General features: G+C 44.5%; 2 protein-coding genes across 3 annotated transcripts; both read left to right on the top strand.

Annotated features, from left to right (window-relative positions):
• Positions 1 to 19,359: 19,359 nt before the first annotated feature.
• Cadm3 (cell adhesion molecule 3) lies at positions 19,360 to 51,967 on the top strand. Of its 2 annotated transcripts, XM_048357299.1 has the most exons (10): positions 19,377 to 19,604; positions 37,862 to 37,963; positions 40,075 to 40,215; positions 40,739 to 40,891; positions 41,589 to 41,726; positions 42,018 to 42,188; positions 45,205 to 45,295; positions 45,765 to 45,934; positions 48,628 to 48,753; positions 49,712 to 51,967. In XM_048357299.1, exons 1-10 carry the CDS (start codon positions 19,523 to 19,525, stop codon positions 49,828 to 49,830), a joined length of 1,293 nt encoding a protein of 430 aa, XP_048213256.1. In that variant the 5' UTR covers positions 19,377 to 19,522; the 3' UTR covers positions 49,831 to 51,967. The 2 variants fall into 2 exon arrangements, with proteins under 2 accessions (XP_048213257.1, XP_048213256.1); XM_048357300.1 differs by lacking the exon at positions 37,862 to 37,963 and having other exon boundaries at positions 19,360 to 19,604; positions 49,712 to 51,966.
• A 1,503-nt stretch (positions 51,968 to 53,470) lies between these two features.
• Positions 53,471 to 55,278, top strand: Ackr1 (atypical chemokine receptor 1 (Duffy blood group)). Its single transcript, XM_048357301.1, has 2 exons — positions 53,471 to 53,770; positions 54,242 to 55,278. Exons 1-2 carry the CDS (start codon positions 53,750 to 53,752, stop codon positions 55,223 to 55,225), a joined length of 1,005 nt encoding a protein of 334 aa, XP_048213258.1. The 5' UTR covers positions 53,471 to 53,749; the 3' UTR covers positions 55,226 to 55,278.
• The last annotated feature ends 16,176 nt before the right edge of the window (positions 55,279 to 71,454 follow it).

Below are 71,454 nucleotides of genomic sequence, written 5' to 3'. Positions count from 1 at the left end.
TTTAAATTCCTCTGTCTCCCTACATTAGCTATCATCCTGAAGGTTCTACTGAGCTTCCAGGCCTCCAGTCCCTTTCTCCATACTCTCTGCTTCTTAGGCCCTTCATCATCAGGCCCTTTTTCTTCCTCTGAACTCCATCCTCAATATTTTATTCTACCACCATCCTGTCACTTTGAGTCTCCTCCTCTCCTTATACCCTCCGTTTGTAGTCCTGGTTCTTTGGAGCCTGCTTCTACCCAGTCTGTACAGTACCACATTTCTGAGGGGCTGGCTGGCTTTTCCTTTCTTCATGTTCACCTCCTGATGCTCTGGACTCTGTCTGGCTCTGTAACACACTTATGTCTGTTTTGCTTCTTGATTAGGTGACTCTCTGTGCCTGCCACAGGCTTTAAAACTGGGAGGCCCTGAACACAGCCTTGCTAATCCCCCTGGCATTGAGTTACCACAGGGATAGACTAGCAACCAGGCTCCTTAAGCTTCACCATCACTATGGATCTGGCTCCTTAAAGGGCCAGAGAATGTCAGCCAGAGGTTAGCCTTTCCTTAAAGAGTCAGTAATCTACAGTCCTAGACCAAGAGAATCAAGTTCATTGGTGGTGCCCAATAGTAAGAATAAACTGGGGTTTCCATCCTTGCCTACTCCTGTCCCAAGTTACATTCTTCCTAGAAGCAGCCTTGAGAACAGAGAGGAGTAGACTCACTGTGATAAGAGAAGAAAAGTGTTGCTTTTTTATTTTCCTATCTGCTTAATTACAAAGGAAAAGTACATTGAGATAGCTGTTTCAATACCTGAGACTAAAGTTGCCCTAACACAGGAAGGTTATGGCTGACAAATCACAGCAGGGTTTATACCTGGTTTATCCTTACATGATAGTTAGTTACTACCTACACAGGGACAGCCCTTAAAACAATGTTCCTAAAGAGCATTCAGTCTCAGGACTAAAGACAGAGACAGGAAGAGGTGAATCCTGCCTGTAGTAAGCCAGTTCTCCCTCAGCTCCTCTTTTAAAAAGAGAGAGGTGAATTTTCAAGGTCCTTTTTCCATGTTGCCTGTCTATGGTCCTAAGGCACAGTATTAATAGTAGTAATAGCCATGATAAAGAGCATTCTGAATTCTTTAATGTAATTGTATTTCCAGAATTATCCTAGATAGTGAGATGAGTAGTATCATGGTCCTCCCTCTACAGAAAAAATATTCTGGTTAAGGGTTTAGTAAGTAGTTTACCAAAAGGTGCTCTGCTCCTGAGTGGTTGGGCTGGGGCCAGCCACAGGGGGTACCTGCTGAGAGGTTTCCATTACCTCCATTATAACTTCTGCCAAGGAAGCACGGTTCTCAAAGGTTTCTCACTAAATTCTGTGCTCTTAGTTTTGCACCTGGAGAGTGGCACCCTGCAGATAAGACAGGGGGAGCCAGGCAGGCCTGGGAAAAGCCACACAGTGGAGTGAAACGTTTTGGTGCTTAGAACAAGTGGTAGCAGGTAAGTGATCTCTGTATGGCCTCTTCTTCAATAGTCTATTCTCGTCCCAATTCCCTTAAGCTAAAATGGAAGAAACTGATGTCCAGACCAAAGAAGCAACTTGCTAACAATCAGTCAGCTAGCCATTTGTAAACCCATCCTCAGCCCCAGCTTCTCCTCATTTAGTGCTCTTTTTATTTGAACACAGGGTCACTGAATTACTCCTCAATCCCCAAGATACTCAAAACAAAGAATAGGGAGAAGGGGGGGGAAGGATGAGTGAAATACTTTATGTTCATCTTAACTGATGAACCAGAAAATTAAAAGGATTGAATACCTCTCTCTTCCTGGAAGCACAGAAAGCTCAAAATGGAGGGGAAAAAAGAGTTTAAAATAATTAAGTCTCTTTTAACCTTGTGCATCAGCTTAATTTTTAACGTACATTATTACTTTTATAAATGTTAGACAAACTAGTTTGCAGATTAAATTGAAAATGCTAAGTGGCTGGATGTTTGCTCTTTTTTTCTCACAGTTCTCTAGTCTATAATTTTTGTCAATGCTTTCCATCTGTAATTACACAGATTAGTAAACTCAGGCCCACAGAAATTAAATTACTTATCCAATATTACAAAAACACAGTAAATGTTACAGCCTAGTTGGAAAACTATGAACTTTTAAGTTAGGATGAGCAGGGTTGGAGTCCCAGGTCCTGCAGGATGCTGTTGGGCACCTAATTTACCCTCACTGACACTCAGATTGCTCACTTGATTTTCCAGATCCACACAGCACTAATCTACGGTAGAACGAAGGTCATTCGAAGGAACAAATGTGGTAAAGGATAGACAAATCTTTACCCAATTAGTATCTGACAGTCTGGGTTTTACCCTCAGGATTCTTCTTACCCTCACTTGCTCTTCTGTTGACTTCAGCTTTAGCTACTGCTAGAGTGTCCTCACTCCAGTTACTAATGCTTTCCTAATAGGTCAATCCAACAGTCCTCTTTCAGCTACCTATAGCATGACCCACTTGTGACCACAGCTTCATTCTTAAAAATGCTCACTGCTCTGGTTTCTGTAACACCTGCTTGCTTTTGTCTTCCTGAATTTCTATTTCTCAGCTGCTTCTCTTTTTTGGTCTTTTTCAGTAGCTCTTCCAACTTCCTGCTTAACTATTGGTTTTCCGAAGAGCTGTGCTGGAAGTCATAGTGTTAGCAGATTGTTAACTGTATTCATTGAAGAGAAAAGGACAGGACAAAAGGAGCATAACAGAGGGGCTCACCTTCTGATAACACCATGTGCTTTTCTTCCCCTGAGATTTCTGTTTCTGGTAGACATAGATGTGTGTGTGTGTGTGTGTGTGTGTGTGTGTGTGTGTGTGTATGTGTGTGTGTGAGCATGGGTGTTATTCTGCATTCACTCACTAGAACAAAATATCTGAGGTAATTCATTTATAAGGAAAAAATGATGTGTTTTTGGCTCCTAGTTTTAGAGCTTCTAAACCAAGATCAGACAGACCTGTTGCTTTAGACCTTTGGTGGGCAGCAATGGTAGGGAGCAAAACTGCTTATCATCATGAGCCTAGAAGCAAAAGTGGAAGGAGATAGTCGGGGATCCCACCATCTTCTTCAAGGACACACAACCTGACAACTTCGTCAGTCAGTCCCTTCCTCTGGAAGCTCTTATCATCTCATACCTGGGAACAGAGCCTGTAGCTCGTGTTCCACTGGATGACATTCAGTGCCCAAGCAGCAAGTATGTCCCAGGAAATACTGAAAAAGCACAAATTTTGTGATGTGACTTGTGGCCAGAAACACTGCCCTAGAGTGTGCCTAAGGTCTCCTCTTATGTTCTCCTGCATAATCTTAAATGGCTCATTATACAAGCTATCAACTGAGAGCTGAAAGTATCAGTGCCCATACCCTAAAACTAGACATGGCACCTGAAATCTACCTCAGCTTCCCCTAGACTACCATCTCTACATAACTCACTGGCATTTCAAAAGCAAACAGAACAACACTGAGCTTACATTTCCCCACATACCTGCTCTTCATAGCCCACTAACTTAGTAAATGGTAGCACCATCCACCTAATAATTATCAAGTTATTTATTCTCACAACCCAACCCTATAAATGCCTACTATTGACCAAGATATATACTAGGCATTGATAACAGATCATAATGTTATCACATCTCCCCTTGTTAAAGTTGCCACCAGAAACAGAAAAAAAAATCATAAAACAAAATTGTTTAACTCTACAAACCATTCAGCACACTACAAAAATGAAAGGTGGGGGAGGCAGATAATCTAGCCAGAGTTCTATGATTTCAGTGGAACTGCAACCCTAAATACAGATTTGAAGTAACAACAACTGATAACTTGTGGTGGGGGGTGGGGAAGTCCACTTCAAAATAAGGATGGAGTTGGGAAAAAGAGTTTGGGCACATGTGTGTTGTATGGTGAGGAGAGGGAAGGACTGAAGAAGAAAGGCAATCTAGGAAGAGAGGACCACATAAGAAAACTATAGTCAAAAACCAGTTGGTAAGAACCTCTGAGTGTGGATATGCTGCCGAAGTCCAAAGGCAGGAAGTGACAGAGTAAGTGGCTGTAAAGATCAGATAATGAAGCTCTTCCTGTGACATGCTAAAGATTTTAATCCTAAAGAAGAAGCAGAGGTAGCACAGGGCTTTAAGTGAGGGAGAAGGATAATCTTATTTGTATTTTAGATAGAGCACTCCAGCTGCTGTGTGTTGGTTGGATGACTTCAAGAGAGCACAGCCTGGGAGATTTTGGAGTAGTCAAAGAAAGGAAGTTATAGCAGGCAACCAGTGGCTCGTGACTGTAATACTAGCTACTCAGGAGGCCGAGATCTGAGTGAGGATCACGTGGTTTGAAAGCAGCCTGGGAAGGAAAGTCCATAAGGCTCCAATGAACCACCAAACACAACAATAACAACCAAAAGACTGGAAATGGAGCTGTGGCTCAAGTGGTAGACACTAGCTTTCGGGGCGGGGGGGGGGGGGGGGGGCGGTAAAGCTCAGGGACAGCAACCAGGCCCTGAGTTTGAGCCCTAGGACCCATACAAAAAGAACAACAAAAAGTTATAATGGAGATCTCAATAGCCAGACCAGCTACAATCAAAACTGAAAAGGAGGTTGATTTGACAAATTTAGTACTGGGGAGACAAAACTGGCCCTCTAGTTACTGGATTTTGACAAGATTCCTCTCCTTGTTCTTATCCTCCAAGTTTAATCAGCTACTCTGGTCTATCCACTGTACTTCTTTAAAATGTGCTCAAATCGTTTCCTCACTTTCCCTTCCCATGGCTTTTGGCCTAGTTGGGATAGTTCACGCTCAAAAGCCAGTGCTATTTAAATATTTTACTAACCCCTCACTTAGCAACCAGCCCAGCTGCCACATCACCAAGAGAGTGATTGTGATTCTTCTTGATCTTTGGCCTAGAAATGAGCCTACAGGCCATGAATGATATTGTTTTTGTCCATCTTTTCAACTGTATTTACTGGTGTCCCTGACTTCACCTCATCTCCTGAATGGCAGTTGACAATTTTTTTTTTTTTTTTTTTTTTGGCCAGTCCTGGGCTTGGACTCAGGGCCTGAGCACTGTCCCTGGCTTCTTTTTGCTCAAGGCTAGCACTCTGCCACTTGAGCCACAGCGCCACTTCTGGCCATTTTCTGTATATGTGGTGCTGGGGAATTGAACCCAGGGCCTCATTCATGTATATGAGGCAAGCACCCTTGCCACTAGGCCATATCCCCAGCCCCTACAATTTTTTTTAACCTGAGGAAGGGAAAAGATTCTAGTTTCATATCTCCATGCTTTTGTATGCAATAATATTTTCCTTCCTTCTAGAGTGTTCTTCTCTTTTCCTCACTCCACATTGGACCAAAAGATCAACTGTTCTTTGTCCTTGAAGGCTCAACTCAGTCACCTCATTTTCTCTTCTCTCTTCCTTGTTGCCTACCACAACCCCAAGCAGCAGACTGGCTCACACCCATCTTCGTATCATTCCCGCACTCTGTGCATATGGCCAAGGGAGCCCTGAGCACACTGTGTTGCAATTAATGTGTGCATGTCTGTCGCCTACCAGAAGGTGAGCGACTAGATTTCTTTCCACCCTTAAGAGTCAGAGCAGTGCGGGGCACACATGGTGCTTGTTCAATATATGTTTACTTTAAAAATGGATGATCAAGCAACACTACTGGAACAAGTCTCCATCTTCTTTAGCTATAGATCACTCCCAAATACCACAATTCTGATTTCTTACAATGGAATGTTAGACAAGAAGTCTTAATATGAGGCCTAAGCAGAATATACACCTTTCTCCAGAGCTTGTTTTCACAGAGTCAACTGAATATTTCCTGCTAGGTGATTTAAACTCTGTCAACTCTATGTAATTTAAAACAAAACCAATTATTACGGCTTGAATGTTTATGTCCTCCCTAAATTCATATGATGAAGCCCTAATCCCCAATGTGATTGTGTTTGGGTTGTAATTAGGTCATGAGAGCAGAGCCTGCAGAAATCTTTGTAAGAAGAGTCCCAAAGGAGACAATCTTTCCCCATTCTGAGAGGACACAGTAAAAAGGTAGCCATTCCCAAACAGGAAGAAGGTCCACCCCAGAAAATCAATTAGCCAGTACCTTGATTGCAACCTCCAAAACTCTGAAAAGTAAATGCCTAGTATTCAAGCTATTCATTCTATATTCTTCTGTTACAGGCTCCTGACCTACACAGCACTAATGCCCTTCTGCTCCAAAATGCTACATCCCCAGTGGTGTCTCTTGATCCTCCTACTTCTCTCCAGAATCTTTCAAGTCACTCAAATGCCAGAGCTGACAGCGGGCTACATTTTCTCCCTTTTGGATTTCCATAATCAGGACCAAACATAGCACTTCCTTCCGTTCCTAATGCCACTGCGCTAGCTCAGAACTGTGTTATCCTGTCCCTGTCTTTCCACCATCACCTTCTAAGTGATCTTCTAAGGATAACCTTCAAATTTATTTATTTAAGGATTCAATGGATAAGCACACAATATTGTAAGAAGATCAAGTATATAATATAAACAATTGCATTCCTCCCTATGTTTCCTTATTCATTATTCTTTACTCTTAATAATAGTGATTATTAGAAATAATAATTTTCTAAATTCAATATTGCTTAACCAAGTGCCTACTGTGTGCCAGGCTTTATTCAAATCACTGAAAATGGCTGTTTACTTAATCTTCACATCCTGCAAATGTAAGGCATATGTTTAATTACTGTCTCTACTTTCCATAAAAAATAAAATAGTAAGATGGTTACACATCTTGCCTGAGGTCACAAAGCCACACAAGAAATAGCTCTTCATTTCCTTCACTATACATTAAAACATGCATAAAATGTAACATATATGCATACATCACTGTAGGCATTTTTTATTTTACACCAAAGTGATAACACTGTAATATTTCTTTGTATTTCAACAATATATCTTGAGTATTGTTCCACATTGGTTCATATAAATTTACCTTAATCTGTTTAACTGTAATGTGTTATTACAAAGAATGACAAAGCTTTATTTATTTCACCAGTTCACTATTGATGGATATTTGGGTGGTTTTCAATTTCTCACTACGGTAAAAGATGACGTGACATACACAACTGTGCATGAATCGTGGGCTCCTGTGTGAACAGATCTACAGCACTGTTTGTGGAAGTAACACCTCTGGTATTTCTATTTTTAATTTTAATACATCCTGCCAAATTCTCTCAAAAAATACACCTTCCCAGATTTACATTCTCACTCATAATATATGAAGATACCTATGTCCCCAAACACTTGCCAACACTGAATATTATCCAGCGTTTTAATTTTGCACAACTTGATAGGTCACTTTGTTGCTTTTTAACAACCAATTTATGTTTATTAAGTTCCAAATACAGTTAATCATGTTTTCAGGTATTTATTAGACAACTGTATTTTTTCTAAGAAGTCCTATTCATATTGTTTGCCCATTTTTCTATTGAATTGTTTTCCTTTGTGTGTCTACTTGTTGCATAGTTTGCTTAGGATCAACTTTAACACCTTAGTATATGTGTTGTAAATAAAAATTCTCCCATCTATAACTTACTTTTACATCTTATTTGTATCTACGATGATATGCATGTAAGAGACCTTGCATCAAGGTCTGGGGTTTGTGTCTTGCTTTAGAACTTCCTGCCCCTACTCAGATTATATTTTCTATATTTTCATTAAGTAGTTATACAAAGAGGTTTCAATTCCACAAATCAGGTTGTGAGTACAATGTACCTTACCAAAGTCATCCCTCCCATTATTCTCCTTTCCCCCCTCATTTCTACCTTCAAGTTATATAGTCCAAATCTTATATAATGCACATTGAACATAAGGACTGCATTTACTCACCCTTCTGCCCTCCATTCATGTTCCCCTCTTCTTTTTTTTTGTCCTTCCCCCGCCCCATCCTGCAGCATGTTTTTGCTTCCTGGTATTTTCTACAATCTAAAAGACAATTTCATCTTTTGTTTATAAAATTTGGCATGAATTCACATGTTGCTATATATGGTATATGGAGGGCTAGACCTATGAGAATCCAACTGACAAGTTAGTATGTAATTACTCCAATGACATTAAATAGTCCAACCTTCAGTTTTGGACTAGAAATACATAATATAATGAAGCCAGCAGCATTCTTCAGACACTAAATTTCCAAGTTGGTTAGTAACTTTACTGTGTCTTCTCAATTTTTTAATGACTGTAATTTTAAAGTAGCTGAGCATAGGTCAAAAACCCTCTTAACCCTTAATCCTATGGCTTAGTCTCAACTTTCTCTTCCAAGAGAATTTTAAAATAGACTGACTAACTTCCAGAAAATATCTTATTGAAATTTAGTATAGCATTGTGTTGAACTTACAAATTAATAATTAACACATCTTTACCATTCTGAATCTGTGTATTAATATTTAAATGACAATTCATTCATATAACATACCACCACAAAATTTTTTCATCTGATGTTGGATTAAAGATAAAGGTCTTCAAGAGTTCACCATAGCTCAGTGATAGAGTGCTTGTCTAGTAAGTACAAGGCCCTGAGTTCAATCCCCAGGACAGCATTTTAAAGAACTTATTTCCTTTTATTCTCATCTTCAAAATTTTTTGAACTAATGTACACACTCTATTAAATAGCCTTTAATTCCCTGTACTGGGAATAGCATAGGATTAGGAGAAGGGGAAAGCAGACATTTCCTTTGCAAATTACACATACTCCTTACACAGCCCAGACATTATGGATCTACTCAAGGCCCACCACTGCCTTTCATAAGGCAGTAATAGATGTATTTTCTGTATTGATTTGAAGAGTCTGAATTTGAGGAAACCCAGGAGAAAAAAAGAGGATTTCTATGGATGACATAACTGATAGGAATGTATATTGTTCTTTCATCGTTTTGAGGCAGAGTAAAAGGCAATGTAACTTGAGGAGTCTTTACTGGGTCTGAATTTTGAATGCGTTGTACACAGCACCTCTCACAGATAAGGCACTTAGTGGAAAGAGTTGAGGAATCTGGAAAGGCCTGAGTTATCTAAGAAACGAGTGCAAGTTAAACTGAACATGTGTCACATATGCATTCAAAACTCAGAAGAGTCTGCCAAGTATCTGAGCCGGTGTTGCATTACAGCAAAGCCACCACACCGAGGGGGCAGAGGATCAGGAATGATGAGGGGTCAGGGTGGCCACATGAGGGTAGCAGAGAGCAGGCTACACTGATGAGACCTGTAGGAAAGTGAAGACATGTTCGGGACTGAAAATCTGTAGATACACAGTATACTTTATATTCAGACCATGAGAACCGGGAAGGAGTCTATAACATATTCAGAGAAATAGCCCTCACACATCAGCTCTAAGATGAAGGGTACACAGAGAAAGGTAACTAACCTGAATTGAGTTCTATGCCAGGAGCTTGACATAAATACCCTCAATTAGTAATCTTTACAACAAAGCCATAACCATCAGTTTGATAATAAAAATTTGAAAAAAAAACCAAAGCCATAACATACGTAATAATAAAGCCATGTCCAACAAATAAAAAGGCTCATCACAAATAAGGTACTTCTAGTACTGAGGGCATGCCTCAAGTGGTACTTACCTGGCAAGCATGAGGCCCTGAGTTAAGGAAGGGAGAAAGGAAGGGAGGGAGAGAGGGAGGAACAGAGAGAAGGGAGGGGAGAGGGAGGGGAGAGGGAGAGAAGGAGGGAAACAATACAAGATACTAGAATTAAGGGTTCATTTCCTCTTCCTCTTGGTTCTACAGCTGGCATGTAGCCTCAGGTGCTTGCTCATTCTCCTCCACTGCCTCCCAATGTGTCATAAGTGTCTCCTTACAGCTAGAGCCAGAACCTGATTAAGCCTTCTTAGAGGAGGACACTCACTCATCTCTAAACTTAGAAAACTAGCCATGGCTTCACATGCAGTTAGTGAGAACACCCTAAGCATATCTCCTCCCATTTCTGACTTAACCATAGGAATGGCACCAACAGTCATCACTCTGACAGGTGCACAGGTGTACACCAGGACACAAGAAGAATAACCTGGAGTTGGTGGAAACCAGCAACAGGTATCACCTGTCCAGAGAATACTACTATAGTGGCAGGTAACAAGCTCTGAAATCTTAGTGCTTACACAGATCTTAGGACAAAAACAGACATTGACCAGGAGTCCCAAAGAAGACAGTTTAAAAATAAAGAATTGCAAGGAACATACAAGAGGGCCTGGAATGGCTCCTCCTGTTCAACCCTACAACTATCAGCTATGGCCTTACTTACCTACTGGGAATTGTCCTGAACCCAACAATCCAAGAGGAAGAGATCAAACAAGAGGTTCTGCAAGGATCAAAGAACTAGCAAAGTTAAGAACTGGGACAGTTCACCTAACGTTCAAGAGGTTGAGGAGCAATTTAATAACAGTGGAAAGCCTCTAGAGAGACATTCCACAGTGGCTAGTAAAAAGAATGAGATGTCTTTTTTTTTTCATAAACCAGAGGGAAAGACTTTAACTGGCAGCAGCAGGTTTAATTCGGACCTAAGACAACAGTCCTTGAATGTAAAACCCCACCGTGAGAAGTTGAAGAATTTAAACACTTGTCCAAATGTGATGAGTAGACAGACTCTGTTTCATGCATGCATTCAGCCAACATTTACTAAGCACCGATATCCGGTTATTGTTGCTATGACAATCTCCTTTAAGTTTCTGACAACACAACTTGCATCCCAATGGACAGGTTTCTTCTCTTGTGGAATTTACATCTTGGGGAAAAAGAATATAGACAATAGGAAAACTGAAGATACGTTATTTAAAAAAAAAAAAACAACAAGTGATTGCAAAGGGATGGGAAGGAGTGGGGGGAGACATATTCCAGTGCAGAAAGCATACCCAGTACAAAGGTGTGGGATGAGCATGAACTTGGTTCTGAAGATAATACAAAAGGACTGAACATGGTCAGGAGGTTACATGGAGTCAGAGACATAAGTACGGGTGATCTGTGCAGGACTTTGCAAGATTGACATTCACTATAGAGACAGACAAGAAAGAAAGAATTTTCTTGAAAGACTTGGTGTTTGTTTGTTTTTTCCTTCTTAGTCTGAAATCTTAACACGACTGTGTTCTAATGAGGTATTTTCATGGTTCTCTCAGGAATCAATAATTTCTTTGTCAGGTGATGCAGGCTGCAGCCAGTCTTTTCTTAAGATTGTCAGGGTGTAGAAATCTCCTAGAGCATTTGTTGGCACAAAGGTCAGGAATCTTCATCGTCAACCTATGGATCAAGAGTGTCCTAGACACCTGCATTATTTTGAACAGCCATCTCCAGGTAACGCATTGGATCAGATGTGGATAGGTGTATGCTGCTTTACTGGAATGACGAGAAACTTGAGCAACCACAAATTCCCCCAATGAATAGGTGACTCTTAGGAAGCTACCAAATTTGTTGTGCCTCATAGTCCTCATTTGTAAAATAGGAACAGTACTATATCCAAGTCATAGGGCTGAGCATCAAAACTAAATAATGTAACACATCCCAGATGTTGAATGGATAAATATATGCATATGTATACGAGATTTATGTGTGACTGAAAAGCTAAATACATCATTCATCCTTTGTAATGCTTGAGCCTGCAATGTTCTTTACTATATATTAAAAAAAGATAACAAAAGCTCAAAATCTTAGTGAAGTTAGAATCCTGGACCATGAGCCAACCTCCCTCCTTCTTTCTCTCCTACTTAGGCTTTGTGCTCACTCCTCCCATCCAATTGGCCAAGTTATTCCAACTCATCACCTCCTACTCCTTCCCACCTCCACCGTCCCCTAAAACAGAAAATAACTCCCGTGTCTTTCTCCTTTAGTCTGTCTTGGAGATGACCCCAGCTGGTTGTCAGGGAGATGGTCCTAAGTAACAGGTGATACTGAGTGAAGGCTGTTTCTGCCAAGAGCTGTCTAAGGTGACCAAACATCCCAGATTGTCTGGGAACCTTCCCAATTTTCAGCAGTAAAAAGTCCTGGAAAATATGTCAAACTCTCCTTGGAAATTGGGAGAGTCAATCACAACCTCTTACTCTATGAAACTAAATTTGTTGTGTACCAGCGTCCATGTGTCTACAGCCCTGTCTTTACTACGTTTTGGTATCTGGGTCCAGTGACACAATTTCAGCCATTATCTCTACCTTCCTCACTAGATCTAAGACAAGACCACACTCAGTGGGTTGTATTCAATGCTATGACACTGAATTTGTGGTTCCCCAAAGAGTCGAGTTGCTGCACCAAATGATGTGTATCCTCCTATCCATCCATCCACCTCTGCTAGGGTTATTGCTCTAAAATGCAAATCTAGCACTGACACATCTCTGCTTATACCCCTCAATGACTCCTGTCTGCAGAACAAAGAAGCATCTCTAGCATAAATTCTTTTCACAGACTAGCCACAACTATTGCTGTTCCCTGCTTAACTGTTTTTACATCTACTATTCCCTCTTTCATAAAGCCTTTCATCCTTTTTTTTAATACTTAGCCAACTCCTAGTCTTAAGGTTTTTCCATAAATTTAATCTCTTATCGTTTTGCTACTCCACTGTGCCTTACATAGAAATCTCATTGCAGAATTTTCATATAATATAGTAATTATGTGTTTATAAGCCTATCTTCCCCCACTTGTCTATGAGTTCCTTTGAAGGTAAGTTTCATTACTTATGTATCTTTGTATTCTCAAGTGATTAAGACCAGACATTGACATTTTGTAGTATCATTTTTAACATTTACTCCCACTTTATGATTCTAAAAGCAAACCATTACTGTTAGGTTGGTTGTAATTATCAAGTATTTGCATCCTTGTATATTATCCTATTGGTTGGCCTGACATTATTCCTCACAGACAAAGTAAGGTTCAAAAGTGGACTGGGAATTGGGAATGGGCTAAGAGAATCCATTGAGCATTTTATTTTGTGATAAAAAAAATAAAATCTGAGAGTTTATAGAGTTTATTTATAGGCTGCAGCAAAACAACAAGATCAAAACATCTAACCAATTTCAAGAAGCATGTTGCACAGAACATAAGAATTTGGTAAACTATAAGCAAATCAATGGCTAATTGACAAGTTCTGATTTAAAATTTTTTTTGTTTTTTTTTTTACATACAACATGCTTGTTCAGCAGCTGTGATTATAAAATGATAAGGCCTTTCCTTGATTCAGTTTATGCTTACAAATACACCAGAATGCTTCAGCGCAGAAATGTTCCAGAATTGTTCTTTGGGATATGCCTTAAGAACAAACATGTAAATCATCCTATTAGCCACTAAATACTTTCCATCTAAATTTTATTTTTTGTATTACCATGTGCCACTAATTTATCCATCTAGTATGGATCCCAAAGACATTTGGCTACTTTCAAAATTAAAAGCTATCTTCAAAAGATGAACATTTCCCCAAACTGACATTATACAAAGGAAAGTGAGATTCTTTAGAACCAAGTCCTAGAATTATAAAATGTATCTTAACTAAGTGGATAAAAATGTTTGTATATTAGAATGTTATTTTTGACTTACTAATATCTATGTGCTCACGTGTGCGTACCTGTGGAGACCTTGTTATAAATATGTGGAAATATCCATGTACATATTAGAAAGCATTAGTTTATCAAGCTATTGTATCGATATATTTTTAGTTTAATTCAGAATTAACTGAGAATCAACTGTTTTATTTTCTACACTAAGCACAGGACATGAGGCTTAGAAAACATTATTCCTGCCTCAAAAAATGTAAATTTAGAGAGGAAGATCATGGACAAACCATTGCAACCTTGGTGGGGAAACCAAGTATTGTGATATATCTTTAGTGCAATATTTAGTGGTAGCTTCTAGCAAAAAAATGATTACCTCCGGGTAGAAGGCTACATAGGGGTGGTAACACCTAATCAAAGTTTGGATGGATAAATACAAGCACAATTCCCACCAGGTTTAATGAAATGGGCAATCCAGGTATAGGAAATGGTATGTGCAAAGACACTGAGGCATGAAACAACATACTGTGTTTTGGGAAATTGCAAGCCAATTGGTATCACTGGAGCACAGAATACAAAGTGAGCAATGTGCAGGTATTTCCCTGGCATGGCTACAGATTCCCATGTAATGGAAAATGTGCATTTTTGTTTGTAGATGATTATATGTGTCTACTGTCTTTCCATAATACATCAATCAGCCTGAAGCTGTAGCAAGAGTGACACACATATTTATTACATGATTTTATTTTTGCTTGAATTTATCACACCCAAAAAGATCCCCCCACACCCAGTCTCTGTTCATATTTGTTCTATTCCCCTATTACTCTCTCACCTTTTACTCACTTCTCTCTCTAATCTAGTTATCTGGATCCCTTCTGCCTGGCATTGTCTCCTCCCATATTGATCTGAGTCCATCTACAGTCTCATAGGTCATCCTTTGATCTAATATCAAGCAACTCCCCTTCTAACCTTCAGCACCAAACCAAAAAGGCCTCTTCCTTGAGAAGCCTGCCTGGCTAAATGTGATGGTTAAGAATGTAGGCCTTGGAGCCTGGCACTCTCATTCCTCCTATGTCAGTCATCTTTCCTCCTCGAGCCTCACTGTCCTCATCTGTAATAGGGGTAATGCACCCCTGCACAGGTAGCCTGTAAATATTAAAATGTGCAAGAAGTACCAAGCCCATAGCAGAATCTGTCCCTGAATAGCTATTGCTAATTATAAATTCAAAGTGTGGACTGATTGCCATGCCTAAGTCATATACATACATACGGTGATTTAATTTGGTAGCTATTTACCTTGACTTCATCTGCTTTTCTGGAAAGCTGTGGGAGGTGGTGCTGCCACACTGCACAGCTCCAATCACAATGATGCCCCCTGGGGTTGTGCAATATGGCTACTCTGGGAAGGAGAAGAGGCTTTGCTCTGCAGTTTCTTTCTTTCTATGGTTTGAATATTTTAAGTGGATCAGTAAATCACTTTAATGTTTAAGTCAGTGGGGTCTCTGGTCAGGAAGATCTGGGGCTTTTTGTTTGTTATACCTGTTTGATGTCACTAAGTTTTTGTTTTTTTTTTAAAGAAACCAAACCAATAATCAATAATAATACTATGCATGCAAACTCAGAACTTTAGAAGCTATTCTAGTCAGTATTAAAATTTGGAGCAAAATACTAAATAAAATGCGAAACGTAAGATGAAATACATAAAAATGCACTTGTGGGAAGTTCAGAGGAGTTAGCACAGACTTCTAGGTCAAGTCAGTCTGGTTCGGATCCACTCTTTGCAAATAACATAATCGTATTGTAACTTTGTTCCCTTGTATGTATTGGTCAGTGAACTAAGAGTCTCAGCTCCATTAGTGTTATTTCTGGTATTTATAAGAGGTACTGTGTACGGAAAGTTCCAAGCACAAGTACTCAGCCACAAGATGAGCTCTCTACTAACACAACCTGTAACCATGTGTTATTGTGTGCAAGCAAGTTACTGGTTTAAAACTGATCAAAATTGTTGGGCTGGGAATATGGCCTACTGGTAGAGTGCTTGCCTCACATACATGAAGCCCTGGGTTCGTTTCCTCAGCACCATATATATAGGAAAAGCCAGAAGTGGCTCAAGGGGTAGAGTGCTAGCCTTAAGCAGAAAGAATCCAGGGACAGTGCTCAGGCCCTGAGTTCAAGCCCCAGGACCAACAAAAAAAAAAAAAAGAAAGAAACTGATTAGAATTAAGATGCTGGTTAGAATTGGCCATAATATTGGGGTTGGTATAAGGATTGATAGCTAGAATCCATAATAGATTAAGGTTAGGACGGAAATTAGAATTCAATTAAGGTTAGAATTAAAATACGTACTGGGGTTATTATTAAAGATGGTGTTAATTAAAGCTGGCTAATAGTAGGCAGCAGTATGAAGAATGCTGGTTTAGTTGGGTGGAAAATTGAAGAAGCAATGTGGAAACCTGTGCAGAGTTTCCTGATAAACAAAAATCCTACGGAGGAGCAAGCTTCCAGTATGAGGCAGGATCAAAGGGGGCTGAGTCTTCTGAGGTTTTCCCTACAGGTGCACTCAACCCTCTCCCAGATGAATCTATAAAATTCACCCCTCCCAGGCTGAGTTCCTTCTCTCCCCTCCCAGCAGAAGCTGTGTGGGGAAAGGAATGCCCAGAGCCCACACAGCTGTGTCTAGCCCAGCACCCGTGCCAGCACCACATTCCACACCCCCAGCTACCCAGGCTGTTGCTGAGTGGACAGGGGCATCCGGGAGGCCAAATCCGTCTTCCCTCCACTCCCCTTCTCTGTCTCCCCTTCCCTACTGCTACCTAAGCTGCCAGTACTTCTGTAATCCCACTGACAACCTACTCCAGACTTTGTGAAAGTCTAAGAAATGCATATTGTGTGCCCTAGCATTTTAGAGGGGCAAAGGAACCCTTGAAATCAACAGGAATCCTTTCATTTAATCTATATTTATGTGGAGAAAATCCTTGTAGGTCAGTCTTCCAGGTGAAACTCTATTCCTAAGTGCATAGTGAGCCTGAAAGATGTTGTCTGAGGTACACATGAAGAGGACGTTAGAAGGAATATAGGTGAGGAGTAATTGCAAATAGATCATCAATATTTTGTAAGAGAAACATTTCCAGTCTGAGATCCACAAGGAGTGAGGAATTCTTCAAACTAGAATTTGCTCAAGAATACTTGAAATGAGTCTCCTTCATATCCTTCTTGCCTCCAAAAGGGCATTATCTTCCCCACCCATCCAGTACCAGTAACCCAGAAAGTCACCTCACATGGGAACTTCGTTTTCCTCATCTGTTCAATGGGGTCTATTATTAGTTAGATAATCCTGAAGGTCCTTTACAAGCCTAGTACTCTTTTATTCTATAATTCTAAAAGCCAATGACTGTTTCTTATTCCCAGGGCCCAAATTGCTGCCAAACTGATGCTGATGATGCAGAAGAGGGAAGAAGAGCCAGTAGGAAAAGAGCATTCATTCCACAGTCTCATTTGCTAGCCTTAATACTTTCCAAAACAGCCTCCCTCCTTCCTGTCCACCCTTGACAATCTTTCCAAACAGTGACATTACAGGGTGGGGCCAAACCAAACAATCCTCACTGAATTAAAGGGGCACAGGCAGAAGAGGATCACTGGGGAAGAGCAGATGGAAAAGATGATTAATTAGAGGACTTTGGGGGCTTAATCCGGCATCCTGTCCCACAGCTCACCCATCCCTACTCGTCTGCCTCCCATAACCTATCCTCTTCTTAATCTCACTCAGATGATTTCTAAAGGTTCAAGCTATTAGCTTCAAGCATAATGCTCTTAATCCATCAAGATTGGTTAGCTAGAAGAGCCTGATGTTTCCTACTGAAGGGGGTTCTTAAAAAATCCCACTGCTTTCTTGCCTTCTGCCAGCATGACTAACCTCATGCCAAGCTGGTACCACCTATGTCCAGAATCTTCTCATCTCTCTCCAGTCTAGGCTTTTCTCTCCTTTATATCTAAGTCTCTGTATCCCTTACTTTATGATGCCAATACCCCTCTCCACCACCACCAAGATTCCAAGATGACAGAGAATCCCAGGGAGCTAACCAAGATAAGTCAAATCAGGCAACTCAGACAGCCAAAGAGGGCCAAGAAATAATAATGACTCAAGCCCTCAAGAAACGTACAAGAGTTAGTCAGAGCTCTTCTCCAGAAACCATAAACTCTAGAAACAGTGTGAAACAAAGACAGCAAGGCAGTAGCCTGATTATTTTGAAGGATCTCATGGAAGAAAAGTTTCTGTGTCTCCATCATTGTCATTCATACTGGGAATCATTGGTTATAAAGTATTTTCTACATCCTTGTCTTTGAGGTCCTCAGTAATACAGAGTGTCTACCGCTGAGAGAAAAGAAACCTTCAAGAAGGCAAGATTAGCCAAACATTAAGAACTACTAGCCACAGTCACCAACACAGGAAGGGGGCTGGCCCAGGTTTTGCTGACTGTCACCCACATTTCCCATCTAGGACAAAACATGAGCCTCAAAGGATTGGAGGACCCTGTAAAACCTTACTGTTCCACATCCTAGCTGACACTAGCCTCCTACCCTTAACTCTCATTATGCCTGGGGTAGGTCAGTTGCATCCATATAAATAAAGGGCTCAATTAAATGTTTTCTAAACTCTTCATATGTTGGAATTTCTTTTATTCTAGAATTCTAAAACTTAGAAACTTATTCCCTAAAGTTAAGTTTCAAGAAAATGAACTCGGATCCTTTTCTGAGACTACCAAACAGAAGTCTTCCTGCTGACATTCAATCGCAAAGAACAGCAAACACTAGGGACTTGGGACTCTTGAGCCAAGAGCAAGTGCAAACACCCCTGGCCTCTCACATCCATCTTCTATCTAGCCTCAGGGATAAGAGCTGCATTAGTCACAGACACACTAAGAGGGTCTGTGGATCTGACATTTCCCCAGGAATTTTAACTAAAACTTGAGAAAGAAAGACAAGCTCATTTGGAAGCCTAAGAAAAATAAATAAATAAATAAATAAATAAATATGTATATGTATGTACACACACATTTGGGAGTGGGGAGAAAAGGAATGTAAGGGAGAGTTAGGGGGAAAGAAACTAAGTTGCTTTATAAGCTGCTCGGTTCGGTTAGCGTCTGAGACAATTATTTTGACAGGATTTAATGAGAGAGAGAGAGAGAGAGAGAGAGAGAGAGAGAGAGAGAGAGAGAGAGAGGTTGCTTCTGGGGTGGAGGGGTATCTACTGGAAGATGCTTTTCAAGGGAGAACGCCTGGGGCCACAAATTGTTGCTGGCCACATCCCCGGAGTAAGAGGAACTGAGTGCGTTGGTGTTTTAGGCAAATGATGAGGGTAACTAATTCCCCACTGGGGAAATATCGCCTGGACCCATTATTGTTGATAGGAGGGAGACACGAGTTTGGGGGGGGGGGGGATCCCCAGTTGCCTAAGGAGAAGGCGGGGCTGGGAGATCTCCAGCTAGCAGACACACCCTTGCCCGGGCCTGCAGTGGCCGCTTGCGCCAGCTGGCCCACCGCCCTACCCAAATGCCTCCCTTCACCCCAAGCCTAAGAGGGGTGCGCACGGGGTCCCACGGCTGAGCCAGCTCCCTCCCAAGGCTCCACGCCCGAGCCGCGCTGGCGGAGCTCCCGGGGGAGAAGATGGAAGGCACCACGAACGCGCGGAGGGGGTGTGGGAGGCGGGGGGGAGTGGGGAATGCGGCAGCTTGTCCCCCCCGCGACCAGCCCAGCCCCCCGTCACCCCCCCTCCGCCTCCAACCGAATGGTTTGCTCCGAGCGCCCTATTTAATCCCCGCGACTGCAGCAGCTCCGGCTCCCTCCCGGTCCCCGCCTCGGCCCCGGGCTTGGAAGCGGCTCGGGGGCGCCCTTTTGGACAGCGACCTCGTCTCCCCCCCACCCCCCCTCCCGTCTCCCCAGCCCCAGCCCCTGGAGACCCAGGGTCGCCAGCGCCCAGCCAAGGAGCCGGCCGGGAAGCGCGATGGGGGCTCCCTCCGCCCTGCCCCTGCTCCTGCTCCTCGCCAGCCGCTGGGCGCCCGGCGGGGCCAACCTCTCCCAGGACGGTGAGTGCGGGAGGGGCGGCGCCGGGGCGGCGGGAGGCGCCCGGCCGGGGCGCGGGTGGGCGCCGGTGAGCCTGTTGGCTTTGTTTGGAACCCGGGGATTCAAGTCGCCAGCCGCTGTAATACCCTGGTGTCTGTCTCTGAGGACCGTGGGGTGTGCCGGGGTGTGCACCCTCCGGTGTGAACCGTCGGGTGTGCGCGCGCTCGCGCGCGGGTGTGTGTGTGTGCGTGAGCGCGCGCGCGTGCACCCGAGGGCTGGATCTCTCGGGGTTGATGTCTATTACCAACAGCCGCCGGGGTCTGGATGTGTTGATGTCCGTGTGTGTGAGTGCGTGCGTGTGTGCATGTGTGCGTGTGTGTCTGGGTGTGCGCGTCTGTGTTGGTGTCTGGCTCGGTGTTTCCGTGTCAGTATCTGTGTGTGTATGTGTGTGTGTGTGTGTGTCTGTGTCCGTGTCTGTGTCTGTGTCGCTGTGTGTTGGGGGCGGAGTGAGATGTGTCGCTGTTTCAGTCAGGGCGTGTGTTGGGTGTTTGTGTATGTCTGTCTGTAGGGGTTGGGTAGCCAGAACAGTCCCCCAAACTGCTGTATGCAAACATTTCTGCTCCCCCGCCCGCCTGTCCTCCACCCGCGCGCGGCAGAGCCCCGAGTGGGCAGGCAAGGGAGCTTGGGTGAGGCTGTTGAGGGGGGCGTGGGCAAAGAAAGGGGGCTTCTCCTTGGAGCAAAACAACAACACAGGGTGGAGGGGCCCCCAGTTTGGCTGTACCCCCTATAGGTGGCAGAATCTAAGAGAAACCCAGACGGGCAAGGGAGAGGGTGCAGGTTGGGCAAAAAGAAAGATTTAAGATATTTGGGGAGGGGGAAACACATGGACAACCTAAAGCTTTCCCGGGCTGAACATTCATTTCTCCGAATCTGGGGTGGGGTGGCAGACCTAACCCCCTTTGCTCCCAGTCTCAACTCAGCCCTTCTGGCGTTTGTATTGGCAGAGAGGAAGGGAGTGGGGAAGAAGGGGGGCGGGGCCGGGGTGAGGGGACTTGGGGAAGCGCCCCTCCCGCCCCAGGCCAGGCTATGTAGGTCAGCGCAGTGGAGGCACCTTCGCCTTCTCAAAGGCTGCTGGCGGGTAATAGGGTGGCATATGGGGCAGATTGTAGGGGAGACCAGGAAGGGAGCCCTAGCTCTGAGCTTCAGGTCCCCAAAGGAAGGAGGGCTGTCTGGGAAGGGACTGAAGGAATGCATCCTCCTCCCCTCCTTGTCCTCCCCTCTCCCTCCTCCTCCGGAGGTGGGCTGGGGTGGGGGAAGGGACAAGGGAACAGGACCTGGGCAGAGCAAAAAAAAGAAAGAAAAAGGGAAGTGGGGAGAGCTGGAAGGAGGGTGGTTGCTATGCCCGGCCAGATGCCAACGAAAAACAGAAAGAACCGCAGGGGAGGAGAAAGGGGAGGCGGCTCCTGGGCGATGGACCCAGTGGCCAGCAGGGATGGGCACCGGGCGGGGCTGGGTGGAGAGGGGAGGGGTTGGAAGCGAGGAGGATGATGTAGAGCATTTCATCCAAGGAAAGCAGGCAAGAAGCCAGGGTGCTGGGAGAATTAGAGCTCCACCTTGCCTGACCTCCTCCCCAGGCTCTCACTCCACCTTGATAAAGGAACTTCCCCCTTGGGGTCCCTTCAGGGACCCTGGGGATCCCCTTTGTTACAGTTGGCTGGAAGACTCCTTCCACTGTAGACTCATCACACTCCCAAAGGGGAGTTTCTACCCATCACCACAGAGACGGGGCCCCACTCTCCATTGCAGGGGATCCCCTTCCCCACAGGAGTGTGCTGATGACCCTACTCACAGAGGTGAGCCATTCCCTGGGGAAGAGCAAGCTAAGCGCCAAGCAAAGCATGGCTGCTGGGTCTTTGTGCCTCAGTAACAATCTTCCTAGGAGGCCTTGACTTTCAGCCTTAGCCCCTAGCCTTTCCATCCTGTCAGCTGAGTTAAAGTGGCAAATGTCACCAAACTACAACTGTTTGGCAATGGAAACGAATGGCATCAGGTTGAGAACTCAAAAGAGAAAAAAAAAAAAAAAAAGATGTCATCCCAGCAAGTGTCAAGCTCTCCTATGCTAGGATGTCAACATGAGAGGCTAGAGTAAATCTGTGTACTAATCAAGTCTTCCTTCACTAACTGCGCTGGTCTTTCTTGGTGCTCAACTCCAGTCAGGCTTAAAGGAGAGGAAAGGAGAACTACTCTGCTCTCCTGTGCAGAAATATGCCTTGAGGGAAAGAGTGGAAGACTGTAACTTCTTCCTGAATGGGGAATTGAAGATAATTGGTAAGGAAGAAGGAGATGGGAGTTAGAGTTCCCTTTATAAAGAATCATTTTCCTGTAGAGCATCTTGTCCTCAGAGAGGGGACATCTGTCTAGTGTGCAGTGGCTCTGAATGGACTGACATATAAGATAGAACAGAACAAGAGCTTTTCTGTTAAATGACTTTTGTTCTTGATTTCTGCATCTGAGAAGGCCAGCTTTGATGGTGGGAGGTAGGTACCTAGATTTAGTGTTCAGGAATGGCGTTCTAAGGATGATTCCTACCGGGATCATGTACCTCTGAGCTGGACTGTGTTCCACGAGCAGGGCATAGGTAGTACTTCTCTCATTGGTAATGTCTGTGGTATGAAGGCTGAAAGAGCAATGACCCTAATACACTGATGCTTGAGCAGTCTTGGGTATTGTGGTAAGGCACCTCTTTCCACTTAGAAAAAGAAAAACAAGCTCCATGTCCTGCTACAGTTTACAGCTCCCTTGAGGACAGCATACATTTTTGAAGCTTCATAAGGCTGAGCAGGGATTGGGAAGCTGGAAAAGGGCAAGCAATTGCTATCGGAACTCGGCCATGAGTGCTGTGGCTACAAGCTCTGGAATTTGCCACCTGTCTACCCTTTTATCTCTCCACGGGTATTGGCAAAGTTGGCAACTCTATCTTTGAAGGATAAAAAGCCTAAGAACTTCATGCATCCTGTGGTCATGTCTCTGGTGAGCAGCTTGACATTTGACATTGTGACCAGCCTCTTTGGGGTTCTTCCTTCAAGTTATTTTTAGCACTCTGTGATTTGACCTGCTGTAGACACAGATGGATGGGTAGTCTTGGTTTGCCTCAGACCAAGTTACAGCCATCTAACCTTGTACTTTACTATCCCATACATGTCTATCTGTTCCTTCCCAATGACCTTCTGTCCACTGCGATCCGTTCTGCAGCCCCTTGGCTAGGTGCCCAGTATAGAGATCATGCCCAACGTGCCAGAGAACTTGAGCAGGCATTCTCTACAGTGCTGTCCATGGATGTGTTTGGCAGATCTACTACCTCCCGTTTCTGTTCCTTGTTACAGCTTTAACTGTTCTATTCACCCGGCTCCTGTTCTCTTCCTAGTTTGTAGCTATAACTCTTGAGAAGGCTATGTTCTCCCTTGAAATTGTGTGCATTCTGGCACAGGGAAGTTGAAACAAAAAAAAATTTTAAAGAAAGAGTCGTGGGAATAGTAGAGTTTAGTTATTTCCATGAAGAAGCAGTCTGTCTGATGTGGAGCCCAATTTAAGGCATGGCAAGTGCCTTCTTAGCAGTTCTGCCAAACGTTCCTTACTAAGCTCCCACCCCCAACCCCAGTTCTGGACAGCATTGTTGGTTTTAGTCACTTCCTTTGAACTCCTTTATCATATAAGTAAAATAGATGCAATGACAATTGCTCTTATTCTTCCTATAATCCTTCCCTATAATCCTTAAGCCTCAACCTGAGGTTCTGCTACACAGTCCAAAATCCTGCATCTTAGACTAGGAGTTGAATGAGCCTTCTCACTGCCCTTAGGCTTTCTCTCTGTCCTCTTCCAACTGAGGAAGAAAGAAAGCCCAAATCTCATTTCAAGAGTATCTTGCTAGAGATATTCAAGATTCACTTGGAGTGGGTGACTCACAGTTCTGCAGCCATCAGATTCCACAGATGGCATCTTTTTTATGTTCTGGTCACTTTGAAATGGCAGAGTGGGTAGTAGTGCCATTGTTCTGTAAATCCTTAGATTTGATGTTAGTACTCTTTACTGTTACTATACGTTCTCTTGTAGTCCAAATAATATATAAAATGGGATAAAAATTTGTTTTTCCTTAAGTCACAAATTAGGAGAAAAAAAATCTTCACAGTTGTCACCAGAGAAATGAAATTCTTGGGGCTATGCATCGTCATATTCTTCACTCTTTTCTATTCTAGTGAAACTGTCTACTGGTTCAACAATACCTTTTTTGTCCTCTAATTCTCATTAATGAAACCTCATCTAAAGATAGTTATTCTAGGTTCCAGATTCTTCCTGAATGCAAGTTGTAGTCTGGGCCAGCCCCTACTGGCCACTGAATTTTAAAACTCCAGGCTACTAGAAAGTTTGAGTATATGTATATATATGTACACACACATAGATATATACATATATATATATATAATCTCATACCTGATAGGCAACCACTGAGCTACTCCCTAGCCCTATATCTTCTTCCTTCATATTTCATGTTAGAATTTGATGTTTCCTGTTTAGTCACTGGCTATAGGCCAATATACTAGAACATTTTGTTTCCTGTACAAGGTCATGTCCTAAACATTCACCCATAAGCTCTGAGAAGAGCAACCCCCCCACCGTGGGAGTATTTGTAAAAAAGTGGGGAGGGGAGAAAGAGAGAAAGAAAGAAAGAAAGAAAGAAAGAAAGAAAGAAAGAAAGAAAGAAAGAAAGAAAGAAAGAAAGAGAGAGAGAGAGAAAGAGGGAGAGGGAGGGAGGGAGCAGGAGAGAGGAGGGAGAGATAAGGAAGGGGAAACGAAAAGAGGTAGAAAAAGGGGGTGAAGAGGGAGGGAGAGAGAGTGAGATCACAAAAACACCCTGGAGGGACAAGTCACTAGGAAAATATTCAAGTCTCTAAGAAAGCCAATTTAAGGATAGTTTGTCATTATAAAAGAGAAAAGAATAAGACTCCAGGACCTATGTCTGCTTCTAGGATCAGTAGCAATGCTGAGTATTCTCAGTGCTTGGAAGTTTTGTAACTATATGAGTACAAACACAATCCAATTCTCTTACATATGGCAAGGAAATTCACCTCATCTACCACTGAGAATCCAAGTTGTAAGGGTTGTAAACACATGAAGCTGTTGAGCTTTTGTTCAATAGAGTTTGTGAAAACTTACATAGTTATTGAAGCAAATATTGAAGAAAGAAGAACCACATAGGGAAAGACTCATTTCCCTAAGCATGAAAGACAGTGACCAAATTTCCCAAGGAATGTGGAGGGCTTGAAGTCTCGAGGACAATACCCTTCTGAGATATCATCTCCTACCTCTTCCCCATTTATGATCAAGTATGGGATATTTATAGCAATTCTGGGTGTACTGGAGCACTTGGGTACATCTGATAACATGTCTTTGGCTTCTAGTGATCTAGTGTGTCTGAGAGGGGGCCTAGGTTCTTTGTGCTGTTTCCTCCAACAGAAGAGAAGGCTAATTTTATTCATTATAAGTTGTAGCAAGTAACAACCTTCTCCACATAGTGATGGAGATACTTTAGATAACTAGGTGTAATATCTATTGTAGAGACACAAACTAACTCTGGTGGTGGTCCTCAGATTTTATCAGTGTCTCTTGGGCATGTATCTGACCAATTCAAACAGCAGGAGGTCTTCAGTGATTACTGTGGCATGATCACAAGTTGTACATTGTTTTAAGGTTGGTGTTCATTATAGTTGGCTGCTTGAACCAGTGATTCCACTCTCTCTGGTCTTTGTAGAACTACCTGTGCTTTGAGCTCTCCATGGTGCTAGCCCCTGACAGGGACACTCCAGGCTCTTCATGTTGCTCTCCATGGTCCTGCCCCACCTCCAAGCTTCATAATCTCTTCACTCTTTACAGTGCAGCCCTCAAAACAAGGCTGAAAATTCCCTCCCCTGATGAACATCACACACACACACACACACACACACACACACACACACACACACACACACACACACAGAGTCTCTGACCTGCTACAAGGGGGAACAAACCCTGAGATGTAAATCTGATGAGCCTTCATGATTTTATAATCCATAGTAGGAAAATGAGAGAAGAACAATTCTTGATGGGGGTGGGGGGAGAAAGAAGTGCAGTTAGAGTTGCTCAGGAAATGGGGGTCTAGAGTGACTTTGAATGGTCTCATGTATTACTATGTCTGGCTTCATGGATGGAAAATGAGCTACAAATAGTCATGTACTAGACTGAGACGTGTACAGATTGCTCATACATGACACACTACAGGTGTAGAATGTAAGATGATTTCTACTCAGTTCATAAGCATGCAACCTCAACAGCACTCTGGCTTGACAGCCCATTTAACTTCTGTCATGGTGCTTCTTTTCCCTTTTCCCTCAACCTTAGCAAATGCAAAGACAATATATAATAATGGGTAACCTGAATAGACAAGAGGAATCCAATATTTGTGAGGCATAGAAAACAAATAGTAGAACCCAACTCATTTCCTCACCTTTATAGATATCTTATGCAGAACCAAATTCTCTTGAATATAACTTGCCCATTCCAGAAACCAAGTCCTCGGCATATCTCAGTAGATGCATCTTATTTTTCAGTTCCTGTTTTTACTTTGCTCCTCTCTGAGGGTATCTGCTAATACACTGATGACATCGAGTATGGTAAGGATCAAAGAACATTCATCCCTAGTCAGTCTTAGACTAACCAGCCTGCTCCTCACATCATATCAGAACCTCACAAACTCCTTTAAGTGTAAACTACCATGTGTCAATTTCTGCATGATAGTTCATTTAATAGCTATACTTATGAATGACCTAGAGCAGAGTCTAGGTGGAAGGCAGGCTTCCCTAATGAGTTTCCAGGCTCCCGCCTTCATTTCCTCATTTGAAACAAGGAGAAGTTTCATTCCTCAAGGACAGGTAATGAGGGTGATTTATCTCTATGAGCGAACCTTCTGCAAGACCGAATTGGGGTTACAGGAACAGCTGGAGCATCTCCCATCTCCTCATCTCCCTAAGTCCCCTGTTCTGGCAGGCACATTTCAGGAAGGTTACAAATGCAGAGATTCCAACTGTCTCCAATGTCTCTAGCATCCCTCTGTGTGAATTCTTACCTGTGGGATTTAAAAAAACAAACCTGCATTCTCTCTCCATTTTTCCCCTCTGGGAAAATAAGAAAAAAAATAAGAAAAGTTACAAATATTTTTTAAAGAACAATATTTTGTATTCTCTGATGATGTATTTTCCCTTCATCTAGCTAGACTTACATTAATTGTATATTGATTGCTAATTATAAGCCCATTTTTAGCTCATTTACTTCTAGCTTAGGGTCAAGAAGGTTAGGTGCATCACCTTGCCTGAGGGAAAAGGAAATCAAGAAAACAATGTCTTGGCCATTCGTCTCTACACTAGCCATTATTTGTGTCTTCCCTTTCTTCATATAGTACTGAATTTGGCAAAGTAGGCTGGGGAACTAGAATGTCCAATAGGGACTTCATTAGCATATGCAGGTCCCTTTTACATAGGTTTATTGTTCATCTTCTATCCCCTGACTCTCTGCTTCCAGTTCTGACCTGAGAACCAATCCAAATTTTCAGACAGGATAAAAAGCTCCTGAAAATGAACTTTAGTCTCCAATTTAAATACCTGATACTTCTTAGTAAGACTGTAATAAGTACATCAATGACAGGTAACAGGATTTATCATTCTCAGTTTTTAAAAGTGCCTGGGATTGATTTCTTCTGTGATTATAAAATAAGGGGCCAGTTTCACCATCTGTTCAAAACCATTTGTTATCCAAAATGCAGGAATTAGAGTGGGACAAGAGCACGCACAAGTTCTAACGAGTTCTTGTACTTTATCAGGACGAAATCTTTTCAAACACATTGTACGTTTCCCCTTCAATGTCTATCCCATAATCTCACCCAAATATAAAATAATACAGCATCACTAAGCCCCCAAGCTTCCCATCTTTTCCTTTATCCTCAACTGCTGCAGGATGCCAACTCTTTTCTGGTCTCCAAACCTTGGAGTCCAATGTCAGTGACAGATGGACTGAGCCTCAGCCCTGGGGAGGAGAGAATTCTGGCCCTCTCCTGGGGAGTTTGAGCAGAAGAAAGAGTCTAAATTCTGCTTTGGGGAGAATCTCTTCGTTTATACCATATGGTTTTCTGGAAGTAGAGGGCTCTGATTAACATGGGCATGTTAAGGACTCTGTATCTGGGTCATAATAAAGCTGTGTGTTTATGTTGGAAAAAAATAAAAGCAGGGCTATGAATAATGAAAATCATAGGGCTGTGTGTTTGTGTATGTGTGTCTCTGTGTGTGTGCATGGTGTTTGAAGGGCACATGCTGAAGGAGAGAAGAAGGATAACCAGGTTGGAATATGCATGCATCTTAGGGAACAAAAACGAGTGTGTACCCACATCAAAGATGAGACATTCAATGAAGGTTTAAGAAGAGAAGAAGAGATCTTTCTGTCAAAACAGTATTATTTGCCATTTGGTGGATTGTGAGATCTGTAGTCTTGGAAGAAGGTGTCTATTTCATGGGAGAGTTAAATTCCCAAGAAGGCACAAAATAAGACTAGTGTGAATAATGTTGCCACTCTTTTAAAACACAGATCTTTTTTTCTAAAGCAAGAAGAATGAAGGGGAGAGACTAAAATCTCAGTGAGGCTTGAGGGAATCAGGGAAACTACGATTGTGTGGGTGTTCAGAGCAGAACACATTCTTCTTCATGTAACGCTCTGAAGCATTGCCCTGAACCTGTCATCCACACCTTGACTCTGATCATCCAGTGAAGAGAAACAGTAAAAACAAGTCAGGAAAATCAGAACCAACCTGCCTTCTAACAAATTAGACTTTTTCATAGCACTATAATCCCACCACACGAAGCCATCAACCTGAAAGATCTAAAGCACAGCCTAAAGAGCAAAGGAGAGGAGATGAGGCCCATTCAGAAAGGGAAAACATCCATGTATGCAAACAGGTCCTCAGACACTGAGATGAGGACAAGTGAGCAACAGCAAGGTGTTGGGACCTGGACAAAGATCTTGCAGCCTTGAAATATCTGTTTTCTTTATTTCTCCCTGAATTTCTGAGCTGTTCTGCTCCCCCCAACCCCTACCCTCCATTCCCAGTCTGTCATCTCTAACCTTTCCCATGAACTTAATCATTTTCATGTCTAACTCTGTTAGCTTTCCTTTCCAAAATACTTTCTTAAGGTGGGATTTTTCCCCCTTAGCTATATTGGTTATGTTGTTAAAGTGGCAAGATGAACTTTAAGGGTATATAATCCTCCCACCTTAGCTTAAGGGGACAGCCAAGCATTCAGACAAAGCCTGTCCTCCTGTTGTAGTAGAATGCAGACCCAAAGGCAGACCTGGCCTTATTTCTGAAGTACATGATCATAGTGAGAAGAGGATAAGAAGCCAGGGTGAACAGATAGTCCTAAAATGGCTTGAGGTCATTATCATGCCAGTAGGAGTTGGTCAGTGCACAGAACCTGTTCATCAAAAGGTGTCCCTTAGCCATCCCTTGGGCTGTGCCTCCTCCCACCCTCACAGCCTTTAGTAAGAACTCTAGATGCTTGTTGAGAGCATGTAGCCCTGTCCTAGAAGGAAAGAGTCGAGGCAAGGAAGGGGCTATTTGGGATCAGATACCCCTCTGTTTTGTGTTTCAACTGCAGTTTTCCTCACCACAACTCAGTATTGGCTACAGAGGGGCTTGTTTTGGTTGGGGGCCAGCCCAGGGCTCCTTCCCAGTGCTAATGCACTGAGAACACTGACTCAATAGCAAATCAAAGCAACAGCTGTCCCCACCTCCTTCTCTGCCACCCACTTCCCAGTCTCTGCTCCTCAGAATCTTAACTAAGTCTCTGAGCCCCCCTCTCCCTCCCCAGCCTACCACAAGCCCACTTCTGCCTTCAGAGATTTTTTTTTCTTTCTAGCTCAAGAATAAGACAGGCTCTTCGGCTATTTCTCTCATCTCATCTAGACACTGTCTCCTACTTCAAAATCAGGTTAGCTGTCTAGGGGGCATGCTCCAGGAGCAACACATACAGGCCAGGCATATGAGCATCCATGTACTGGCGCACATGCACACACGCACACACATGCATGCACAACACACACACACACACACACACACACACACACACAGATCCTGTCCTCATAGTCATTCACTTTAGCTCATAAGGATATGACAGTGGTTTATGCCCTTCATCCCCTCCTTTTTTGAGAACTAGAAGCTGTGGTTTCTTCCCATTAGCCTCTCTCTCCTTTCCCGAGAAGTAGAATCTGTTGGTAAGATAGTATGAGGTTGTGCTAATGTGACCCATCTTTAGGGCCTCCTTTCCTATAATTTCACAACTTCTCCAGCTTCTCTTGGTGTTTAATAGACTTCCTTCCCTTGAGGTTTGGGGTCCTAACGTTCTTCAGTAGCACATGCTAGGAGATAAGCAGGAAGGAAGGGTAGATATCACTAGATGGAAAATTAAACTCAGTGGAAACTTTCAATTAGCTAGTCCACAAAGAATGCTATGAAATTATATTAGCATTCACTAAAGGCCTGCTCACTAAAGGGTGACTGTGCTGAAGTCCTAAATGTCTCTGATCCTGGCTCCCCCACCCCCTCCCACCCCACAGTTAAAGAAGAGAGTTGATCTGGGGAATGTGACTCAGTGGTCTGATTCTCAACATTGGCGGGGGGGGGGGGAACATGCAAATGAAATAAAGCCACAGGAGTGTTGGACTGACCGCTACTTAAGATTGTGTTAACTCTAAAGGTCTATGTCTCCAAGAATTATAGAGAAAAAAACTCTGGGGAAAATGAGGTAGAACCCAAAGAAGAGAAGAATTATTGAACTTTGGCAACAGAGACACAGACAGGACATTATTTCCATTCTGGCTCGTAGAATCAAAGATCTTCGGTATAACCACTTCTGGCCATTAGAGGTCAGCAGAAAATGACCAAGCCTACAAATTCACTGTAGAGCTTTAGGTAGTGTATAAAACCTATTTCTTCATAACCCCATAGTGTGTGAAACTTTTTTCTTAACATTTGGGTGTTGAAAATGTTTCTGAATGACTTTATACATTATTTTATTCAATTTTTTAAGTAAGACAGAAGTTAATACCAAGGTAAGCTTTCTTTGTGATAACCATATCCTCACATCCACTCCTGGACAACCTAGCCAATATTCACTAGATGTCTTGCTCATTTCCCCTAGAAAAGCCTAGCCACACACTATCCCAAGCCCAGGAAACCAAAGTCTTCCTTTCTCAACTTGCTGAGTATTGACCTAAAAGTTGTCTGTCATGTACATTGTAAAACTTGTTTGTCCAAGCCCAGACTGAATCCCTCTAAAACAGAATCCCAGAATAATCTAAAAATGTGAGACCTTTGCTCTACACATCCTGGATCTCTGGCTCAGGCTTTACCAAGATAAGAGGTTATTAGCATCATAGGATGTTCCTATAGTGAAAACTCAATTCCCCATCCCTGCTGACCATTTATTTCCACTTATCTTCAACATGCTTCTTTGGAGAGCAAAGCCAAGCCCTGAGAGAGTAGTAGTAGTGACTGCAGGCCCAAGAGGCCACTTGATAAACAAGACTCCCGGAGGAAAAACCAGACAGCAACAGAAACAACAGAGGGAGGAATGAAAAGGAGCAAGGTCTGTCTTGGTAGCCCAAACAGAAAATTAAAATGTGGAAAACAAAGGGGCCAGGATCACAGAGGCAAAGATGAAATGTGATCCAGCTTTGAGGTTGTGAAATGAACATGAGTTGGAGTGTGCCTGAGCTCAGCAAAAAATCTGGACTTGCTGCTTCCTGGGGGGAGGGCAGAGACTCCTCCCTGAGGAGCACCACGGATAGAGGGAAACACATCCAAGAAGACAAAGGGGCACCCGTGACAGAATCACCCTCACCTCTTATGGCCCAGCTACCCCTCTGGCTATGTTGCAATACTGCAGATACTAGGGAGCAGGGAATTCAAAGGAGAAGCAGCAAAGTTAGGAAAGTGTGGACGACAGAAAGTTGGAGACTATTTTGTTATTCAGACAATCAAAGTCTGATGGAGTGATTTCAGTGGCCCAAGGGTGCCCGCCAAAGAGCAGCTCTAGGAAGTTCAGTGTAAAGAGAGCCTTTGTGATCTGAATTTTTGTTTCTTTTCTTTCTCTAAAGTCAAAGTGACTCCCCCAAATCTCGGAGTTATCTTCTAAATCAGGATGGAGATGGAATGGGTCCAATTGCCTCCAAATGCACAATCAGACATTCACTGTCAAAGGAAACTGTGGCTCCGAGTATAAAGGAAAGCTCCAGGGGCTGAGTTCTGAGTTTAATTCTGCCATGAGCATTCTCTCCTCTGGGTGACCCAAATGTCCACCAGAATTCTCTAAGAACTTGAGTCAGGGAAGAGTTACAGTGAGAAGATCTGGTCAGGGAGCCTAGCAGTGAGCTTCCTAACATTGGGTACACCATTCTAAAAGTGGGTCCCTCTAGTATTTTGGGCCACAGCCCCCAGTATGTTTTCCCCTTGGAGATAACACTCCTCCACCCACCTGTTATGGTAGTCGTGAAGAATAACAAGTAGGTTGGGACGAACAGTATTTTTAACTCTGGAGTCAGAGAAATGCTGAGTCACCACCATCACCACCACCATCATCATCGCCATCATCATCACCATCATCATTACCACCAGCAACAGCAGCATCAACATCATCACTATCATCATCAGCTCTTACTCAGGGATGCTGGTTTTCTCCACAGTAAGGGATGTGGAGCTCTAGATCCAAACACTGGTAAGACCAGCAGCAATTCTACAGGACAGCTACAACCCTCTGTCCCAAATGACCCTTTGGACTTGTGACCCTGCTGATCGACCTATTGCCAGTCCATTAAAAGACTGCAAACAGACAGGCAATGGAACGGAAGATACAGGAACCAGGCAATCAAGGGTGATGCTAGCAGATCCACACATAGACTTCCCTATGAGAGTCACTTAAATTACTAATATAATGCATTTTTATTCATTTGAGTCACTTACTTAGTTATTCAGTAAATATTTATTGAGCACTTACTAAGTGTGAGGCCCTGTGCTTGCAGTGAGCACTGAATCGTAGGTGCCCATGCATGCTTTGAAGAGGCACGGTGGTGAGTCTCTAGTTCCTACCTCTGCTACTCTTGACATGAACAATCAATCTGAAGGAAACCAGTGGGTGAAAGGAATACCCTGGTATCCTAAAAATACCAGAACTCATGGGTAAATAAAACAAGAATTAGGCGCACCCCAGGGCAATTGAGAATCAATAAGAAGATAACCTTTTAATTTTTAGCCTAGTTGCTAGGATGCTGGGGAAACATGAAGTGATCTTGTTCATTTTAAATAAACATATCTGTCGCTTGGTTAACTAAAGAGTCCCACATTGTAAGGCACTTAGGGGTACACAAAATAGGCCCTGAAGTATAGATAAAAACACATTCAGAAATCCAATTAAAAATGCAATTCAGTTGGTACACATCATAGCACCTCCATCAGCAAAATCACCCATTTCTAACTTGCTACTCTGTTATTTTTATCATTCTGTAGGTGAGTACTGTGCATATTGTTTGGGTAAGCCAACCCCGCCCGGTCAGCCAAAGCAAGAAGGAATCTATCTATCCACGCTCCACAGCCACACAACACAAAATACATACTTCTGAAGCCAAGGGTGGCGGTGTAGTAAAAAGATGCAGAAAATCTGGGCTTTGTGGTCACAGCAGCCAAAGTGTACAGTCTGTCTTATCCCAGACATACAAAACTTGGCATATGGGCAAGTTCCTTGATTTGATCCTACCTGTTATAATACTTTATAAAAGCTTGTCTACAATGATGCACATGGAACATTCAACTTGGATTTCACATATAGGAAGTTGATAAATATCAAGTCCCTCTGCCTTGTAGATTTCTTGTAGACCATCTATATATAGGTAGCCTGCCATCTTCTTGGTCTACTTTTTCCCTATCTTTGGGGGTTTGTTCTCTCCTCTATATTGGCAGATTTTTTTTTTTTTACAAATCATACTCAGTGTTTGATTCACGATAAATATTTATTAAGCACTTTGTATGGTGTTATGCTGTATTAGGGACATTATTAGATACAAAAATGAAGCAGACATCAATCCTGCTTAAGCATCTTCACAATTTAGGAGGGAAGCAATACTTGCAGCACAACATGGCAAGAGGTGCATGATTTAAGGAAAGTGTTGGAACTTGGAGGAATAGGAAGTACTTATGTCTAGGATCACCAAGGAAGACTTCTTCAACGAGGTGCTATAAAAGTAGATGTTAAGGACAGATGTGATAGAGGCCTGTGAAGATGGGTGGATAGAATTATTAACTAAGTTACTATAAAAAAGGGAATGGAGGGCTGGTATGTTGGCACACATCTATAATTATGGCTACTTGTGCGGTTAGGAATTGGAAGGACTATGGTTTAAGCCAGTACTGACATGAAAAGGAAAGAAAAAGAAAGCAAGAACTTTTGAAAAGTAATAAAAGGCTAGGTGCATGGCTGAAGTGATAGAGCACTTTCCAAGCAAGTGTAATGCGCAGAATTCAAGTACCCTAGTACATTACCCCCAAAAGAAATGAGAGTGGACAGAGGAAAGCAAAGGGTTTATAGAGGATTCTAAAGAGCTCATGTGTCTGGAATATGGGATGAGTGAAAATGAAGCAAATTGTAGTTGAAAAGTAGGTTAGCATCAAATCATACAGGACCTTGAAGGCCAGTCTAACAATTCTGGATATTATCTGTAGACAATGAAGAGTTGGGAAAGGTTTCTAAGCAAATACATTGAGCCCAATAGGACTGAAGCTCTACTTCAGTTAACAAGGGCCTTCTGTCACTAATGGCTATGTCGTCAAAATGTCATGCTAGCATTGCCAGTAGCTCCTTCCAAGGACTTTAAGCAGAATTCTTGTGAATTCCACTTCAGAGTACACATAGCCCTTTTGGAAATTCCCAAGCTTTCCTCCTTTTCTTGTTGGAACTGTTTGAGGAAAATCAGACTGATGTCATAAATGATTGACACAACGTGAATCCCCCAAAGGTAGAAACCTTTCATCAAGCAGCTATAATTTCTGCTAGTTATCATGCTCCGTGGATAGTATTATAACCACTCCTCTGCTCCCAAGGGAGTGGCCCTTCAGAATTTATCACTACAGGTGTACGATTGTATTTTTTTTTAAGCAAGGAAATGTTCAGGCACATAAACAGATAATTGTCAAGAGGAGAGCATATGATCCTAAGTACAATTTCAAATTAAAGGAAGAAATATCACCCCCAGAGGGGAAAATAATCCCAGCCATTTCTGAAACAATATCTTAAAACACCACAAATCAGAATTAATTCTCCACCAACCTACAGAAGATGATAGACCATGCAGATCCCAAACATACAATTTATTGGAGGTTAATTGCTACCAGAATCCTTGTCTGAACAATTGTTTGGGCTGAATGATGTACCTCACCATCTCCCTTATTTGTCCTATACAGAAAAAAAATGACAGCAGAATGCAGGAGGAGAGGGAGGAGGAAAGAAAAAAGAGAAAAGCAACTGAGAAGGGATGCAGCAAAAATCACAGATGAAACCAGGGAGCAGGAAAGTGACAACAGAGCCCATTTTTGGACAGAAGACAGGCTCTGCCTGATTAGCAACAACATATAGCTCAGGGCCAAATGTAGCTGAATAAATTACCAAAGTCAATTGCATGCACTGAGAGCCCAGTATGGGCTAGGTAGTAAAGACACACAAAGATGACAAAGATGGAAAGGGCAAAGGCTCCCACTCTCCAACCAGCTCAAATTTTAGATGAAGGAACTGATTACCAAAGAAGAAAACCACAATACAGTGGGCTGACATGCTGCAAGAGACAGGACACTGTGGACAAAGCTTGGAGAAACACTCCCCAGAGAGAGAAAAGGAAAGATTCTAGGGTGGTGTGCCATGTGGGTACTTTAGGCCAGCCATTCTACCTCTCTGAACCCTCATCTTAAAGGTGATTACGACTGGCTGCTTTATCTCTGAAATTAAAAGTTGAAGTCCACTCTGCAGACTGCTAGTCCTGGGCCAACATAGGAGGAGGCAATTTCTGCTGCTCATCTGAGCAAAGGCCACCTTGAGGTGCTCGTTTTGTGTGCCAGGTACCAATGCTCTTGAGAGCCAGCATGGGCCTCTCGCCCAATCTTCTCTCTGTTCCTCCACCTGTCCATCCTGTGTCTCCTCACAAGTGCACGACCAATGCCCTCTCCTCCTGTGTGGGCGCACAACACACCCATGAACACACCATCTGAAGAAGACTGAGAAACACTCACCAACTTCTGGTGGTCTCCATCCTTGATGTCCACGGAAGGTGGCGGGGAGAAGGCTGGGCACTCAGGGGAAGCATGGCTACTGACCTTCACAATGCTAGTCCCTTCTTTGGTCCTCTTTCTTTCCTGCTCTCATCCTCCCGTTTATCTGTCAATCTTCATCAACCTTTCCTGGTCCCTTCCTCTGCCTCCTCCCTGTCTAACACAGTGTTTCCGGGCTTCATGGCTTCACTCTCTCTCCCCAATTGGGCAGAACAGAGTAATTTCTCGAATCTCCCTGGAGAAGCCCATCAGGAGCCAGGGAAGGGGGAGCTGCTTCTATCAAGGCCGGAACCTCTGCAGCTTTCTATTACAGCTCTATCTTTTGCTAGGACTCTGACTCCCCCATTCCTTTCCCCTTTCTTCTCCTCCCTCTCTTTCTCCCCTATCCCTGTCTCCTTTCTCCTTATTTCTTTCTCCCCCTACTTTCCTTTTTCTTCAGATTTAGCAATTGGCTCCTTAGTTTTGGTCTGCACCCTCCCTCCCCCATTATTAAGCTCATTCCCACTTCTTTTTATCAATCTCCTCTGATCCACCTGCTCTCTGCTCTCTCTCTCTCTCTCTCTCTCTCTCTCTCTCTCTCTCTCTCTCTCTCTCTCTCTCTCTCTCTCTCTCTCTCTCTCTCTCTCTCTCTCTCTCTCTCTCGCTCTCTCTCTCGCTCGCGCTCACCCAGGGGCCCCCTTCTTCTTACCCTGTCCCCGGCCTCTTTCCAGGCTCTCCCTCCTACTTCCTGGGCTCTGGAGCATGCTGGACCCACTGCTCGGACCACTGGCAGAAGTTCGGCAGGGACCCTTGGCCTGGTCCAGGGGGGAAACTTGCCGCTCCAGGTTCTGCTCAGCAGCGGCTGACCTCACTGAATTGTGCCTCGTGATTGGCTACTGCAGAGCTCTCGGCGGGAGATCCTGAAAAGGATTTGCTTGGCCGGTTTCTTTGTCCCTCTGCCTCCTTAGATTGAGTTGGGGAAATGGGCCCCTGACTAGTCCTGCACTTTGCAAAAGGGTTTAGGGGTGACCCTGTGGGCAGAGAGCTGTGATGCAGGCCTCCAGGTGAAGAGGAAAAGAGTTTTGTTTTGCTGAGAAAGGGAGCAAAGTCATGAGCTGAGGGGTTGACTGTCTAGTAGAAAAACCCTTACAGAATCTGAGCACCCTAAGAAAAATACCATCCAGGAAAGGTGCGGGCCTTCCGCCCTAACCTTGACCTCTCTGTTATATCTAGGAACAAATAGGAGCTTGAATCTGGATCAGGTGTTTAATTTCTAATCTTATGTGACCTTAGGTGAGTCATTTCATTCTGCTTCCCTCTGCAAAACAGGGATGATAATGCTAGAACACTTGTTTTACAGATTTAGTTAGGGAAAAAAAAGGATTACATGAGGGAAATTGGCAAATGTTAAACCTAAATGTGCTGTAGTGGATAATATGACATAACCAAAGGGGTGTGGTGGGGGAAATCTTGGCTAAGGAATGAAGAATCTTTGGTTTCCTTTGATATTTCTGTAGGTACTTTCAGTCTTTCTGGTCTTCATTGTCCTCATCTGTAAAATGGGAGATTTGGATGGTCGGATCTCTATCGTCTTCTCTGGCTCTAACATTATGTGATTGCTAAAGCTTAGCATCCTCCTTTAATTTGCCCTTCAGAGGATAAGTCACTCCCTTTATCAGGACTCTAGTTAATGCCTCCCCCTTTCTCTTAGATATCCCGGAGAATCTAGCTTTTCATAGGGGTCTAGCCTGTCCAGCACCCTCCCCTCCTTCCCCTCCCCTCCCCCCCTACAATGAAAGGGTAGACCCCAACTGTAGCAGTACATGCAGGGCTCATCCTTGATGGAGATTCTCTCCCCAGGCTACTGGCAGGAGCAGGATTTGGAGCTGGGAACTCTGGCTCCACTCGACGAGGCCCTCAGCTCCACAGTCTGGAGCAGCCCTGACATGCTGGCCAGTCAAGGTGAGAATCCGGGCCTCTCATCTCAATGTCCCTCAGATCCTCCCACCCATCCTCACGTCATTTCCCACTCATGCCGCCTCCACCCACGTCCTCACTCCCCTCATCACCACGCGGCTTCTCTCCTCCCCATTTGACATTTAGCTCTTAGTAGTACACCACCAACTTCCCTTGCACCTACACACTCCTTCCTTCTTCTTCGCCTCACTCTGGTACAGAGACCTCTGTAACCCTACACCTCTTTCCAAAAATAAAATGCTTCCAGGGGAATCTATCTCTCAGCTCAGAACAAAGACGTCCTGGAAAGACATGCTGAAGGAAGAATTCTTCCAAAGGAGTCAGGGACGTAGGAACTCTTGGTCAGGAATTGGCATATGGCTATGGCAAATGAAAGATTTTTCCCACATGTTTCATGGAAACATTTTAAAGAAAAGATCACATCCAAAATTTTCTCAGCCAGATCAGTTGACTGGCGAAGGAATCTCCAAATCGTGGTCTTAGTTCTCAAAAGTTACACGACTGCTTGGAGAAGCGTTTCCCTGAAAAAATACCAGTGTTTGGGAAAACCAAAGAAGGAAATTCCTCTCCTAATAAGAATTAGTGGAATGGTCTCAGTCATTTCACCTCTGTCGCCTCACTGCCTACATCTGTAAAATGAAGCAATTGGGTTCCATCAGCCTTAAGGTCTCCCACAGTTCTAACTTATACCATTCCACAGTAGAGCTAACAACGAGGCTTTGAACTCCAATTTGGAAACAAGCACCCTGAATATTGAACGCTCCAGCACATGCACCTTCAGGCCTTCTTACTGATAGAGGAACTCGGGGTGTATTTCTTGCAAATGGAATTTTAGCGGCAGAGGAAGGAAGAAATAAGCAGACAGGATAGGGATGAGGTCAGTGCCAAAGGGAGCATGGGATTGGTTTTAAAGTATTCAATAAGAGAAAGACCAGGAGTAAGTTTCTGAGTTCTCCTATTCAGACGTGAACAGTGCTGGTTAAGTAATTCCGTTCCGTAGAGCAGCCTGTGGATGTTGCGGAAGCAGGGCCGAAGGTGTTTATTTTAGATTAGTTTCTGCGGAGGTCAGTGCTGCTGGGTCACTGCAAGTCAGTCTGAAGATGAAGGAATCAATATTGGGAATCAGGATCCATGCTGTGGGGGTAGTTGGAGCCATATTGGATGGGATGGGGGCAGGGGAGGACACAGGTGTCAGAGTCTGAGAGGCTCAAAGCCAGACCCTGAGGAACAGGCACATTTGAGATTCAAGTGGCTTATCCAGATACCTCGTGAGTCCTTTTTGGTTTTGTTTGATTTGACCAAGGAGATAGGGGTTAGAAAACATGCTTCCAGCGCATTGAAAAGAAAGCATTAATCTTTCTCTCTTTAAAGTGATATCAGGCTGGTGATTTGGGTCTGTTTGCTGGGAGGTGGGAAGTATTAACTAAGGAAATATGGTAAGGGACTTGAGGGAAGTTCTTGTTAGAAGAATTTAAATGTGTGTCAAAATGTTCTAATTTCTTAAAAAATATTTTGTTTGTTTTGCTGTTTTAGTAGCTACGACATATAAAGGAATGTATAACCCAAGGGCTGATTTGGCCTTTTCGTCCCCATTTTAGCTTTGGGATTAGTCAACAACTGTTTCTCCCAGGTTTTTGTTTTGTTTTGTTTTGCTCACTTATATGTATATGGTGGCAGGAAAGTAAAACATAGGATGCTAGACTCAAATGTGTGTTCTCAAGGATGCGTGGTAGAACCATCTCAGAAAAAGACACATGCGGAGTAGTGCGTGCAGATTTGGGGTGCTTTTATTCCTCTCAATGTTTGTGACCCTACCAGTTCATTCAGCAAACATGCAACAAGTGAATGTTTGCATTACTTTTTTTTAAAAAAAGAACAATGTGTATTCAAAAGAAGAGAAAAAATATCAAGCCTGTCTTTTCTCCACCACCACCCACCACCACCACCACCCTCCCTGTGCCTTCCCCATCCAATCCTAAGAGTACACAGAGACCCAAGCCTTGGATCGATTGAGTTAGATGAGATGGGCTTTGGCCTAGAAACGGGTAGACATTCTCAGCACTCCTCAGGAAACTAACCCTGCTCTGCTCCTGCAGATAGTCAACCTTGGACATCTGATGAAACAGTGGTGGCCGGCGGCACGGTGGTGCTCAAGTGTCAAGTGAAAGATCACGAGGACTCCTCCCTGCAGTGGTCTAACCCTGCGCAGCAGACGCTCTACTTTGGGGAGAAGAGAGGTAGTGGCTCATGAGTTACCCTCGCTCCTTGGGAACCGTGGGGCTGGGAGAAAAAAAGAAGGGGGAGGTCCTGCAGAAGTCAAGGGGAGCAAATGATCTCCATGGTCCGGAGGCTGAGGAATACTGAGGTATGCTGTTTGATAAGGCAACGAGCCATAGGCTCCTCAGCTGATTCCAGAGAAACTTTAGTCTTACAGCTCTGACTTACTCTGAATAGTTTGATAGGACACTGGAGTAGCTTATACCCTGGCAGAAGCCCCAACAGGCAAGTGATGTCTGATTGCCCAGGTAGCTTACAAGGAAGTGTTTATGATCTATTACATTAGACCATCTCTGCCGTTGCTATTGATAATGGTCCAGAACAATCATGGAATGACCTAATAATTGCTCAAAATCAGGAGCAATGTTTCGCCACCCAACCCGGATCCCTTCCCCTCCCAAAGACATTTGGCCTGGGATTGGGAAATGAAACATGAAAATTGCCAACAGAAACTTAGCTTCCAATTCTCTCTGATTTCCCCAGCCCTGCGCGACAATCGGATTCAGCTCGTTAGTTCTACACCCCACGAGCTCAGCATCAGCATCAGCAATGTGGCCCTGGCGGACGAGGGCGAATACACCTGCTCCATCTTCACCATGCCTGTGCGGACGGCAAAGTCCCTTGTCACTGTACTCGGTGAGGCTCCCAAACCACCCAGTTTCTCCACAGCATGCTCCTTTGCAAACAAAAACCTCCCTCATTGGCCTCTGAAGCCTCACACAGAACCAGGCAAGCCTCCAAGATTTGAGAGGGGAAGTTCGAGTTGGGTCAGTGTTTTCCTTGTTGTGGGATTAAAAACACAAAAGAGAGTCAAGTTCGAATCCTCCCAGTTGTACTTCCTGGTGGATCTGGGAGAGACCTTTTAGTTCATTTGAGCCTAAGCTTTCTGATATAAGAAAGAATGCTAATGCTCACTTTACTTAGCTCCCAGCACCATGTGAGGGGAAACGTGACATTTGCATGCAATGCGTAATTACATCTTCCAAGGCAAGGTTCTTCTGTTGCCTAGATGCTTACATTTTCCTTTTGCATTTCAATTCCTTCTTTGCTTCCCTGAGCCTCACACTATTTCTGGCCACCCAGTTTGCTATCTGGGATGTCCAGTCAGGTCTCAGGTCTCAGGTAAAGTATATCTCCCCACTCACACCATTTTCCTTTGGTCTCCCCTTCTATTCCTCAGGAAGGAGGAATAGTTAGTCTCCTAACTCATCTTTCTGAACCAATGCAGAACCCTGGTATCCCAATGCTTAGAGAGGCCATCGCCACAGAGAGAGCTGAAAGGTGACTCGTGGTGCCTCTCCTTTCTCCCCTGGCTGCCCCCTGTCCATGGCAGGAATCCCACAGAAGCCCATCATCACTGGCTATAAATCATCATTACGAGAAAAGGAGACAACCACTCTGAACTGTCAGTCTTCTGGGAGCAAACCTGCAGCCCAGCTCACCTGGAGGAAGGGTGACCAAGAGCTTCACGGTGAGGACCCCTGGCCCCCAGGTCACAGGAGGAGGTGGTTCTGGGAAAGGGGTTTCCATGGTCTGGAAGGAGAAAGTGAATGACTGAGACTTTGTGTACACTGGTGTGTGCCAGGGCCTACATTCTTCTTGTATGTACAAATCCATCTCACAATTTTCTAAATTTGTCTTGGTTGAAATTTACCATCTGTGTCTACAGTGGGGCCCACACAATCTCTGCATGTGAGGACTCACTTTGTGTCTCTGTGTGTGTGTGTGTGTGTGTGTGTGTGTGTGTGTTTCTGCATCACAGGAGAACCAACTCGAATACAGGAAGATCCCAACGGGAAAACCTTCACTGTTAGCAGCTCAGTGACATTCCAGGTGACCCGGGAAGATGATGGAGCAAATATTGTGTGCTCTGTGAACCACGAATCTCTAAAAGGAGCTGACAGATCCACCGCGCAGCGCATTGAAGTTTTATGTATGTCCTGGGCTTGGGGGTGAAAAGGATGAGATTGTAAGATGAGGAGTGGGGAAGAGAAAAATGCAGGTGACTGCACATGAGGCAGTGTGCACAGATGAGTGAACAGGATAAAAGTGAGATTTAGAGCTAATCTAAATCAGCATCTGGTTGTATTGTTCTAAGCCACTGTCTCAACGCAGCCTCCTAAGCAGCCTTTGATATCAATGTCAGATGACATTGTTTCCTTGTAGAATCCATCTGTAAGTGCTAAGGTTTTCCTTTATCCTCTTCTCTTTTCCTTATCTTCATTTTATTTTTCTTCTGTTTTCTTTTTTCTCTTCTCTTTGCTTTCCTCTTCTCCTCTCTTCTCTGCTCTCTTCTCATCTTTTCCCTAATGAAAATATGACCTCCACCTTTGTTTCAAAGCTCAAATATGTTTAGACTGACCCCTCAAACTGATGTTTTATGCTCAGTTCTCTCTAGGCAGACATTTTACTACTTGAACCATGCCCCCAGACCATCTTCAACTTTCCAAGTAGTAAATGTTATAGGCTTGGAGAGTCATACAGTCTCAGTCTCAGCTATTTAACTCTCTCTCTCTGTGTTAGGAGAGCAGTCAGAGACAATATATGTAAACAAATGGGCTTGGCTGTGTTCCAATAAAACTTTATTTACACAATCTTATAGCTCATATAATTTGGCCCAGGGGGTAAGTTTAGCAACCCCTGGGCTAGGCCAGTGGAATGTAACTAGGTTATAAATTATAGTGGTAAGTATCGCAAATTCTGAGTCCCAGGATATCGTTTCTAGTCTGTACTAGCAACTAGCTGTGTGATGTGAAGACAATCAATTTCTCCCACTGAGCTTGAGTCCTTTATTAGTGAAATGAGACAGATGAACATGAAGCTCACAAAGGTTTCTTCTCAGTCTACAATTCCATGACCTCAGGAAGTCTAGATAGAAGGATGCAATTCCTCTGACACCATCACATCTTTCTAGGTCTTTCCTCTACTAGGCTCTCCTTTATTTCTCCAGGCTCCATGATTTTGTTTATTTGGTTTGTTTTCTGGTCCTAGGGCTGGAACTCAGGGCCTGGACACTGTCTTTGAGCTTTTGTGCTCAAGGCTAGCACTTTACCACTTAAACTATAGCTCCACTTCCAGCTTTTTTGTGGTACTTAATTGGAGATAAGAGTATGACAGACTTTTCCACTCAGGCTGGCTTTGAACTGTGATCCTCAGATCTCAGACTCCTGAGTAGTTAGGATTATAGGCGTGAGGTATCTGTGCCTGGTCAAGCTCCATGATTTTCCCTGGAATTCTCACTGGAAATAGCTACTATCATTATCACTATTTTCAACCTTTCTTTCAAACCTTTATCCCTGCCATTAACAAACCAAAACCATGACCAATTTCTGAAGGAAGTTGGGAAACTTGGAAATATTTCATCTGGTGCAATTTGAAAAATTTGAAAACATACCCTTCCGAGTGAGGGAACCACAGGGGAAAAAAAAGAATAGCCCAGAGACAGAGGATAGAGTTAGAAAAGAACAAATGTGTTGCCTGAATTTGTCCAAGGGTTGGGCAGTTTTCAAAAATAACCACGTTCTATTCTCTTTGTATGGAAGACCCAGGCTGATCACCATTCCCAACTCTAATGCTATTTAATCAGTGGCTAGGCCTGTTATTCCAATTTGAACATGGGGTAGGTCTGGGCAGCCCCACTCTCCATTTTGTAGCTGTCAACCTAGAAGCAGACGGCCAACATTCTAGCCACAAAGCCAGCATTGCTAGCTATGTTACCTTGACCAAAGCATTGAATCTCTCTGTGATTTCAATGTACTTCACTGTGTTGTCCCCAGGATAAATGTAATGATCTACATAAAACAACACGGTAAACATCAACATTCTATATTGCTATAAGGTGTTTCTCTCATGATGAGTTCTGAGTTTGAGACTCCTGGCCTTGATTGATTGTCTCTGAGCCCTGGTCCATGACTAGGGAGGGCTAAAGAAGGCTCTTCCTGATCAGAGCCCCAAAGTGTCTTCTGGCGGGCACCAAACCATCTGGCAATTACGCTCCAGGGTAGGTCCCTTTTGGCCCAACTGTGATCAGCAGTCAGTCAACAGCCAGTCAGTCCGGGCACTGTGTTAAGAGATTTCTATGGCTGTGGAAGCCCAGAATAGCCATTCTCTCACCTGGCCTGACTCTTTGTCTTATGTGATTTGACTGCAGCACGTTCATTAGCTGGTTGTTAAGGTTGGCTTTATCCTGAGGGGCAACATAGCCTCTTTATCTGCTCTTCTAAACCAGCATCTGGTTATATTGTTCTAAGCCACCATCTGGACCCTGCCTCCTAAGCAGCCCTTTGGCAATCCATGATAGATGCCATTCTTCCTTCTCAGAGCCCATCTATATTGTGTCAGGGCTTATTTTTTTTTATTAATTTTTCAGCCAGAATATGACACCTTCCCCCACTTCTCTTGCCATTTCAAAGCTCTCATTTCATGTGCGCACTGACCATTCAAAGTGCTGTTTTGTGTTCAAGAGCTGCTTCCAATTGGCAGCTCCCTTGCAAAGTAGACAGACATGAGAGGTTGTGAACTCAGTAAGTGTCAAGTTCAGGCTTCTTCATGACATTAAAAATCTGTATTAAGCACTGTCTGTGTGCCAGGTAGTTTGCTAGGTCTGAGTGAACCACTTCTTAGCTCTGTTAAACTGTCCTGGGCCCTCTGGTCCACCCCCCCCCCCCAGCAGCCCCCCGCCCCCTGCCCAAGACAGATTTCTCAGAATCCTATTACCAAGAGGTTACAATACAACCAGTTGCTCCTTCATTCAATAGCACTCACCATCTTTGCTCTCCAGAGCTGGGGGCGGGGGGGGGGGCTGGAGGGGAGGGAGAGGAAAGAACATGTTTGTTCATATTTTAAGCTTCTGAGACATTTCGGAGTAGAAGCTCTGGTGCGTAACTTGGTGATTTCAAGATGTTACGGATGCCTTAAGCATTGTCCTGATGCCATTTTCTTTTCCACAGACACACCAACTGCCATGATCCGGCCAGACCCGCCACATCCCCGTGAAGGTCAGAAGCTGATGCTACACTGCGAAGGCCGTGGAAATCCGATGTAAGAAGAGCCACTTGCTGGCCTCTAACGCCCCTTCAGTATTCTCACACTGTCATCTTCACTGAGCATCTGCTCTGTGCTGGCTTCAGTTCCTGTCTCCTCTGGGCTGGCTGAGCTGAACTTCCTACTCCTGAGGATGTCCAGGAATACCCAGGCTTTGTTTCTTCTGCAAAGCAGCAGGGTGGGCGAGGACGCTCCCTAGCTTAACCCCTTTGGTTCTCCTAAGGTGCAAAGTTGCAGCAAGATGGATATTAAGAAATCTCAGCCTTCTCCAGTATGAGCTCTCCCTCCCTCCTGCTTTCCTGGGACACTTAGCATCTTTGGCCCTTTTCACTTCTTGAGGTTTATCAAGAATTTACTTTCCTGTTCCTAGTTTTCTTTCTTTCTTTGGGTTTTGTTTCTTGTTTTTTGTTTCCTAGCTCTCTGGCCTATGCTTTCCTGAACACTTCTGATTTTTCTACCTCAACAGCCCCCAGCAATACCTCTGGGTGAAGGAGGGCAGTGAACCACCCTTGAAGATGACCCAGGAAAGCGCCCTCCTCTTCCCATTCCTCAACAAGAGTGACAGCGGCACCTACGGCTGCACGGCTATCAGCAACATGGGCAGCTACACTGCCTACTTCACTCTCAATGTCAACGGTGAGCCTCCCAGGTCTCCGGGTACAGACCTTCTCCATCCATCTCACGCCCTCTCCCCGCTTCCAAGTGGAGCTTGAAGAAAGTGCCCACCATGGGAGTCCATGGCACTTAGGTCCAGCCCCGCTCTAGGACATGTCCTCATGGAAAAATCAATAGAAAGTGGGCCCCTGTTGGCTTTGTCTAGAAGCAGGGCTCCCCCTGCATCAGCTGTTGTCCCTGGCAGTTACCTGACAGGGATAATAGTAAGCATTTAGAGGCTCTGGACCACCATGAGGATAATGTATGGGCATTTCCCTTGCTGAAGGGCTGCTCTTCCCCCTAGAACTCCGTATGGCACTCCTGCCGCTGCTGTCAGTTTCTTTTCTAAAGACCTTCTACATACTGTACTGGATCCAAACATGCGCTTTGCTGAGGCATGAATACAGCCTCTTCTGTGCTATTCCTTCCCGAGGAAACAGAAGGTGCTCCTTGGAAGTTCTCAAAGCTTGGAAGTTCTCAAACCCGAGCTTGTGGAAAAATGACAGGCCAGCACAAAGGCCCCCTAATGAAGAGTTAGCAAGAGACTTTATTTTGTTCTTGTTGTTTGAAGAGTCCAGGGGTATTAGGGTCCTGCCACAAAGGGAAAGTGCCTTGTTACAAGAACTTCAGGGGCTTTCTCACTTGAAATGTCCCTTTGTAGCAGTGTGTTAGGGTAGAGGAAACAGCCAGGCTCCAGGGATAAAAGACCTGAGTGCTTAGGACCAGAATGTTTAGATTGGCGATTCTGACTCTAGGATCCAACCTAAGCATGTGGGAGCCATCTTAGCACAAATAAACAAGGCTATTGTAAGATGCCAGGAGCAATGACAAAGCACTGAGGTCTGGTTTCTGCCTCCAGATCTTTCCAGACTAGCTCTGATTGTGATTGGCAATGAGAGAAAGTTTTTGTGCCCTGTGGTTGGTATCTTGCTGATCTCCCTCCCCTCTGCCCTGTGCAAAGAAGCCAAGCAGAGTCCTGGCTGCCAATGCTGACCTCTAGTGGTGGAAGATATTACCGCATCCGATTCCAGGAATATCTTGAGTGAAAACCTGCCCAGAATAAAATTAAAAGTACTTCCACCTAGAGACAGGGGCTTGTAATTGATGAGCCCTGAGGTCATTTTGGCGGTGGAAGATTGAGCCTTTCTAAGGGATTTCCATTTCCTTAGTATGTGCAATAATTATGTAGATTTAATTTTCAAAGTGGACCCTGGACCCTGTCTTAAGTACTCCCCAGGAGGGAGACAGACAGGGGGATGAATTTAGTGGGCTCCCTCCAAAGTCTGCCATCAGATCTACCCATCCCATTGTTGGGGTGCCAGGGACAACCTCTCCCTCCCTCCCTCCCAAGCAGAGCATAAAAAAAAAATCTCGAAGCACAAATGTTTTCTTTTCAAATAAGGCGTAGAGAGGCAAGGAGCTAAAAAGCTGGCCCAGTCAAGCCTAAGGAAACATAAGGTAGGAAAGGAAAAAAAAATTACAGAAGGAGTCAATGAGGCATCAAGACTCAAGCTGAGTCTAAGGAAAAGCAGTAGCTCTCCCATGGGTGGAAGAGTTATGTCTAGAGTTAATGTGATTTTGGAGATCATCAGAACTGTGTCCTGGGCCTGTGTACTTGTTCTTGGCTATCTGGGACCCTGACTATAGTTGGGGCTTGCCTTGTCACATCTGGTTTAAATTGTGCTATGGGGTTTATTTCCTATTGCTAAGGCAGACACATGCTATGTATCCAGTCATAACAGCCAACATGGGAAAAAGCAAGTCAGTCCTTATACACAAAGATTTAGATGGCATCAGTTCAGGCCCCCTTGTTGGGATAGATTAGACATCTTGGTTTTGTTGATCTACTATGAATTTTTCCCATCAAAAGAAAATACTGGAATAAAAAGGAGTGCTCAAGAGAATGTAGGTAGGCCAGGGAACTAAAGGAAGAAAAACATAACTGGAAGCAGGAATATGAAAAGAAAAAAACAACCCTGTTTTATGAGGCCCAGGAAATGATGTGAACCAGAAACACTAAGTACCCCAAAGTTAGGGCTGGAGGAGGTGTTCTTAGGTTCAATCTGGAGAAGGTAGAGATTTCCTAATCCCTAGACTACTGTTACTTTGTTCTTAGAGGAGCTTACACAGAATATTACAGTCTAGCATCTATTCAGTTTTTGGTAAGGTGTTGTCCAAGTGTTTAATTATGGCCCCATTGGCTTTTTTTTTAACTCCTTCTCTGTCTGTTCTCAGAGTAATTGATAAATAAACTGAGACACTCCCTAGAGGAACAAGCTCAGAATAGCCAACGGAGGATAGGCTAAGAGGGTGAATAAGAGGAAAGGAAAATTCTGATCACCCACAGATAAGGGAGAGGGAGGGAGGAGAAGATATTGGTTACAAGTATTAAATAATTGTTTCAGATCAAAGTCAAGCTATGGTGTCAAGAAATCAACGTGGATAGTTGAGTGTGAGCTGATGTGTATGATATATGAACCTATCAATTTGTCTGAATAATTACCACGTTCTGAGGCAGAGCACCGTCTACTAAGGACATGTTCCCTTTGCAGAGTACTGCTGTCCCATTTTCCTGTGTTCCCTGTTCTCTGCTGTGTAAAACAATCCAGGGCCAAGCCAGAATTCTAGAGGAGGGTTCTCCCTAGATTTGACTGTGCATCCTCCTCCTCTTTCAGACCCCAGTCCGGTGCCCTCGTTCACCAGCACCTACCATGCCATTATCGGTGGAATTGTGGCTTTTGTCGTCTTCCTGCTGCTCATCCTGCTCATCTTCCTTGGCCACTACTTGATCCGACACAAAGGTCAGAGGCATCAAATAGGGTGTTAGAGTGATCAATCTGGGGCAGGTAGAAAGGAGGCTTGCATGAAACACTTCTGGAGATTTATCCCTTGGAGTATTTGAGAAAAAAAGAAAGAACAAAAGGAAAAGAGAGAGAAGGAAGGAAGGAAGGAAGGAAGGAAGGAAGGAAGGAAGGAAGGAAGGAAGGAGAGAGAAGGAAGGGAAGGAGAGAAAGAGAGAGATGAAATGTGCAAATGAAAGAGAGAGGAATTATGAAATATAAGGGAAGGGAGGGAGGAAAACCAAATACAGCCACCCCTTCAGTGCCATCCCTGTGATCACTGAGCCCCACCAAGCCCGCAGCCACGCCTGATAACTCAGGGATCAACCAAGTAAAATCAAGTTCTCCCACTCACTCAGCTGCTCATCGCTGCTCTGCCTTCAGGTCTGCTGCAAGTTGAAAAGCTCTGGAAATGCATCTCCAACCCTTTGCTTCCTATACTACCTTTCTTTCCATTTAGCTGGTTTTATTTCCTTCTTTAGTCTCTTCACTTCTCTTCCCTACACCAGCTCCCTTTCTCTTCCTCTTCCTTTCTGTATCTGTGCCGTTTCTCTCTTTCCTTCCTTGAAGGTGTCCTTCTATGTGATTGCTTCCAGTCCACAGTCTAGTTGCTCAGGCTGATCTCCTCCTCTGCATTGCACGTGCTTGTGCACGTGTCCACACCCATCTCCCCTCCCCCCCATCCCCTCCTGTAGGCATGATTCTGATGAAGGGCAGGATCCATTATGCATGGGGGGGTGTGGTCAGGTGAGAGACGTTGGCAGCAGAATGCAAATGAAGTAGTGTGGGGTGGAAGAGAGCTCTCCCTGCAAGAGAAAATCTACATGAGCAAGGTGTGAGTGGGTGGCAGGGAAGTGGGTAGTGTGGACTTCATTGGTATGGGCTGCTTCTGAAAGCTGGAGCTTCTATCTCTCCACAGGAACCTACCTGACACACGAGGCCAAGGGCTCCGATGATGCCCCAGATGCGGACACGGCCATCATCAACGCAGAAGGCGGGCAGTCAGGCGGAGATGACAAGAAGGAATATTTCATCTAGGGGAGCTCACTCACCTCCTGTTGCCCCTACCCCCAGGGGCCCCATGGGGACTGCTGGGGTCATCACCAACCTGGACTTGTACAGAGCGGACCCCAGGGCCGCCCCTCCCGCTTGCTCCCCAGCCCACCCAGCCCCCCCTGTACAGAATGTCTGCTTTGGGTGCGGTTTTGTACTCGGTTTGGAATGGGGGGGAGGAGGGCGGGGGGGAGGGGAGGGTTGCCCTCAGCCCTTTCCGTGGCTTCTCTGCATTTGGGTTATTATTATTTTTGTAACAATCCCAAATCAAATCTGTCTCCAGGCTGGAAAGGCAAGGGCCCTGGGGTGAGGAAAGGAAACAAGAACTACAGCAACATCTAGAACGTGAGGAGGGAAATGAAGGTTGCAGGGGGATGAGAGGAGTATAGAGCACCATTGGCTTGCAGGTGGAAGCTCTCCCCAGCCTTTCTTCTAACCCCCAATGGATGGCAAAGAAGCTTCCCAGACCAATGCAGGAACCCAGGAATGGGAGCAGGGGCCAGCCACGCAGGGCAAGCCACTGGCAGGGGCAAGGCTCACTCTCTCTCTATCAGAGCCCCTCTTCCCTCACGATGGGAAGAAGGGAGTGGATGGGAGGGTCTCCCCAGGAGATGGGGCCTGCAGGTGGCATTCAGCTCTAGAGGGACCAAGGGCTTCACCATGGAGAGGAACATGGGGTTCCTCCCAGGAAGGGTAGCTTTGGGGAGGAAAGAGAGTGGAGATGGCCCCATCCACCGATTTGCCTCCCTATGGTGAATGAAGACAGGCTGTTTGCACAACAACTGCCCTAGGGGACCAGAAGAGCTCAGCTGCCCCTCCTAGTTCCAGCAGCTGTGGGAGAGTTTGCTCTGGGGCATCAACTGCATCTGCTTCCCCCGCTGAGGGGCCCCCCCTCACTCTTACCCAAGCCCTTGGACTGTTGCACGGCAACCACTCCTCTCATGGCATTGCTCAGCAACGACTCCTCCACCTTGTGCCACCCTGTGCCCCTTCCCCTTCCCTCTGCCACCCTCACGTCCTTCCTCCCTCAGCAGCCAGGCAGACATAACAACAAAAATACTAAACGGAGCTTCACTGCACTGAGCTGTTTCCTGCCCAAACTAAGGGAATAATGTGAACTGTGTGTGTGTGTGTGTGTGTGTGTGTGTGTGTGTCAGTGCTTATATGTGTGCATGTATGTGCACCTGTGTGTGTAGATTTATGTGAATGACAAGTATAGGAAGAGGATGGTCAAGGGCCCAGAGGTCCTGGGCAGGTGAATGGGGCCTGGGATGTGCAAAAGAGGCCTGTGGGAGTGGAGGCTTCCTAGCCAGCGTTTGTACCTCACCTGGGATACTCTTCTATCCTAGTCTTTTCCATGCCATTCCCAATGCCCACCTTGATAAAAACAAAACAAAAACAAACAACAACAAAAAAGGGATCCCAGGGTGTGGTTTTGCCCAGCTGTGCATTTCATACCTGCGTGAAACACAGCTTCCTCAGCCCCTCCCCCTGCCTCCCCTCTCCAAGCAGTGGAGTCAGTGCACCAGCCTTTGCTATGCAGCCCCTGGGCCTCTCCCTGGCACTGACTCTACACTCCTATCACCTATGCCCAGAGAGTAGAAGGCTGGGTCTTGTCCATCCCTGCTTTCCGTTTTCTGTCTTCCTTCCTTCTTTTGGCCCAGCTGGTTGCCATGGAGATGAGGTGGCTCACCCTCCCTTCCCTGGCCAGCTCGCCCTTCCTCAGATCCAGGATGCTCTCCGACATCCCCCTCCTCCAGCATGTCCTCCCTGCTCTGACCAACAGGCGTTATGTACGAAACCGGGGCAGCTGCAGCCCAGCAGGGCTGCCCACTCCTTCAGTTCAGGTAGTACCTTTATGAATCTTCCAGCCCCTGGCTTGGGCTGTGGACACCACAGAAAACCCCTCACCTAAGCCAGGGCCTCCTCCTTTGACAGCTGCGAGGGAGCGTTGGGTTCCAGGCCTGTTTTGGGCTCTTTGTCTCCCAGCACCCGCTTTTGGGAAAAACAAGTTTTCCTCTTCGAGCTGAACCACTCTGTCCATATTACACAGAAGCCATATTTGTACTGGGGGCGGGGGGGCCGGGGCTGTTGTGCTGTGTGTGTCTGTCTGTGGGTAAGGGGTGGGGGAAGGGAGCAGGGAGGGGATCGTGTATCTTTATAATCTTTCTAACTCTCCTGTGCTAATCTCAGAGGGGGCCACCCTCAATATATCTGGATTATCCGTGTGGTTCGGCTGCCTCCTTTCTCCTGCTCTCACTGCTACTGCTGCTGGCCTGCCCGGACCTAAGGAGGTCACTGTGTTCCCCACTGCTCTTTGCCCTCCAGGGGTGCTGCATCCTTGCCATGCTTTACCCCTCCCCCCCGAACATCTGGAAGTGGGACCAGAGAGTGTGTGTGGTGGGGGCATCTGGCCCCATGGCAGCACTGGCCGCACATAAGATGGAGGTGGAGACGACAAACATGGTTCTTCCAGCAGGGACAGCATGGCCACAACATGGCCAGATTCTTTCCAGCCCCCCTCCTTCTGAACTCTGTGCTTGAGCTGATTCTCAAAAAGAGAAGGGGGTGGGTTTCTACAGGATACCCATCCGCTGCACCTTCATCTAAGTGCTTTGCCCCAGGTACTCCTAAATGAATGCTATAGAAGGCACTTAACACACAGGGTGCTCATGCACCCCACAGTTGCTTGAATGAACTCTTACTCTCTCTCTCATTGTGCTGCCTTGGACCCTCTGGTTCAACTCACCTCAGATCCAGGCTACATCTCCCCAAGTGAAAAAAACAAATAAGAGGCAGAGAGGAGGAGTGTGAGGAAACAGCAGAGCTCCTGAGCAAGCAGCTTGGGGAGGGGCCTTCAGGGAGAAGTGGCTTTGGCTTAGGAAAGCCCACCTGGGGGTCCAATGCCCTTTGGATTGGCCAGAGGAAAGACAGCTCCAATCACTAGAAGACATTCTCCTATGACTAAGATGCCAGGCTAATGAAGCAGTTCCCAAACCTTTATGTCTCCCAACAGAAATACGAATAGGGATTACCCCTTGGGCAACAGTCTCATTTTAAAATAGGCTGTCCCGTTGCCCCCCAGAGTCTACTTTAAATGTGTCAGACCATGTGTTCTGCCTGGTATGGGAGATGCATTCATGGAACCCATAGGTGGTGAGGCAAATGCCCAACCGCTCCCTGAAGTAGAGTCATAATGCAGCTTTGATCGCCCTCCCTACCTCTTCTTCCCTCCCTCCCTCCCCCCTCCATCCCTCCTTCCCTCCAAGGTTGGCACCCCCATACCTCCAGATAACAATGCACCCACCCAGACACCACCTAGCACGTAACACTCTCATGTGGGAGCGCTGATACGCATGACATGCACATAGAAAAACAGGTGCCTTCTCCCTCCCACTCCGATATACAGCATGCACACCATAAGCACCATGAACACCCTTTGCCACTCTTGAACTCGTTCCCTGGACCCTGTTCAAAGAGATGGGGAGCGGTAAGAATTTATCAGCTGCTTTTGCACTCCAATTTCCCAGCGCCTCTCTTATCTGTGCCTCCCAAGTCACCTCTGGCCCCTCTTCCTTCCTTGTGCTTCAAGAATCTCCACTTGCTGGAAAGCCCCTGGTTTCTTCCTTTCCACCTTCAGGGAAATGCCCATCCTTGTTCTCACCTTGTTCCTTTCCTGAGACCAGTGGACCAGGCAAATTCACCCTCCAAACAGGAAACCCCTGGCCAGTGCCCTCGAGTCATTCTGAGGCTTAGGCGTGGGGGTAAAACTTCCTGAGCGGAGCCTCCCTGGCCCTGCCCAGAGCCCAAGGGCTTTCATTAGTCCCCCACACTTATCTTGAAAACACAGCTGCTGTCAGCTTGTCTTGGCCCTTCTCTCAGCCTGCCCAGAGTCAGCAGCGCCATGGGGAACTGTCTCTACCCGGTGAGTGTGGGAACCATGCACTGTCACCCCTTCCCTGTTTGCTCCCATTACCCTTTGTGTTTGCTCTGCAAGTCTTTATTCCTCATCTCCTACCCCTTCCTCCATTCCTTTGTTCTCCCTTTCAAGCATCTTTTCCCCTTCTCTCCTCCTTACCACAGTCTACTTCTCCCTTCTTGCCAGTTCCACGCAGGTGCCTCCTTAGCCCAACTCTGCCTTCTGCACCTCTGGGCCTCTTACAACACACACCCCAGGCTTCTCCATGACTTTTACTGTTTTCTGTCCTCTCTGCCCTGTTCTTCTCCACCACCCCCCTCCCCCCATATCACATCATCTTCTGCAGCTCCCTTGTTTGTTCTGTTCTCCCATCCCAAGCTTTCCCTGTGCCCTGCCCTCCCAACCAGCCTCCACCCAAAGAGGGTGCTCAGTGGAGTACTAGATTCTCTGCTCCTCTCCTCTGGGCATGTCCTGCAGGTGAAGCCCTCCAGCTCAATGGACCAGAACATAAGTCACTTTATGTTTGAAGACTTCGGGAATTACTCTGATGAGGGGAACAACTCTTACCAGTCCCTTGAAGACTACGAGATACCGGATTCAGTGGCCCCCTGCCATTCCTGTAACCTGTTGGATGACTCCTCACTACCCTTCTTCATCCTTGTCAGCGTCCTGGGTGTGCTGGGGAGTGTTGCTGTTCTCTTTGCACTTCTCCGACCTCTCTTCCACTGGCAGCTCTGCCCTGGAAGGCCCTTTCTAGCTCAGTTGGCAGTGGGCAGTGCCCTCTTCAGCCTTGTAGTGCCTATTCTGGCACCAGGGCTAAATAGTGCCCACAGTACCACTCTGTGCCACCTAGGCTCCTGGGTCTGGTACAGCTCAGCCTTTGCCCAGGCTTTGGTGATAGGGAGCCATGCCTGCCTGGGTCCCAAACTGGGAGCAAACCCCATCCCAGGCCTTACCCTGGGCCTCACTGTGGGACTTTGGGGAGTGGCGGCCCTATTAGGGTTGCCAATCACCCTGGCCAGTGACAGCTTCTGTCTCCTGGTATCTCGGAGGGGCCTGGGGGTTTGGCAATCCACACATGCTGTGATCTGCTTTGCCATCTTCACCTTGTTGCCACTGTGTTTGTTGGGAGTCAAGGGGTTGAAGAAGGCACTGGGCAGAGGCCCGGGCCCCTGGGTCAACATCCTGTGGATCTGGTTTATTTTCTGGTGGCCACATGGGGTGGTTCTGGGATTTGACTCCCTAGTGAGGTCCAGAGTCTTGCTGTTGCCAACATGTTTGGCCCAGCAGATTCTAGACCTGATGCTGCACCTGGCAGAAGCCGTGGCCATAGTGCACTGCGTGGCTACGCCCCTGCTCCTGGCCCTGCACTGTCACCAGGCCACTGGAACTTCCTTGCCTGCCATGTCTCTCCCTGAAAGAGGATCTCCTCATCTGGACCCCTTAGGAAGCAAATGCTAAATCTCTTTCCCTCTCTCGACCTGAATTAAAGCCTCTACTGCTTTTATAAAGTGGACGGTTTCTTATTTTGTCTATGGATGGAGAGGAGAGGAAGGAGAATGGAGAGAGAAAGGTCTTTCATGCTAAACTTTGCTGTCAGCATCTGTTTCTCTTAGCTGGCCTGGGGAGAAAGTGGATGACATATAAATATCCTCGGGGCACACAGATGCTTTCTAGAGCTGGGAGGTTACTGTTTGAGGAGAGAACCTAACTTTCCCCCCCCCTCAAAAAAAGAAAAACAACACCCAGAAGGTAGACATGGCTTAAACAGCCAATTTAAGGAAAGAGGGTGTTGCAGAGAGCAAATGGGATAGGAAGAGGTACCTAAAAGATAAAACAACCAAGAGTAACCATTAAGTCCAAAGCAATGAATTGCTCCTGTCTGACTTGTCCAGTTCTCAGTCCTCCCCCCACCCTCCCACCCACCCTCCCACCCGCTCTGCCTCAAGTCTTCTATCTCCTTTCTTCTCACTGGCTTGGCTTTGAGATCAGAGTGGCTGGGGGAAGGAAGGTAGGCAAAGTATCTTGGGGAACATTTCTTGGTCCAAGTTACCTAGCAAAGTAATTTAAAAAGCTACTTCTTTGGAGTTATCTTGCAGGTTTATTTTTTCAGTATGACCTTGTTTGCTCCAGTGTGTGTGTGTGTGTGTGTGTGTGTGTGTGTGTGTGTGTACCTGTCTGCATGTGTGTGTACATCTGTTTCACAATCAGAACCCACATCTATGGCAGACGCATGCATGAGTCTGTACATGGGCTTGCAGTCAGTATGTTACTACACCACACATGCTTCAGTCCATCGCTCCCAGGGCCTCTCTTCTTCCTCACTAATTCTTCACCTAACCTCTTCTCAGGGCATGGAATCAGGATTGATGACCCACTTTTTACCCAAATAAGTTTGTTTTTACGCCCAGGCTTTTCTTTATAAGATGGGTAGAGGCAAGAAGTGTTCCAGAGGCCATGAAGAGTGGAAAAACAAGTGGGGAGACTCTAAACAGATTCATCTTTATGCTTAGGATTTCCCAAATTTCTCTTTCAAACCTCCTGGCTCCTGAAGTTATCTTTCCTTTTTTCATACAAATCGTTCCTTCTGCTTTCTTTACTATAATCTAGGATTCCTACATTTCAAGTGTGTCCCTGATTGTCTAACTTCTTACTCCTGATTGGAGTTTTTTTCCTCAACCTCTACCTAGCCTAAGTCCTGTTATAATGTCAGGGGTAACGAGAAGTCCCTCTTCATGATGGTCACATCGCTAATGCCAACTTCAAACTCACCTTGTACGTCAAGATGTCACAGAATATAAGTCCTCTTTCCAACCCAGTGGAAGGCTGGGGAAACGTATGCAGGTATCCTGCATCTGTGTCAACTTACCTGAGCTCTCCCCTAAGCTGTTTCTGTGATTGGGGATAAATAGAGAGTGTGAGAGAGGAGCAGAGATGTCTTGGGCCACCTTAAGCAGGAGGGTGCAAAAGGCTCAGGGAATTTTCCTGGGTGGGTGCCTTGACAAAGCCTCTAAATCTCCCACCTCTTGTCTCTTAGCAACCACCATCTTTAGCTTCTGATTGGTGTGCCATAAATTGAAAGGCGGGATCTAGGGACTGATTGAGACGCGGGAGACATTCTAAAACAGAAAAGAGGGAGAGGGAAAAAATGAAGAAAAGGGAATCATTTGCAATCCTAAATCATGTTCAGGTCTCCAACCATAGTTGGTGAATGTGTCCTAAAGGTGTTTTGTTTTGTTTTGTTTTTCTTCTATTCCGTGTGAACCTCCTTTCAAAATCCTCCCTCTGGGCCCTGAATGCTTTCTAAATCCCACCAGATGTTGCCCTCCTCCCTTACAAGGGACTGGATTTAGTGGCTGACCTAGTTGAGGGGGAGGTGAAACTGTTTCTGACTCCTTGAATCTTCCACTGCCTACCTAATGCAAGTGCTAACCTTAGTTTAATACCTTTAGGGTTGTGTTATCTGCCACCTACCCCATGCTTCCAGGCAGAAACCTTTCCTCACTTCCTTCAGGTAGGGAGAACCCTAGACTTTCACATCCATCAAGAGGAAAGGCCAAGGAAGCTGGCAACAGATAAGAGGAGAGTGGGCTTTAGACAAATGTCCCTGCTGTTATCTGCTCCTTTGTACCCAGTGCTAGCCTGGCCCTAATCCCTGCAAATGTAGCCTTTTGTTGCCATTATATATGCAGCAAATGGATAGGTCTTCCTGAAATCCAACTCTGACCTCAGTCCTACTTTACAGCTTGGGGGAGGGGGAGGGGAAGGTGAAGCAGCTAACCCTGTCCATTTAACCCACTGCATGCCATCAACCACGCTACCATTGACCCGAATCTGAGCCAGATCTTTTCTGCAACTCTTCAAGAATACAAATCAGGTTTTCTTAGAACCTTAAGAATTTAATCTCAAGATTGGCAAAAACTTTAACTGTATGAGTTCATATAGCAAAGACTTCCTGGCTAACAAAAACTCTCAGGAAGATGAGCGTCCAGATACAAGCTCTTAGAATCTTGGAAACATCGGATGCCCTAGGGAGGGTCAATTTATATTAAGGAAATATTTTTTTTTCCTAGAGGGAAGTTTGAACACCACAGTGGTGTTCCTGATTCATATAGTTCACATTGAATCCTGATGGATTTAGGAAATGAGTGGATGGTCCCCACCCTGTTTCATCCACCACCACCCCCAACTTCCCAATCCTTCATCCTTTCTGTCCTGGAGACACTCTCAGAGGAATTCTGATTGAGCGCTTCCCTGGGATTTCAAACCAATTCATTGCCAACTCTAATTGCTAGGGATTTGCATGAAAACCGTCGTATGCTATCTAATTATTCTGACAACAGCAGCCCGCCGTCTGGGCACAAGGAGAATCGCAGTTTTAATTAACAATAATGCACCTTGCCGATGAATGTGACTGTTTAGGTTAATTAACAAGTCCAAGTCCTTCCAAATCATCTCTAGACATCGAGGTGATTTGGGAAGGAGGGGTATGGAACATGCAAGGGGATGCTTAGAAGGATGTTTAGAAGTCAGTTCAGAAGCAACATCATTCCAGCTTTCCTATACCTATTTGATGAAGGGAAGAGGGAGACAACTTCTGGGCATTCCATTTTGGACAACTGGGAGACTGTGTTTTAGAGAGGTATATTAGCATCACACTTAAATTTGAGGAAATGTTTTAGGTACATTTTTGTGCATGAGAGGGCTAAGTCCTTGCAATCCTAACTATCTCCCATTCATTGCCCAGTGGTTTATAAACTTGATTTCCAATCTGGGAGCCCTGACTTCCCCATTCCTGCCATTTTGCCTCATGTATCTTTCTAGGCTTCTACCACATCTGGGAGCATTTAAAGTGGCCTATGCCATATGATTTCCCACATAGTATCTCAAATCTTCTCTTGCTTCAAGATAAGTATTTGCACTTTTTCCCCTGAGTAGTTCTCTGAGTCGTGGAAGAAGACATCAGATGTAGTACCAAAGGGAATCCTCTGCCTTTCTGGTTCCTCCTCCTCCTCCTTCTCCTCCTCCTCCTCCTCCTCCTCCTCCTCCTCCTCCTCCTCCTCCTCCTCCTCCTCCTCCTCCTCCTCCTCCTCCTCCTCCTCCTCCTCCTCCCCCTCCTCCTCCCCCTCCTCCTCCCCCTCCTTCTCCCCCTCCCCCTTCCCTCCCCCTCCTCCTTCTCCTCCTCGTCAGTTGTGGGGCTGGGTACGGTCCTTGAACTTTTTTGCTCAAAGCTAGCACTCTAACACTTTGAGCCATAGCACTACTTCCAGTTTTCTGGTGGTTAATTGGTGACAAGTGCCTCATAGATTTTCCTACCTGGGCCAGCTTAGACTGTGATCCTCAAATCTCAGCCTCCCTCGTAGCTAGGATTATAGGCATGAGCCAGTGGCACCCTTCTATCTTTCTTAATAGCATGAGCCTTGTCTTTTCCTTCCAGATAGATTAGTTATTACTAACTAAAAGGGGTCAGGGTATACATCACTTAGGAAATCTAGCCAATGGCATGGAATCTTTTTGAAAGAAAAGAGAGTATTACATTCCAACTTTGGCATTTAGTTCCTCCTTAGTGCACTTAGGGATAATCCCAAGTGCTTTGAACCATCTTGTAGGACTTCCATTATCAGTCTGTGGCTTTGTCCCTCCCTGTTCACTAAGCTTTATTCCCAGTGGTGACTTTGCTCCTCTCTGAAAAGATGGATGGGCAAATCTCTTTCCTACTATAGGAATTCTTTCACTTGACATCTCTCTGTCTAGAACTCTCTTTGTTGTACTCCTTGCCTGATGACTTGTACTTCTTATCCTTGGAATCTCAGTGCAAATATTAAGTCAAAGTCTGACCTTCCCTGGTATCTGATGGGAAGCAGCACTAGCTTCTCTGTATACCTCATTTTTTCTCTAGCAGTGCCCTTGGGCTGTTTCTGTTGTAGCATGTATCCCAAGCCAACACTGTCTTGGTGATTCACTTACTGGCTTACAAATTCATTACCTGTCCACCCCTTCCTTTCACTCCTAGACAATATAAGCTCCAAGAGTCGAAGATCTTCTCTTTATTATCATTCTTTTGTGGTCATCACACAGAGCCCAGCAAACCCTGATTAAATACTTGAACTTATTCATTCATTTTTAAAAATAAAGCACAGTTTTTTACACTGGAGGGCTCACACACCAGTGGATGAAGGAAAACAGGCAAGCAAATAATTGGTGCAGAATAAAACTTGTTTTCCCTAAGTCTTCAAAATATCTCTTTCAGGTCATTGGGGAGCCTGGGAGCCAATTTTCCATGTCAATTTTTTGGCTGACAGAGGGGCAATTTCACCAGAGTTCCTGAGACACATGTTGGAGAAACAATGATTTTTTTTTTTTTTTGAGAAAGGAAAAAAACAGCTGGGCTTGGGATAGCAAGGCAAAAAGTGATCCAAAAGCAAAAGTGCGTCAAAGGATTCTAGGAGACAAAGATTCCCATTGGCTCAGAATCAGATCCACAGCTCAAACATCTCCTCAGGTTTCTATTGCTCTAAGAAAGGAACCCACACTCCTTTGAGCCTAAAGGTCACTTCAGTTTATGTATTAGGGTCCTCTGCCCCATCTCCCCCTGAACTATCCCTCCATTCTAGTTTCAACTTCCTGTCTCTACCAGCCTTTGCCCTTCAAGCCAAACTCCCTTTTCCCTTTTCTTTTTTCACCCTTTGGGCCCCATCACCTCCTGTGGCAATTTATCTTTCTGCTGCTGTGGGTATTGGGTCAGGTTAGCCCTTTGAAACACAGTGTATGATTCATGACATTCACAGAATTTGTTGCATACTAAGTCCACCGTCATAGACATCATCATACTCTCACTGGTCCCATGAGATTCCATCTATCTTCTTCCTTCCTTGGGTGTTAGGATTTCCCAGTTTTCTGCTAAACAACCCAGAAAATATTTGGATCTCAGAACATACTAGAAATCTCCCAAGCCCTCCAAGTCTTCTCAGACGAAGGCTGCTAACTTCATGGCCAGTCAACAAAACCTGTACTCCGCCCCCATCTCACCTCCATATCCAAGAATATTCCCTAGGTACAGATGCAGGCATGTCATCCAAGGTGATTGATGAAGATTCCGGAAGGCAACACACTGGAAGTCAATTACCCAGGGGAGAGGGAATGGGTGTGGAGCATTAGAGGAGAAAATGCTGTACAAATTAGTTGGCTCATTCCTGTCTGTGACCTGAGAAAGAGGTAAACAGAAGAAGTGGACTGTCTCTGCGATTAGCTCAGAAGCTTTCAGTCCCTGGAGTAGGGTGGTTCACTTCGCAGACATGATTGATTGGCAGGAGGTTCCATGGGAAGCATTGGAGAGTGTGAAAGGATCAAGAGGAGGGAAGGTCATTAGGCTAGCGAAATTGTAGAAAATAAATAAAATTTAATAGAAATTAATGCAAAAAGTTACATTTAAGAAAATCAATTGTACAAGATAGGATAGGAGAGACTTGGCTCACAGTTCTTGTTAAAAAAGAAAAAGACATAGAGGTTTCACTTGGCTACAAGCTAACAATGATTCAATAGAGTGCATGTGGAAGCCAAAATGCTAATGCAGTCTCAGACTGCATCAGGAGATGCAGTGCAGGACAAGGGAGAGCACAATGCCACTCCCACCCTGACGTGGCATATTGCCAATGGAGGGCTCAGCTCTGGGAATCATGTGTTGCCAGGATCACTAACAACATAAGCTTTTTAAAGATGGTGGGCAAAGCCAAGTGCCCATATTCCTAGCTACTCGGGAGGCTGAGATCTGAGAATCACAGTTCAAAGCCAGCCTAGGCAGGAAAGTCCATGAAACTCTTATTCTCAATTAACCAACACCAGTGCCAACAAAGTTAGAAGGGTTGCTCTGGCTCAAGTGGTAGAGTGCTAACCTTGACCAAAAAGCAAAACAAAACAGCGGAAAACCCTCAAGGATAGTGTCCAGGTCCTGAGTTCAAGTACCAGGATTGGCATGCACACACACACACACACACACACACACACACAAAAGATGTTGGGTAAAATGATGATAATCTCGACACTATGTGACTTCTATAATGAGGAGTTCCAAGAATGTGGGTGGGAGGGAGAAAGGGCAACAAAAAGAGAAAGGAGTCGGTGGTAGAAGATGTACATGGGACAAGTATATAAAATATTTAGCTGTATTGAAATGAATGAACAACAGGCTCTGAAAGAAGCATTAGACACGTGTAAGGTTAGAAGTGGAAACGGAGGATGGTAAGAAATAACAGGGTGTCTAATTTGGGCTGACTGTTAGGAGAAGCTCTCCACAGGCGAATCTGTGCTGTGAAGATAGGCTGTCACACTCTTGTGTGAAGGTAAAAGAGGGCAAAGGAAAGAAAGGAGGGAGAGAAGAAGAAAGAGAGGGAGAGAGAGAAGGGGGAAGGTGAGAGGGAGATAAGAGTTTCCCCAACTCATATATTCAGGAGTACATAATGTTCTACAATGATCTATATTCTGTTTTACTGTGGATATATCAAATGTGGGCCTTGGCCTCATATAATTTAAAAACTAACATGGAAAACAGAGATGAAGTGAATAAACATAAAAAATAATGTTGCTATGAGAGACCAGAACAAGTGAAAATATGAACAAGAAGAAGACATATAGAGTGGAAATAATCTGCATGATGAGATCACAGTTATGTAAAAGGTTCAAGATGAGGTTGGACAGTAGCACATGGACACAAGGTAGTACAGGCAATCCTGGGTTGAGCTGAGGGTGGTCCAAAGGTTTTCCCAACTTCTTCCTAATACCAATGCATCAGAACCACCTGGAAATTTCCAATAGTCTTTGGCAGAACCCAAGATATCCTGAGTCAGAATATTTGGTACCAGAACTCTGAAATCCTATGACAATGTTAAATCAAAGAATTGGATGAAAATCCATACTGTTTGATTCTATTATCTTACTTGATTACTTTAATTTCTTTTCTTGGGTTTCTGGAATTAACTTTCTCAGATTCAGAGCTCAAATACTTTGGTTTTTTCACGACTTGGTTTGTAGAGCAATTAAGGCTTTCTTACCAAATAATGCACCTAGCCTGAATTTCCCAAGAGGTGGGTACCATTTCTGGAACCAATTACTACAGGAAAAAAAAAAGTATCTGGTGCCGGGGTCCCTCTAGTGGTCAGACACTGACACTTCAGTGCCTACTGGTTTTCAAGACCCTAGTTTGTCCAGAGAATGTGCTGATACTAAGAATGAAGGTGCTCTGTAAAAAGAATGCAATGAGTCAAATATATATCTTCTAAAATTGATCTTTAAAATGCAAGCATCAGCTGTGTGCTGGTAGTTCACATCTGTAATGCTAGTTACTAGGGAGTCTGGGATCTGGAGGATTGTGGTTTGAGGTCAGCCTGGCTATACACAGGAGATTCCTTCTCAACCTATAATACCTGTAATCTTAAGCTACATGGGAAGCTGAGACTGGAAAGACCATAGTTTCATGCCAGACAGAGAAGAAAAGTACATGAGACTCTATATCCCCAGAGAGAGGCTGGATGTGGTGGCATATACCTGCCATTCCAGCAACTACAGGAAGACCACAGTAAGCACATGACAGTCTACAGGTACTTCAGATCATTTCTTAAAAACAGTCAACAAAGCACAGGACTACAAGCTTGGCTCAATGGTACTGAATTAGCCTAGCAAGCATGAGGTCTTGAGTTCAAACCCAATTACCACTATATTTATGTGTATGTATATATATATATCATATATAAAATATGTATTTGAGAGAGCTCAGGAATTGCTTTCCAAATTCATCCTACAATATTATTTGAATGATTTAAAGGGAGTTCAAGGATTCACAACTTTACAAAATAGATAACCAACTCTCCCGGATACTAGCCATTCAGTAGGAAGGCCAAAAGCCATTTTTCATTTCCTAAGAAAATACATAACATATCAGCATTCGTTGTCTGAATAGAGCACTGGGAGGCCTGGGTCCTGCATTCTATCATTTCACCTGCTTTCTGAGTGTTTTTTTTTTAATTTTCTCATGTGAGAAAAAGCAGGTAATGACACTTGCCCTACTTTGCTCACAAGTCTGATGTAAAGAGTAAATGAGTTGACAGATGTGGAAGCTGTAAAATGAGTTACAGCTGGAAAGAAACATACTGTAATTAGGATTAAAAAAGAGTTTGCCCTGCAGGCAATTGGGAAAATGCCTATGGCCTTATGGGACCATTCCACCTCAATATAAGGTACAATTTCCCAAAGGCAGAGTGCAAAGGAGCTGGACATTGGGAGTCAGCTTTGCACCTCTACTGTTGGGCCTGCACCCTGCCATGTGCCCATAGAACTATTACAATACAAGCATCCTCTGCAGGAAATGCAGACTCTTAGATCCCATTCCAGACCGACTGTCAAATCAGAATATGAGCTTCAACAAGATCCTATATGGTTTGTTTGTACTCTGAAGTTTCTGAAGCACTTCATAATTTGTTGAATATTCAACCTGAGTACTGCTCCATTCAGGATCTTCCATCTCCCCCTCTCCACCCCAGCTATACTTCAGCAAATGGAAAGCCCTAGCTCCCTGAACATTTCCCTCTTCCAGTCTCCCTGCCTTCCACCTGCTACCTCCAGATCTAGGAATTACCATGCACTGGGGAACAGGCATTGCACACTTATTTCTCACCCTTTAGAAAAAGTGACAAAAATCCAGGGCACTGTTGGTTCATGCCTATAATACTAGCTATTCAAAAGGCTGAGATCTAAGGATCGTGGTCCAAAGCTAGCCAGGGCAGGAACTCTTAGCTCCATTTAGCCACCAGAAGGTAGGAAGTGGCTTTCTGACTCAAAGTGGCAGAGTGCTAGCCTTGAGCGAAAGAGCTCAGGGACAGTGTCCACACCCTGAGTTCAAGCCCCACAACCAATAATAAAAAAAAGATACGACCAATAAAAAAGGCAACATAAATTCACATTCTTCATTTTCCCCCAGGCTATCTTTACCTAAGAAATGTAAATGTAGATGTTCCTTAAACATTCCCCAAATGGAACAAATGTGAGGCCTTCATGGTCCTGGTCATGATCATGATAGAGAACACAATTTCTCTCTCCTCTTACTCTCCCTCTTCCTCCCTCCCTCCCCACCCCCTCATTCCTGCTCTTGTGGAGAGATTCCTCCATGAGAGGAAAGCATATCAGGAAGAGGCTGCCATAGCAGCCCTGCTGTGTATAGCAGGAGACCACGTAAGATCTTGATGTCCACAGGTCTCATGAGTGCACTCCGAGATGCAAGGACAAACATGCCTGCCCAGAGCTAGTGAGTCACTGCACAGGGCATCCTGCTTCTCAGCTCTGTGTCTGGAAACCACTGACTTTCAGGAGAGTACATGTTGCTTCATCGCCAATGGGCAGGTGCTACCTGCAGTGCAGTTGGTGGCACAGCTCTCTGCACTTCCCAGGTGCCTGAAATGACTCCTGCCCTCTCCTGTGTTTCCCTTTTAGCTTAGACATATTTCTAAGAGGCCAATTAGTTAAACAATAGGCACGGTATATGAGTTAATGTATTGGAAATTTGCCATGAGAAGGGCCATGGGCAACAGGAGCAAGTCAGATATGTGAGAAGAGACAAGGAGATGAGTGGAGGCAGATGTAAAGATGGGGCCACAGCAAAAACCCACTTACCTGTGTCACACTTGTGCCAAGGAGTGGCTCTGGGGCTCTTGGCAGAAGACATGGGCTTGAATTATCCAACAACTTCTCCAGGACAAAGGAGGCGGCTACTATTTTTCAGCCTACTGAAAAACCTGCCAAGCTTCATCCTGACTTACCCTCCTAAACAGTTCTACCGGTAGTCAAAGAGATTCTTAAAACACGTCATTCTCTCCATAGCATTCTTCCCATCATTCTTGTGTGAAGTCAGGCCTTCGCATGGTACCCCAGGCTCACCTTCGCCTCCTCTGAATCTACTTCTTCCACCTTGATAAGCAAGCTAACCTCTGGACATAATTAAGAACAAATACTCCCCTAAGCAAGCCACTATCTCTGGGACCCTTGTGTGTCTTTTGAGGGAAGGTGACTCGGTTGTCTTAGAAAGCTCTCCATGAGTCTCCTTACTGTCCAGTATTGACTTGTTCTTGAAGAGTAGCTTGTCCCCTTTATTGCAATCATCTTCTGTGTCCTTAGGGCTGGTGTGTAGGGGAGGGGTGTGAGTGATGTCTCCCTGGTCTGTGCTCCCAATGCACCTTGAGCATCAGGATGTGACCTCCGTCTTTACTCCCTATGAGACTTGGGGAGCCAAGCCTGCATTGTGCTTATCTGACCATTTCTACAGCTTAGCCATGGGCTAGACACACAGTACATCCTATTGTTGGCTATGTGCATTATGGATATGCATGCAGGATGGAGGCTAAGCCTTTAAAGGGGTACCTGTTCTTCTTATAGGAAAGAAAATTAGGGCCCTTAGATCATGAGTTAAGACATCCCCCCCCCCATTATAAGCTGTTAGAAACTATAAAATATATCTAAGATTTGAATGAAGGTCTGAGTTGCAGGAAGGCTTCCAAGTCCTCCATGCTCTATCTTTTCTTCTGTCTTGCAGCTATGGTGGAGTCATAGCAGCACAGCTGTATTAGATTTCACAGCATAAATTCAAGATATTCCAATCGGACCTTCTAGGAGACACCTTAAAGTGAATTAGGTCCAGTCTTCTCATTTTACAGACCATGGGGGTTTGTGACCCCCCCCAGAGCCATGTGTTAATGTTGTCACCACATCCTACCACGGGCAGTACAGTGGGTAGGGGGGATGAAGTGGGGATAGCAGCATGGGGTGGGGGTGGGGGTTGGGGATGGGAGTAGGAAGAGAACAGGGATCCTACAGCCTGCCTTTTCTATACCAGAGAAGACTGAATCAAGCCAATACACATTTATTAGCTGTGATCTCATCTTTATCCCCAAGAGAACAAACTGTATGCTTCTGCAGCCAACACCCCACCCTACCCCATGCTACCCCATGCCCGCTCAGCCTAAAGGGAGAAACAGAACTGGGCACTTTAGTGGACTCTAGTCCACTTCCTTTCAGCTTCACCACAGGGGCCATATCCAGATGGAGAAGAGGGTTCAGAGGGTCTTTTATTTACATACATTTGCATATGTTTACATATCCACACAAGAACATGCAGTTCATTCCCAGGCAATTTTCAAGAGAATGTGATTATTGCCACCTTCAGGTTGTCATGGATAGATTCTACTCTTCTCACTTTCCTTCTCACCCACCCACATTCCCTGAGCCCTGATCCTGGATGTGTGTGTGTGTGTGTGTGTGTGTGTGTGTGTGTGTGTGTGTGTGTAGACAGTGGGAAAGGCACTGCTTAAAGGCACACAGGAGCCCTGAGCACCAGAAGAGAGGGGACAGGGAGAGCCAGTGGCCAGGGCAGCCACACTTGGGCCTAAACCTTCACAAACCTGCTTCAACACAACTGTCCTGTTTGTGCTAAGGAAACAACAACACATATTGGGTGTTCTCACTTAGTAGGTAATGTGTTTTTTTCCCCTGTGAGGAAAATATCAGTGCACCCTCTACAAGACTTTCGGTACAAGGACAGTGGTCAATGATGAGTGTTCAGTGAGTTAAGCCCTGAAGTCAAACCTCAGCTTCCTGGTCCCTTTAGAGACCTTCCTTCATCTTTGTATTAACGTAAATCCTTCTACTTTTCCTTACAGAATCAACTTTCCTACTATTTGGTTCACAGTAGGTTCTTCCCAATAGCTTTTTAATGGTGCAGGGGCTCGAGAAGACCCAGAGGGGAGCCTGTTTTGTCATTTAGGCAGCCAGGTAGTCCACAGGCACTGCTAGCTGCTTGGGGAACACAGGAAATAAAGGACAAGCTAGTCTCATGCTGTTCTCCTTGGCAGGGAGGGAGAGGCTGAGAAGAACAACACATCAGGGCTTTCTTCTTTGGCTTCAGTCCGGAAAAAAAAAAAGACTCTTCTTGTTGATGATGTCTGTGTGTTTGAATGCTCAGGTAGCGTATGAGTTCAGTGAGAGCACTATTTTACCAATGGCAGAGATTCTAAATGTTCCTATTTGGTTTGTGACTCAACTCATCAACAGATATTCTCTGTGTATCTTGGTGAGCCTTGCCCTTATCATCTGACATTGTAGGCATGGATAGACCCTTGCTAATTATGTTTAGTACAGTAAAGATACTGTGCTGTTGCTGTAGAATTCAGGAAATAAAAATATTCAGATTTTGCCATCTAGGAGTTTGGAGTCTATAAAGATACTTGAAATGTATTTTTTGTAATTAATATTTAATAACAGAAAGCATGCACAGATTTGTCTCAGTCAGTTCAGAATGCTATAACTAAATACTATATGCTGAGTTGTTCCTAAACAGCAAACACTTATTTTTCATTGCTCTCGTCTGCCTGGTTCAAGATCAAGGTGCTGGCTGATTGTCTCTCTGGTAAAGACCAGTTTCCTGGGTTATAAACAGATATCTTCAAGGTATAGGGATGATGGAATCTCTGATATCTTGTCTACAGGGTCACTAATTCCAGTGACCTAATTATTCCCTCAAACTCGCACATCTGGCCACCTAACTTTCATATTGGGGGTCTGATATGTATTATATATACATATATGATAAAATACATATGTCAATGTCATATGCATGTATGCATTTATGTATGTATGTATGCATGCATGCATGCATGAATGTATGTATGCCGGCATTTATCTAGCTAGCTAGCTACCTATCTGTAGTTATTTGGAGGACGGAAGTGACTAACTGGCAAAGAAGGTAACACATTCTAACACACTACTTGGCATTGGATAAGCTTTCAAGAAGTTAGTTAAATTATAAGACAGGCATAATTAAGTACTCAAAATATGTGACTTAGAGTTGTACCATTTTTTAAATTAGAAAAAACACCATTTAAAACTTCCTATTTAAAAAAATAATGGTCTATGGATTGTTGCCAACTGGTGACTTAAAAAATAAAATACCCAGTCTGCAGGAAAACGTAAAAACAGAAAGGTGAATATAGTGGCAGGCTATTCATCCTATTCTTTCTTTGGTGTTCAGTTTGCCATTTCTAATGAACTGATGAAAGGTACAGTGGTTAATCCTGTATTGGCCCTTTATGTCTTATTGCTGTGTTGCTCATTAAAATCCCTCTCCTTTGTAGAGTGACTTCACTCATCAGCCTCTCAGCTCCATCAGACCATGCTAGACAATTCTGCATACTTGAGAATTTAGACAGACCCAGTCAACAGATATAACCCTCTTCCTGTATGATGGTCTTTCAGATCTTTGAAGACAGTGACCACGGGCTTGGTATAGAGGGAAAAACCATTGGTTTCAACTCAGTTCCAGTTCTGCTAATGTGTTTGTTATTTCCTATAAACCTCTGTCACACAGGCTACATATGTCTACTGCTGAAGAGTGTTTCAGGGATCAAGGAAAAGAAAGAGGTGAGGTGCCTTACAAATTCATTCATATGAGACAGTCATGTGCCCATCAAAAGGTATTCATATACCACAGTGTCTACTCTACACCACCTCTTTTGAGTTCTCTGACGTGGATGGAATAGGATAGGTCTATCCTGTTCATATATGACACCCAGAACTGAACATCACCTTCAGATCTAGGTCTACATGGATAAAATGGGCTAGCAAGCTGGGCTGGATGGTCTTGTAGGTGTCTGGTTCTGTGACCATTAGCCCTGTATACCCTCACTTAGACACTCTAGTTTTATGTCTCGATCTCATCACAAAATGACTCTCATTTTCTTTCAGGCTGGCGAGCATTCCTAAAATCCTAGAACAGCTAGTATTTTGGAGCAACTAGAAGCTTTATTCTTTCTATTTTGGTTCCAAGACTACAGCAATTTTTAACTTACCTTTTCCAAGTGCAAAACCTGCTCTTGGGAGAAAATGCCAACAAAATAAGAGTCAATGGAGCTGCCTTTCCTCTGATACCTGTCCTCACTTTATCACCTTTATTTTCCCCATTATTTTCTCTTCTGCCTTCTACAGGGAAGACTCCCTTAAAAGCTACTCACAACTATTATTTTGCCCAAATTCTCTGTAATCTACTCGAACCTGCCATATAGTCTATTGAAAGAAATGGAACATGGGCAATAAATGTTAACTCTTAGAACTGTTTATCTGGATTCAAATTTCAAGACTGTTAGTGATTAAAAACAAAAACAAAAACAAAAACCCTGGCCTAGTATCTTAATTAGCTTGTTTCCTAGAACATTACTCGGTTACAACAACAAAAGATGTTAACTATTGTACTTCTTTATAATGTTCTTCTGAGGTACCAATGAGTTAATATGAATAGCAGTGCTAACAGGTCCTGGCAGACAGTAAATCCTGTAAATTTTGAACACAGATGTTATTATTGTCCTTACAGGATCAGCTGGACTTCCAGGTTTGTTCTCAGTTATGTTCCCTTTCTTATATCTTTTGTACAGGTCTTTATTCAATCTGAGCTCATCAAAGAGCTCTTTATGAAACCCCATGGGTTTTGTTAGCTGCCTTCTCCTCTTTTTGTCAGGATAACTCATGATTATTTTATTTGAATTTCATTTCTTAGAAGTGCCCATCCCATTAGAGAGTGAAGCACCATTATTATTTTGCTTCATAGGTCACAAGATCACCATCATTTGTTCTGACTTTCAGAACTCTGCTCTCCTATAGTCTAGGATATGCTAATCTAAATATTTTAATTAATTCATTCCTACATTACCTGTTTCCCAATAGAAACCAGCATAGTCGCTCTATTTTATTGTAATAATTGGCTACCCTGTTATTTGTTAGTTTTTCTTTTTTTCAGGAATGGCAGAGTTACTTTCTAGTTTTCTATGAAATACATATCCTTATCTAGGTCATCTTTACTGGTCATAATTAAGCCTGCAGAAGCAGTTCTCCCTCATTGCTTTTTTCTATCTACTGAGAGATTAAGTTGTCAGCAAGGGCAGGCGAGAATTCATCAGATGTTCTGCATGAGACTTCCAGCAGATGTCCTGCTAGTGGAAGTCCCTTACCACCACTCGATCTAACCCCTGCCAATTTTTGCAATTCAGAGAAGAGAGATTAGAGAGATATCTAGGTGCCAATTTGCACACTGGCCTGCCTTATCTCCTATGTAAGAATGAAAGTGACTACAAGACTCCTTATTCTAAACACCCTTCTAAGACTTTACCTTATTATTCCTCTTTTAAAAATCTAGATTGTAGGACCCATGACATCGCCACAAAGTGTTCATTATCCAGGACCCTGGGGGAGAATGTAAAATATGCAGGTTCCAAACAGAAACCCCTGTAAACAGAAACCTCCGACTGATGCTGAGCCATCACACTGCCAGCTAGCCACTCAGCCTGTCTGAGCTATTGGTTGTTGGTTTGCTAGATATAATTCTATGTATCTTCTGTCTGCAGAGTAATTCTGGGCGCCCCATCCATTCCTCACCTCAGGAAAGGATGCTATTTGCAACAGTAATACTCAAGGTTAAATTGGATATCACTTTGTTGAGGGAAAGAGTCCATTCTCCAGACATCAAAGGAAGGTAAGTAAAATACAGTAAAGCAATAATTTATTGAGCGTTTATGGCATGCCAGATAGTGTTGTTAAGTACAGAATGCAAAGATGAATAAGTTTTTGGTTCTCAAAAACATCATATTTGTGGTACAAATAGGCATAAA

Source organism: Perognathus longimembris, chromosome 11 (assembly GCF_023159225.1).
Source record: "Perognathus longimembris pacificus isolate PPM17 chromosome 11, ASM2315922v1, whole genome shotgun sequence".
Taxonomy (NCBI): Eukaryota; Metazoa; Chordata; class Mammalia; order Rodentia; family Heteromyidae; genus Perognathus; species Perognathus longimembris.
The sequence above is the reverse complement of the archived record's forward strand: the minus strand, read 5'-3'. Positions and strand labels throughout refer to the sequence as shown.

Bases quoted from the DNA above. Each gene is read 5' to 3' on its own strand.
- Ackr1 (XM_048357301.1), top strand. From the start codon at position 53,750: ATGGGGAACTGTCTCTACCCG. The intron at 53,771-54,241 runs GTGAGTGTGGGA...CATGTCCTGCAG, and splicing joins TGGGGAACTGTCTCTACCCG to GTGAAGCCCTCCAGCTCAAT.
- Cadm3 (XM_048357299.1), top strand. From the start codon at position 19,523: ATGGGGGCTCCCTCCGCCCTGCCCCTGCTCCTGCTCCTCGCCAGCCGC. The intron at 40,216-40,738 runs GTAGTGGCTCAT...TGATTTCCCCAG, and splicing joins CTACTTTGGGGAGAAGAGAG to CCCTGCGCGACAATCGGATT. The intron at 40,892-41,588 runs GTGAGGCTCCCA...TGTCCATGGCAG, and splicing joins GTCCCTTGTCACTGTACTCG to GAATCCCACAGAAGCCCATC.